This window comes from Rosa chinensis, chromosome 4, assembly GCF_002994745.2.
Source record: "Rosa chinensis cultivar Old Blush chromosome 4, RchiOBHm-V2, whole genome shotgun sequence".
NCBI lineage: Eukaryota > Viridiplantae > Streptophyta > Magnoliopsida > Rosales > Rosaceae > Rosa > Rosa chinensis.
The window spans coordinates 18,297,463-18,369,551 of record NC_037091.1 but is presented as its reverse complement, the minus strand read 5'-3'; the positions used below and the strand labels follow the sequence as shown (position 1 = coordinate 18,369,551).

Here is a 72,089-nt window from a genome sequence, read left to right as displayed (position 1 = left end):
ATATATACTAAATTTGGAAATTCTTCTAAATGCGATAACTAATTCGTACAAACTCCGATTCTTGTGTTCCGCATATGCACGAACTCGTATCGACGGGCTCTACGACTTTCGTGAAGGAAGTTTTCCCAAATTCCATACATATAAAAAGTCAACTTCGTAACCCCCTAAAAAGTACATTTCAATTAATTATTCGCCCGAAACACTTCCGCTCCATCCACTAACCACGAAACCATCCGATAATCACTAAATTAAATTCTAGAAAATCCTCGGAAAATAGTCACAAATTTCCAAGGCATCACAGTAGCGCTATTAGAAGCAAAGTGTGTGACTACATCTCCCATTATGGAGTTAGAGCCATGGAAATTGGATTGTGTGGCGTCATGGCCACTGGGAGGAGCAACCATGGCGTTAGGCTCATGGTTGGCGCCATTTATGGCGTCATCACTAGGGACAGGGGCGGCCTTTCGGTTGCCCAAGACAGCAACAGCGCCAGAAGCTGCAATTTGTGCCGTCTTGCTAAGTCCTGGAATCAATTTTTGATTCTTGCTTCTTCTCACTCTGAAGAAAGGATGCCCGTGTGAAGTCTTAAGTATACAAAGCATCATATCACGACCAAGATGTCCTAGTCGGTCATGCCAAAGCCAATATGTGTCTGAATCCAAGAGATCTTCTCTGATGATATTATTGGATTCAATTGGTCAAATTGTAGTGACATAAAGTCCACTAGATTGACACATAAGTTTCTCTAAGATGCGCTTTCGTCCGCAATCATTAGAGGTAATGCAAAGGAATTCTATTCCGTTCTCACTATCCGTTTCCGCATGGAATCCGTTGGCTCTTATATCTTTTAAGCTTAATAAGGTTCGATTTGCCTTAGGAGCATAGAGAGCTTCAGTGACTTTAATCAAGGTGCCATTGGGCAAAAGGAATTGGGTCATTCCATGTCCTTGAACTAAAATTGATGGCCCAGCCATCGTAGTCACAGATGAATATATAGGCAACATCTCTAAGAATAATTGCATATGTCGTAGAATGGTGTGCGTAGTCGCACTATCCACAAGACATTAAAGTTCATCCATTCCTAAAAGAAAAGCTCGTAATTAAAAAAGAAGTCATAAAGAAAAGAACTCAACTTTTATTAATAAGCCAAACGGAATTACATCATCGTTTCTTTAACCAAAGAAAATCTAATCCAATAAACTAGTTAATGCAAAACAATGGTAGTCGTCTAACTTCTTTCGGTAATTCCAATGTAAATGTGACCAGGTGAGTAGAGAGATGTCGGTGGAGCAAAGATCGCTTAAGTACCACTTATCTCAAAACTTTTCTAGACATCACATTTACATTGAGTACGCCTACTTTGACGAAAGACTAATATCATTGGCATCTACTACAAAAGTAATATGGCAATTGCCTACATCTCTTGGAAAATAAAAAGACTTAATCAAAATCGCCAGTTTCTAGGTCTTGATCCTTGTAGTCTTCCACCCTTAGATCGAGATCGCCATCTTGATCTTCTTGTTCCATGTAATTTGCCACCCTTGCTTCACTATACATCTTGTATGCGTTTGCAACATTCTGGGATGCAGTACACTTCCTTGCCCAATGTCCACTTGATCCACATCGAAGACAAACATCTTTATGGTCAGGCTCCCTTGATCGAGATGCTTTTGGAGCATGATTTGGACGACTATTACTCTTGGTGGCGTCACCACCATAGTCGGAGGCTCCGCCTCTCTCTCTCTCTTCACACGTTGACCTCCACGGTTCCGTGAACGCCTCTCTTGGCGATTTCCTTCCTCTTTAGGTCGGGAATATGGACCAGAACGTCTAGAATTGTCCCTACTCTTAGGGTTTCGCTCCTTGCGTGGTCCCTTGGGGGCGCGACTATAGTTAGACTCCGGAATAGACTTAGTTGCCACGGGGCTAGCGTTATAGTTCTTCACAAGTATGTTGTTGTGCTTTTTAGCTACGGTCATGGCACCAATAAGCTCCTGAAATCTTGTGATACATCCTACTTTCACATCAATCCGATAATTCTTTGAAATCATCCGGGCAGAGACAGGGAAGGTAGAGAGAGTCTTCTCGATCAACATCGTATCAGTTATGGTTTGACCACAAAACTCCGTCAGAGACTTGATACGAAGAGCTTCCGAGTTATAATCAAGCACAGACTTGAAATCACAAAAGCGGAGGCTATGCCATCGCACTTCTAAATCAGGAAGCAGGTGTCACGAATGTTGCCAAATCGCTGCTCAAGTTCTACCTATAGCTTTCTTGGGTCTTCCTCATTGAGGTATTCACTTTGGAGCGCGTCATTTATGTGCCTTGTCATGAGAATAATGGCTTTAGCTTGATTTGCTTCAAAAGCAATAGCTTGTTCAATGGAAACTACGTTCTGACTAGGCTCTTGGATGGCTTCCAGAAGTCCATCAGCCTTAAGATGTTGGCTCACATCTCGGATCCACCTATGGTATCCCGCGCCAGTTGTCTCTAGTGGAACAAAGTTCAACTTGTTTAGGTAACTCATGCTGAAAAAACAACACAAGATTAGGGTTAGTTTCGGAGCGAAAAAGGCTACCACGAAAAACTATTAAATTTCTGAGCATAGTCGCTTCCAAGAAATTGGGGATTTTCTGAGTGTAGTCGCTTCCAAGAAAATCCAATTCCAAGAGGGGTTTTGGAATAGATCGAAACAACGATGTATGTGGTCGATCATTTTTCTTCTCAACAAACTCTAAGTTTGGAGGACTCTACAAGCTCCAAGCTTGGAGTGAGCACGAACCCCCACAGTTCGGCTTTTGGTCTTCCCTATGAAGAAGAAAGGGGGGTAGAAGAAGGGATGTTGGAAGGCCCCGAGAAAAGAAGAAGAAAATGAAAAAAAAAAAAAAAACTTCAAAAACAGGAACTTGAAGAAGGGATGTTGGAAGGCCCCGAGAAAAGAAGAAGAAAATGAAAAAAAAAAAAAAACTTCAAAAACAGGAACTTTTAGAAGAGATTTACCTTGAAAAATGGTCGGAAATTCTTGACCGGAAAAAAGTCGCCGGAAAAGTTATTGTAGATGGCCGGAAATTGGCATGAAAAATCGCCGGAAAAGTGTTGACCTGTCGTTGACCACAGATGCAGACGTGGCAGTCGGTGCTGACGTGGCAGTATGGATGATGACATGGCAGGCTGACTGGACGCCTGCGTGGACGCTGACGTGGCAGCCTGTCTTTTGGTTTTGGGCCTGCTTCTTTGCTTCTGGGCCATAGTCTATTTCTGGGCTTTGGGCTGCACCTCAGTTTCTGGGCCTAGGGCTGCGTCTGATCTGGGCCGAAGACTGTTGGGTCGATTTTTCTTCTGGGTTGGTGGTCAGGCGGCGGTTCAGATTAATGGTTCTTCAGGTGACCAGTTCAGGTACTTGTAGGCCGGTTCAGGTGATGAGGTTTTCCGTTCAGGAGATCTGGGGTCGAGGAGCTTCTGATGGTGGAGTATGGTTGTCAGAGGCTGAGCGAAAAGCTTTGAGCCAGGCAGGAAAACTTTCGTCATTTCTGGAGGCCGGTTTGGGGTTGTTCCAGCTGGTTCTGGAGGTGGCACCACCGGTTCTGGGCTCCTGGGGTTGAGATCTTCAAGTTGTGCGGCAGAGGTATCTGGGATTTGAAGGCGTTTTAGGGTTAGGGCTTCGTGCTGATAACGTGTTATAGAGTAACTGAATTTGAGAGAAATTTGCTGTGTGTTCTCATTGATAATAGGGGCCTCTTTATATAGAGAATTACAATGCATAGAGTTAGAATCATACAAGGAAAGATAATCTCTAGATTCTTCTAATTGAACCCTATTACCACTAGGTCAAGTAACCTAGAGTTTGGATAAAACTCAAATAGAGATATCCTTAAACATGCCTATGTTTGTTTCGATGAACTTTGTCATTCTTTGTTAAATATGTTTGAAATTTTGATAGATTTTATTTTACTGCAGCTGTTTAATTTATTATGTTTATGCAAGTTATTAGAGTACCTTGGTTACTAAAAACATAACAAAAACAGTCTATATTGGCCACTATTATGATTGAAAGAAAAAGATATGCATACATCAGTTATAAGCAAAGCCTCACCTCTGAGGTTAACAAAGAAATTAGAGACCTAAAACATAAATTGGCATCGCTATATCTATGTTATCCAGAAACAGTCTACCTTTGCTATCAATATTCAATCACACTGGTAACTATTTGCCCTTTTTTTTCTTTCTCTAATCCTGCAATCCTTATTGTTTGTCCTGAGTTTGCATCCAAAATCCCCCAAACCTTATATCCAGAATACTATTTCATTTATATCCAGAATCCCCCAAACCTTAGTTTGGCAATGGTTTTTCATTGAATTTTATCCTCATTTACCTTGTCTTCTATCCATGTTGTTTCTGAAACTGTTCATCATGTGTGAGGGAGGAAGTTATCAATAGTCTTGGCCAGAAAGACTATTGGCCATCCCCAAGTGGTATAGCTTTTGAAGTGAATTCATTTAAGCTGATTAGTAGATTTATGAAATATTTAAAATGCTAGTGGAACTTGAATAGAAAGCTGGTACAAGCTGACCATAGGAATATAATTTTGAAGGAGAACATAACTATTGAGTTGGATAATTCTGTTGCATGTAGGTAACCATGGTTGAAGCTAAGTGTGTCAAAAATTTATGTGATGTATTTAAAGAGGTATGATGCTAACTATCGAGTGATGATATAGTGAATAATGCCCTTAACAACTCCAATTTTACCATGTGCAATGTATATTGTGAGACCTCTAGCAATTGATATTAGAAGTAAAACTTGCTGACACATGAAAGATAATACACAATTCTACAGGAATGGAATTTATTTTGGTGATTGATAAGTGTGGTAATAAAGTCAGGTTAAGAAACAATGCACCTTTGAACTTGTCGGATTCTCAATATTTTGCAACTTTGTGTATGTTGTTGGACTGTCAATTGTAAAACTAGGGAAAATGATTCTTTCTCCTTTTGATTTCTCCATAATCATCTCAAAACTTGTTGATTTGATATATTTAAAAATGAACTGATTTGTGTAATTTTTGCACAGGATTTTGCGATTATTGTCCTCACCGATCCAGATTGCAATCCACCAAATCAAAGGTGCATCATTATAGACATTTTACAGTTACATAGTCTTTCTCAACAGGTTGTATAGGTAGTTTACGTATTAATTTAAGAAAATTTTGGTTATTTAGATAGATTCGGACTCTCAGAGTGTTCTGTTATTATATAAAGAGTATATATTGAAATCATTTTGACTTTGCTGATATTTATCCCTAATTGGATGTATATTCTTTTCATTATAATTACCCTTTTTTTTTTTTGTAATTGAATAGGTGTATTTTGATTTATATAATTTGTTTAGTGAAGCACGTAGCCTATAGCTAAGAGCTAAGTTGGCACCAAAACATTTGATGCTTATTTTTAGAAACAACCCAGCAAGTTTTGCCACCGTTCTAGAATAGTGTGAAAGAGGGAAGGAGTAGTTGACAGTATAGTTGTAAGACCCCAGAAATTTGTTATTAATTCCTAAATATTTCCTGAAATTAATAAAGTATTCGTTTCTATGAGTTCGTAAATCGAGGTTGGAGTGGAAGTGTTTCGGATGAATTTTTATTCGGAAAGTTTGACTTTAGGAGGGGGCGCAAAGGTTGACTTTTTATACGTTGGGTTTCTCCGAAAACTTCCTTCATGAAAGTTGTAGAGCGTGTCGATATGAGTTCGTGGACATGTGGAATGCGGAAATCGGAGTTCGTATGAGAAAGTTGTGAGCGATTGAAATTTGGGGAAATTTCTATAAATAGGAGAAAATTCCGGATTTTTCATTAAATCCCAAATTTTCCCCTTTTTATATTTTCCTCCCCCAAACTCTCCATTCTCCCTCCTCCGTGCAACTCTCAGACCCAACGGGTCTCGTCTGACCCTACCCGGTCGTTCCGGCGCCGTCAGGCGTCCTCCAGTGGCAACCCGGCCCTCTCTAGACTCGCCGTGCCGTGCCCAGCCGCCCTACATGGCCACCTTGTCCCGCCGCCTCCCCCAGTCTTGGATCAAAGACACCCCAGCCCCGACCGACCCGACTCGGTCTGAGCTCCTCGACATCGGTGTTGCACGGACCGATCCTTCTCAGTTTTGGGTTGTCCTCCTCCTCCTGATCATCCCCATATAGGCCTTGCATCACGACTTTGAGTGTAGAGTGGTAGATCAAGGTTTGAAGTTTTCGACGTCCCTGATTCGATCTAGGATCTGATCAGATGCACGAGAGTGATCCAACTTCCAAGCTTGATCTAGGACGATCTAGGTCAATCTAGGTCGATCTAGACTTAGCTCCAGGTATGAAAGTTGCTCATCTCTTCATTTTGAACAAGTTTGTTGTTGGTCACTTTGCCATCGGAGGTGGTTGGTCGGTGTTGACCGCCGTTGACCCGCCTTCGTTTACTGGGCGTTGACCGCCCACTGCCGACTGTGCGTGGCGGCGAGTCCAGTTTCCTTTTGTGTTCTGTTTTCAGTTTATTCATCTACGCATCGATACGGTCGTTTTGATATATTATAAGGTTATTTTGGAGAAAGTTGATGCATGCTAGGGTTTCGGTTTTACGCATTATCTTCGGTTTGCAATCCGCAAAGATCTGACCGTTGGATCTTCGAATAATTTGGATAGGATGATCCTAAGGGCAATCCGTGAGAATCTGATCGTTGGATTGTCGTTTAAGTGTGTTATGAATCAATTGCTAAGTTAGGATCGTATTTTGATTAGGTGACTGACGGTTTTGGTTGGGCGGACGGTTGTGATTGTGATTTTGGGCTGTATTGAAGACGCAGTTGGATTGAGGTGAGTAAATCTCACGTAGTTCATTTACGAACGGATTTATTTATTACTCGGAATTACTTGTTTAATTGTTAAATCATTTTCGAAACAAATTATTTGTTTTAAAATATATGAACTCGATCGACAACGGTTCATGGGTAAGTTAAAATAATGTTTTGATATAAAATGATTTTCGAAAGGAATAACTTATAAAACTATAGTTGGTATTAGTGGTGATTCCTACGTGAATGATTACGTATATATATATATATATATATATATATTTACGTGGAATATATATATATATATATATATATATATAGATGGTGTGACATTGTGATGTGTGTATGAACTGTGAATTATTCAGAATGTGGTTTTGTGCGTTTACTCTTTGTGGAAAATTCGTTATATCAGGGGCTTGTTGATTTTTCGTGTTGAAAGAGTAATTGAGTTGGGTTAACATTTTGAGTCATGTGGGATTCTTTGTAATGTTCGCTGTCTTCGGATCTGGAGTCACTATGGGTGACAGTTTGTTGATCTTCAGATTTGGAGTCAATGTGGGTGACCGTTTGCTGATCTTCGGATCTGGAGTCACTGTGGGTGACCGTTTTCTGATCTTCGGATCTGGTGTTTATTGGGAGTTGATGGGTGATCATCTACTCTTGTCGAAGTTGATGGGTGAACATCGACTATCGACTTTAGTTTGGAGTTTAAGGGTGATTATTGACTTTAGTGTGAGTTGTTTGACTTCTTCATTTATTTTCCTTTTCTTCCTAATTGTTTGTTTTAATGTGATCTCCTGAACTAAGTTTCTATGCAGGGATTACTATGATTTTGTTGTTTGTTTCAATGTGATCTCCTGAACTAAGTTTCTATGCAGGGATTACTGATTTTACTTAATGATTGTTGTGAGTACAGTGGTGTTGTGAGATTTGGAGTGAGGTGAACTGAGTTATGATGCCCTAAGGTTGGCAGTTGGTTGTTATTGTGAGACAATGAGTATGATTTCGTGGTTGTGCCGTTGAGGCAAGGAATGATGATCTGTTAGATTGTGGGGACGTAAAATGTTTAACATATTTGGAGTTATTTGTGTAATTGGAGTTTGTGGGAAAAGAGATAAAATGAATTGAGAGACAGAGCATGTGGGTTTTAGTTGGGTTGAAATTATTTAGCATGATAAAGATTTATTTGAACTTGATGCTTTTGTTGTGATAATTGCTTATTGATGTTGTTAGACTGAGATAGTGAAAGCTTGTTTTGTGGAATTAAATGTTAATGCTTTAATTGTCTCACGAATTGAGGAATTATAAGCATGCGTGACGTGAGTCACTTTAATTGAGTTTACTCATACGGGCTGAAAAGCTTACCGGGTTTGTTTTGTTCATTCCCGGCGCACTATTCTATGGTGTAGGGGTTTTTGTGCAAGTTTGATTATCGAGTGATCATTATCAAAGCTGAGGTGTACGTTCGATGGCGTGGACGTAGAAATGTGCTCTTAGTTTTAAGTCTTCCGTTGGGTAGTGAGTTATGGTGGGTGTGTTTACTTATTGAATTGTCATTCAGTTTGATTTGTAAACTATCTGTAATGTAATATGTGACTCTAAAGAACGAGTCAGTATTGACATTGTGAGTTCAGTTTGTTTTTTACTTAGTTTAAATGAAAAATTTTCTCTATGTGTTTTCTAGTGTTTGTTCTCGCGTTTCGGATTTGAATTTTCTATATTCAAAATTCAGGGCGTGACAATAGTGGGCCCGGAGTAGACTTTGGCAGCCTTTCCCTTGGCTTGATTTGAAACCGAGACACCATTGTATGAATTGGTATATTACTAGCAAGATAGCCCGGGCGATGCTGCAGATTTGTTTGCTTGTCGAGGTGTTTCTAATCCAACACTATTATGTTTTGTCTGAATTTTCTTATGCATATTTCTGAATTCAAGTGTATAATGAAATAGGAACCCCAAAAAAGAAAAAGAAAAGGAAAAAAGATGATGTAGAAGCCAAGATTACAAAATAATGTAACTGATTATTCAAAAAAGTACATGGAAGTACCTATACCTAGAAACCAATCTAAAACAAATCCAAAGACGGAATTATGGTCAGAAACCAATAGCACCTAAAATCCAGATGCAATAAAAAAATGTCCAGTACAAAAAACTCCGATCTAAAAATTAGCAGAGAACCAAAATCAGGGGAAGAGAACAATAAGTTGTGAAGTTCAATATATTGACGACATAACTAACGGAATCCAACATTCATAAGAGAGGGAGATAAACAATCACCAAAGCTATAGTAATCAATTCTTTAAACCTTTGCATACTTAAGACTTCATGTGTTGAAATTCCTTGGCTAACGTCCTCTGCATGTGCTCACAATCTGAAAATCCCCCGCTGAACTAATTCTCTAAGTCTCTACACTGTTCTTGCAATAAATAGAAACAAAGTTACAGTCTTGGCTTTCTCTACATATTCAATTTCTCAATCAGAGCATGTAGTCTTTTTATATGTACTACTTCTTTCTTTTACTTAATTTCACAACATCAGCATCAATTTTTTCGATGTAGGAATTAATGATTGTGTAAAAGCCTTATCTTTGAGAGGTTCGAATGATCTTTCATATCCCAGTAGTTTCAATGCAACAGCTTGGTCTACCCCAAAAAATCTTAGCTAATGCAAACTGAATCATAAGCAAGTCATATCCCTTTAGAGTTGTGAGAATTTGTATTCAATATTTGCAATATGACTTGCTTATGATTCAGCTTGCATATTAACAAATTTTACAAAATCGGATAACATATCAGATGTCTTTTAACCCAAAAGAATTAGAAGTACAATACCACGTTTTAGATACGAAAGTAGTAAGTAATAGCTGCTCTTAAGTGTCATGACATATCTTAGAGACCAAAAGTACTACCGAGTGATTTACCTTCCAGCTTTCTCATCACAAACCCAATAGTGAACACCATGTCGGCCACTGTGTACCCAAAGAATGTCATTGAAACCAAAGTCATCTGCAGAAAAGAAGTTCACAAAAGTGAAAATTCAAGGGTTTTAAGTTCTAACAACATATAGATCAGATGCCAATGGAAAAAATATTCCTACCTCAATGGGCAGTGTCAATCACTTTAAATAGCAATTGTCATAAGTGGCCAGCACTCCAGGCACACATCAGCTCCTGAGCAGCAGCATCTAAGATCATCGTAAAAAACAGTTTGTCAAACATGTGGTAAAGCATTCATGTCAAAAGTTCAGTTAGACTCTGACTATTTACAATCTTCATAATTCAAATGGTTGATTCCTTTACTATATCAAAAATCAATTACCTCTCCTCAAGGTAGCAACCGTTTTAAGCATAAGAATGCATCTTTGCAGGATGAAACATAAGAAAGATTAGAACTGAAACCAGAGATATGGCCTTGTCATAAACACAACCATACACAACAGTTAAAACCAACCATCTGAAAATAGAAGGGAAAAACAAAAACACCATGCATAGGAATTGTTTTTATCTATTGGTGTGCATTTTTTTAAACTTCAAATAATTCTTGTTTCTATATGCATTCCAAGATCTACATGATTCACCTATCTACAGTAAAGGCCTGTCTTGCTCGTTAATGCTTAGTTTTGAATAAGCACATTTAGGCTTTTCTAATAGAATATTGAGTTAACAATCTTATTCATGATAACAATCGGGTCCAAAATCAAACCCATTTAAATTTCTATTTGGGACCTGAAAAGGACTATGACCCGCATGATGCCAATACTATCCTGAACTGAAGAAAGCAACACAGATTTGCTCGAAATAGTGACAGTCATATCTGCCTCTATATCCTAAACTTCAACTATAGAATTATTCAACTAAACACCCAAAAATTCCCCTTACTAATGAATTTCCTACCTTTCAAATTCAACCATGCAATAAAACCAATCACAGATCTGCTAAAAAAAAAAAAAGAAAAAAAAAAAAAGGCTGAAGAGAAATTAACTCACAGAATCAGCTGTACAGTTAGGCAATTTGATTTGAGTGCTGCAGGGTCAGCTACTGAGTCACGACAGCTGAAAACAATGGAGACCTAAAAGAAACAGAATCCTCATAAATGATATTCAACCAGGATTGGGAAAAAAAAAAAAGGAACAAAAGCTAGCTTAAGATTGGATTCATGTATTCATTCATTTCAACCCCAACTAAGTTTCACACACTATTCAATTAAAATCAATATCTCCCATTCAAAGGCCATGAATCATTATGGGGGGGGGGGGGGGGAGGGAAGATAGCATATAAGTCACAGAATAATGCACCACCAAAGCTGATTCCATCTCTCTTTTCTTTCTAACTTTTGATTCATTCATTGATGACTTGCATGCAATAGAAAAATATCACATATCCCACAAACCAAAAACAGGAGCAATTACTTTATGAACCCAGGAAGCAAGCAAGATAAATAAAAAAATTGAGAAATTTGAGCAGTGATCTAAAAATTGAAATGAAAAGTAGCAAGATTGAGAACTTAGTTCCCATAATTGCATGAATTGTTACTCAAAGATAACAATACAGTTCAATTTAAAGTAACTTGCAATTACTGTGAAACAAAGAAATGCACAAAAAAAACTTAATAACAGGTAGATACCTTAGGTAATGGCCATATCAATGAGTGAGATCCCTAGTCAGTGTGATCAGGCTGCTTGCTTGCTTGCTCTGTCTTAAACCCCTAATTTTGGTAAGCCCCCTCTCCTTTTCAATCTTATCTTTCACTTTCTAATTCAATTTTTTTTTTAAATTTGACCCAGTCAATCTTAGTTTCCTTAACAACCCATCATCTTCAATTTTGTATGTCAACATTGATAATCTCTGTGCACTGGTACTTCTGCTCCTTTGGTTATTATGATTTAACAATCTAAACTTTTTTCTCAAATTTCACTTGTTATGAACTAAGGAAACTTGGTCATTGTTGCATCTTGTGTGTAACTCTTTGGAAACATATATGGTCCTTCAACTGAATTCATAGTAAGTTTCAATTATACCATGTTTTCTTATTTAACCTTTATTCCTTCAGTATGGGATAAAAAAAATTCCTGTGTTCATTCCTTTGAGTTTGTGTATTACTTTCCATGTTAGACTTGAAAAATAAAATAGTCAATTAAATAGAAGCAATCCCTTCTGTCATTTTGATACCAACAATGTAATATGAAAAGTGTAAATCATCATTTGGCAAATCGTAAGCAAAGTGATAAAAGAAAGGAACAAACTTGAAGCAAAAACAGTAAAACCAAGGGAAGCATAAAATCAAAGTTAAAAAGCAATAATAATGCAATTACTAAAGCGTTCACACCCAATAAATTCTAAGATATCAGTAAAAGCTTGAAATAGAAGGAAGCAAGTTTGTTGCCAATTAGAATACCTTCTGAAGCTGAAGAAGAGCTCATTTTTCCATTCATCTTCTTCAATTAGCAAAGCTACGCACACTGCAAAAATATCAATACATATCGTTTAGGAAAATTTAGAGAAAGAAAAAGCCAAAGAACTAAATATCTATTCACCAAAACATAAACCCAAATCCAATCCTTCACCAAAAAATTTTAATCAGCAAAGCTGAGAAGGATCCACATCTACACAAATTCCGGAAATCCATAGCAAAAGTCCTTTCTTGGCCAATAGAACACCTTGGTGTCCGGTGTGCTTGTGTGGACTTGTGTGTATGTAGAATTTACCATCTGCTTAGCATTAAGGAAAAACAAGAAAAAGATGAAAAAAACCGGTGTGATTCTTATTTGACCTCTCCCGAATGTGTGCATGCCTTTGCCGCTGGTGGTGCTTTAATCCACAGCACTCTTCTTTATGGTTTTTCTCTCAGCTAGGGATGTAGGTCAATCCAGAGTCTCGTCAACCAGTTTCTTGTTAAAGTCTTGTCTTGCTTCTGTAGTTTTATTTAATCCTGCTAATCTTGATTGCCATCTTTTCATTTTGATCATCTCTCTGTCTAATTGCTCTGCTTCACTCCATCGTGTTTTACAAATTGTACATCAATTTCATTCATAAATCATGGTATTTGGTCTAGTACGTAATTGCATATCGTTCTCTATCCAAACATATTGCAAATTACCAAAATCTGTCAGAGGTTCAAAGCCTCAAAGCCTCAAATCTATAAGTGGTCACTAATGTACCATGTTCAGCTTATCCTCCGGACGAAACTGATAATCTTCAACATTAATAATGTCATCTTTCACTGCTTGCAGAAAGCAAATTAACCCTAAAACTAATAATCTATGTAGTGAACTCCATCAAGATTTCACAGTAGTACCTAGCTAAAGATCAACTTTACTTAAACTGGTGATTTGGTGAAACAATTTGTGAGCCATAGCTAATTGGAAGCTACGGTTTTGCTTATGTAGTGTGGTACGTGTACCAAAATGTTAACAGAAAAATCTGCAGGATTGTTTGTTCACATGTGGGCATTCTCTTCAGTCTCTATTGTTGTATGGTTTAATTTATGCTCAGCCAAAAGGGAACATTAAAAACTTGTAAGCTTCTTTCTGCTGGTGCTTTTTTTGTACATGTTGTTGGAAAGTAAATCTTGCAGTATTGAATTTGGATTGTCTTGATGTGCAAGAATATATTGTATTAAGTTTTTGATTCGCTAGGATAGTCTGTATAGCATTTGATTCCAATTGTAATTGTAATAGCTTTCTTTCCTTACTAGTCTCCTAACTTGTTGGAGAACCACAAAGGTACAGTAGGTGACTTGTATATATGTTGCACGATTCAATACAATCATTTATTCAGCCAAACAATCTTTTCTTATATGGTATCAGAGCAGGAATAATTCCTGGCTCTTCTTCTTCTCTCTGCCATCACTAGCAGCCTCTCCATTCCAATTTTTTCTGCTAATTACAAGCAGCCTCTTCTGCTATTTAGTAGCAGCCTCGCAACTTCTTTTCAATGGCAATTGGTGACGAGTTTTTCTCTGAAACTCCTAATAGTGGGATTGGCACCAGCAATACTTCCTCTGATGAAACTGCCAATCCGCTTTTCCTTCATCATTCAGACCATCCCGGTCTTCTGCTTGTCTCTAAAAAATTGTCAGGTGACAATTATAACTCATGGTATCGCGCTATGAAGATATCCCTGAGTGCCAAGAATAAAATTGGCTTCATCAACGGAACCATTAAAGAAACCTCTGTAGAAAAGAAACCTGATGAACATGCACTATGGCAGAGATGCAATGACATGGTGCTTTCATGGATTCTCAACTCTCTTGAACCCGAGCTTCAAGATTTAGTGCTCTACTGCACCACACCACATGCTGTTTGGGAAGACTTGCGAGAGAGATTCGCGTTGGGCAACGCCCCTCTCATATTTCAAGTTCAAAGAGACATTTACCTAATTAAACAAGGTCAATCATCTATTGCAGCGTACTACACAAAGCTGAAAGGTTTATGGGACGAGCTTGCTTCATACAACACTATCACTTGCACTTGTCGAGCGCAAAATGATCGCAGTAAGTTGATGCAATTTCTTATGGGTTTAAATGAGTCTTATGCTGCTACTCGTGGACAGATTTTGTTGATGAACCCCTTGCCTTCCTTGAGACAAGCTTATGCTTCCCTCGTCCAAAAAGAAAAGTAACGGGAACTTGGTTCCTCTCTTATTGCCCCATCCAACACCGCAGCAATGGCAGTACGCAGCGACTTTAGATCACAACCTCAGATGCAAGGGAATCAAGGCAATACCCAAGTAAGCAATTTTCGTCCTCGTGCCCCAATCAAGCATTGCACTTATTGTGGCAAGGATTATCATACTGAAGCAACTTGCCCTAAAAAGCATGGTTACCCTCCTGGTCATCGTCTCTACAAAGGTCCTAAGGAAGCTAATTCTGCAAGACAACGTCAAGGAAGTCCCTCTGCTAATCATGTTGATGCCAACCCAACATTCAAGGAACTTCAAGGAATGCTTCCTAATCTCACTGAGGATCAGTACACTCAAGTAATAGCTGCCTTGACTCCTACACCACAAATCCCTCAAGCCAATGCTGCTTCTGCAACTGAATATGCTACAGGTTTGTTACATGTTGCTCTAAATCGTTGGATACTCGACAACAGGGCAACTCATCATATTACTTCTTCTCCTACATCATTGATAAATATTAAGCATCCTTCTTTGGCACCTGTTTCTTTACCTAGTGGAGACACGGCTGGAATTAATATGACTGGATCAATTTGACTTAATGATTCTTTTCAATTAAATGATGTCCTCTGTGTGCCAAGTTTTAGAGTTGATCTTATGTCTGTTGGTAAAACAACCGATGATTTATCTTGTTCAGTGACATTTTTTCCATCTTGGTGTATTTTACAGGACTTGGCTATGAGGACGATGATTGGTGTGGGTAAGCGACATGGTAATCTCTACTACCTTGTGGCATTGGCTTCAACTTCTCCTTCATCTTACTTCGCTTGCAATCTTATCGTATCTTCTGATCGTTGGCATCGTCATTTGGGTCACCTTTCCTCTGCTCGTCTCCAATTTTTAGCTAATAGTTCTCTCCATTTTAATTTTGATTCTAATCATAAATGTCACGTTTGTCCATTGGCGAAACAAACTCGCCAACCTTTTCCTTCTAGTTCAATTTCAACTTCGAAGTGTTTTTCCCTTATTCATTGTGATATTTTGGGACGTTATAAAATCCCTTCCCTTTCCGGTGTTCATTATTTCTTGACTATTGTGGATGATTTTTCTAGATTTACATGGATTTTCTTAATGTGACACAAAAGTGAAACACAACCTTTACTCCGTCGTTTTTTTTTAATTATGTCAACACTCAATTCAACACAAAAGTTCAACAACTTCGTTCAGATAATGGGGCTTTTCATTACAAAATTTCTTTCCTGAAGAAGGTGTTCTTTTTCAACATTCTTGTGTCTATACACAACAGCAAAATGGTGTCGTTGAGCGGAAACATCGACATATACTTGAAACCGCTCGTGCCTTTCGTTTTCAGTCACATCTACCCATTAATTTTTGGGGAGAATGTGTTCTCACTGCCGTATATATCATCAATAGTCTCCCCACCTTGCTGCTTCAATGGAAAACACCTTTTGAAATTCTTCATAATAAACTTCTTGATTATTCTCGAATGCGAGTATTTTGGTGTATTGCTTTCGCAACCATTCCCAATCCGTCTTCAAAATTTTCTCCTCGTGCTACCAAATGCATTTTTCTGGGTTATCCCATGGGACAGAAGGCTTACACACTCTACGACATTGAGACCCGAAAAATTTTCACTAATAGGGATGTTATTTTTCTTGAAGATAAATTCCACCATTTGCCCACCACCAGCCCAATCGAACCACACCCAAAGGCCCAGTCCATTCCTCTTCCTTTAATCTCTGACCCTTTCTTCAGTCCTTCTTCTTCCCCAAACACGCGTCCTTCTCTTTTCCCCAATTCAGAGCCCACGCCGTCTCCATCTTCACCACCACATACTCTACCGCCCTCTCCTCCACCCAATCCATCTCCCTCTCTTCCACCCAACCTGTCGCTGCCCTCCACTATCAAAACATATGTTCGCCGCCCTCCAGCCCCAACACCGTCGATTGCGCCGCCCTCTTCTCCTCTGCCTGGGTCGCCCGGTTCTTCTTCGGTCTCCTCCCCTTCATCTTCTCCTCCTCATTCCAATTCCTCCGTTGATTTACCCAACCAGCCTTTGGTTGATGTCAAACCCGGCATTGCTTTTCCCTCTGATCCTCTTCCACTTGTTCCAGCTGAGCTACTTCGTCGTTCTCAACGCTCTCGAGAAGTCAACGTCCCCCTCAAGGACTACGTTTGCTCGCAGGTGATTTTGCCTCCACATCAATTGTCCTTGGCCTCGTCCAGTCCCACACCAGGTACTCGGTATCCCCTTTGTCACTACATTTCATATGATCGGTATTCTCCTGCTCACCTCAATTATATTGCTAATGTTAGTCAGGATGAGGAGACGACTTCTTATGAGCTTGCCTCCGTTGATCCCAAATGGCAGGAAGCTATGAATTATGAGCTTCAAGCTCTTATTGATAATCGGACATGGAGTCTTATTCCTCTGCCTCCTGGAAAACGCTCGATCAGCTGTAAATAGGTGTATCGAGTCAAGTGCAAGGCTGACGGCTCCGTCGAGCTCTATAAGGCTAGTCTTGTTGCTCGGGGTTTTACTCAGACCGCAGGTATCGACTATCACGATACTTTTTATCCTACTGCCAAAATGATCACTGTCCGTTGCATTCTTGCTGTTGCTGCTAGTCTCAATTGGTCCTTACATCAACTCGATGTCAATAATGCTTTTTTGAATGGTGATTTATTGGAGGAAATTTACATGTCTCCTCCTCCGGGTCTTCCGCAACAGGGGGAGAATCTAGTGTGTCGCCTTCACAAGTCATTGTATGGACTGAAACAGGCATCTCGTCAATGGTTTTCTAAGTTCACAGAGGCCATTCTTGCTGCTGGTTTCTCTCAGTCTAAAGCTGATTATTCTTTGTTCGTCCGCAAGCATGGTACATCTCTCACTGTATTGTTAATCTATGTGGATGACATTCTGATAACAGGAAATATGGAGTCTATTAGTGCTCTTAAATAGTTCCTCCATACTCGTTTTCGAATCAAGGACCTTGGTGATCTGAAATTCTTCCTTGGCATTGAGGTAGCTCGTTCCAAGAAAGGCATCTACATATCTCAACATAAATATGCCTTGGAAATTATTAAAGATAGCGGCTACTTGGGTGCTAAGCTGGTTGAGTTTCCCATGGAAGAATCCAAGCTTTCAGACAAAGGAGAATTACTCAAAGATCCTGCCTCATATTGGCGACTAGTTGGTTGGATGATTTACTTGACCATTACTAGACCCGACATCACGTACTCAGTACATATTCTTAGCCGGTTTATGCATGAACCTCGCTTGCAACATATGACTGCTGCCCTATGAGTTGTTCGTTACTTGAAGTCATCTCCTGGTCATGGTTTACTTCTCCATGCTAATAACTCTCTAAACTTGAAGGCGTTATGTGACTCTGATTGGGCGGGTTGTCCTATTACCCGCCACTCTACTACTGGTTATTGTGTGTTCCTAGGAGATTCTTTAATTTCATGGAGGACCAAGAGGCAAAAGACTGTACCTTTATCAAGTGCAAAAGCTGAATACAGAGCAACGAAAGGTACTTGTTGTGAGCTTACTTAGCTACGCTATTTATTGACTGATTTGCATATGCCCATTCCAAGTCCTGCTGTGTTACATTGTGATAATTAGGCTGCATTACACATTGCTAAGAATCCTGTGTTTCATGAAAGAACTAGGCATATTGAAATGGATTGTCATTTTATTCGGGACAAAATTGTTAAAGATGAAGTTGTTACACGATTTGTGATTTCTTCACAACAATTAGCAGATGTGTTTACAAAAGCTATGGGAAAAGAAAAGTTCAAGCAGCTCATGTGCAAGTTGGGAGTTATTGATATACACTCTCCAACTTGAGGGGGAGTGTTGGAAAGTAAATCTTGCAGTATTGAATTGGAATTGTCTTGATGTGCAAGAATTTATTGTATTAAGTTTTTGATTCGTTAGGATAGTCTGTATAGCATTTGATTCCAATTGTAATTGTAATAGCTTTCTTTCCTTACTGGTCTCCTAACTTGTTGGAGAACCACAAAGGTACAGTAGGTGACTTGTATATATGTTGCACGATTCGATACAATCATTTATTCAGCCAAACAATCTTTTCTAGTTTTCTTATACATGTTGGCTATTTAGACCCACCTATATTATTATTTAAGACCTTTCAAATTAGTATTGCTAGCCTCATACCCATGCATCGAGATAGATAGATAGATAGATAGATAGATAGATATGAGGTTCAAATTGTAATAGTATGAACAGAACCGCTCCGACCGAAATCGTAAGCAAGAGTTCTGGGCATCACATAAGACGAAGTAACTGTGTAGATTAAGTCATTAAACCTTTGAGTGCTCTTGTATGCCCTATTTCTATATGAAGTTCTCGTAAGTCGAATGATGTAGGTCGGTTTAGACTGAACTTGATCAAATATTAACTGTTTTTATACACTTATGTTTTAGGGAATCAGAAATTGAGAGATAATTGCTGTGTATTCTCATTGATAATAGGGGTCTCTTTATATAAAGGATTACAATGCATACAGTTAGAATCATACAAGGAAAGATAATCGAGTTAGAATCATACAAGGAAAGATAATCTCTAGATTCTTCTAATTAAACCCTATTACCACTAGGTCAAGTAACCTAGAGTTTGGGCCAAACACAAATAGAGATATCCTTAAACAACTTATTGTTTTACTTTTTTCCGTCTAGAATCTCACTAGTCCAATTAAGAAGCAATTGAAAATAATTAATATGAGTTTTTTCTTTTTTCCCCTGACTTAGCGTTAATTCTAACTTAATTCTTACACTTCCTCATAACTATGGGCTAATCCCAACTGCTTATGTTTATAATGAATTCATTTGTATACTTTTCTTGCTGGAATGGACTGCTACTATTCTAATGTTCTCAACAGACCAGGAGGCTCTCTTCTTCAATATCCACCCAAAGATTTCTCAACTAATCCGGAGACTCTACTTTATTGCAAAGAAAAAGAAACAGAGAAAGAAAAGCATATGCAAATTATGGGACAAGCAAGCATCAGATGTGAATCCTCATTACAAAGACTTGGATCTCATTCTGCTTCCTTCCTATAATTATATAGCCGATCGAAGACCCATAAATTAAGCTGCTCTCTAGCCTTGCTCGACCCCTTTGCCACTTTCTTTGATATAAACTGAAAGATCGAGTTTCATTCATTGTTTTTCATTTGTCTTCTGGTTTAAGTCTCCCCTGCACACTTGTGGGTGGCTAGCGACCTTGTTTTAGTTCTACTTTGATTATTGCTCTACTTCCCATATTCAAAAACCCACACGAAAGGTATTACATTTACATCGTTTCCGCTAATTCTTCAGTCTGCTATTTCTTTTATGTGTTTTGCAGAAAATTAGAATGTTCATCCTTTTTTATTTTTATTTTTTATTTTTTGGTTTTTACCTTTGTTCTTGTGTTTTTTCAGAGGTACTCTACAAAGTTCTAGGCGGAGAATTTGGAGTAATTATACCGTAATATATAGGTATGTATTCTAACTTCCTTCTTCAATTTCATTTGCTCTGTTTTCTTTTCGTTTTCATTTTTAGATTACTAGGATATAAAGCCCTTCCAAATTTTATTTTATAGTTCTAACTCATTGCCTTTTTCTCAGGATAAGTTCGATATTTTGATGATATACCAAAGATAGCTAAGTAGCTAACAAAAATAAAGCTAGTCCCTCTTTTTGGGGTCATAAAATTTGATTTATCGAAAAACCCATTATCACTTAATATAATATATACCAAAGCAATCCAACATTCATACAAAGGGATTAAAGCGTGAAGTACAAACATAAATCCAAAAAGTTGGAACCTACTAACTTCACAATACCACCCACGAAAAACATATGTATAGTTGCTATGAATGTGAAAAATAAAACTAAAACATTAACATAACTCAATAATAATAGATAACTTATTCTTGAAATTTAACCAAAGTTGGTTGTTTTCTCTTTCAAAAGAAATATCAATCTAGTAATAAGGACTCACCACACCAAGTCGCCAATCATAAAGAACTCCCCTAAATCTATACTATAGTTAAAACACCATTTAACACACATAAATAGCTAAACAAATTAAGCGGATAGAAGAAATCAAATATCGATCAGTTAATCTCATGCACTAATTTTTAGCAGTGTGAAAATTTGACTGTGCTTGCTAATAGGACCCTCTACTGGAGAGAGGTTTAGTCCCTTGTTTGTGTTTGCTACCGAACAAGCAAACACTAATCTTGTTGATAGGCCTAACAATGCTCACATCTGATTTAATAACAACTGCCCAATCGAACAAGCGCTACCCGGTGCGGTGGAGCCAGCACCACTTATTGGATCTAGATATGTTAGTAGTACATTTCGGCTTGGGGTTTGGTGGTCAGTGGGCTTAGCTTAACCCAAAGTTCCTTGAGTCCCATGAGGGCTGAGGCTGACATTGCCATTTGTCCCACAATATCTATATCCGTGTATTTGTTCCCCAAGTAAGTGAAGAAGGAATCGGAACCAGTTAAAGTCCGAGAGATTTTTTTTGGTTTTTTAATATCTAACATTTTTGTCAAAAATTCTATGTTCGAAATATGGCCGGTCCTGAGTCTTTTAAGGTTCTAGGTGAAAATTATTCCTAGATCCCGTATTTGTATATTAATAAACTTGAATATAAGTCTCTTTTTTTTATAAAGAAAAAATTTGTCAACAACGCAACAAAGTCTATATAAATTCTAATTTCAGAATTTTTTGAAGATCAACACAACCACACAAAAGAAATGACACTTCTTTCTTAACTGAAATGAAATTAAAAATTAAAAAAAAATATCTTTCAATGAAAATGTCAAACTCTTCTTCAAAATTCCAACAACCAATAAAAACCCCTATTGCAAAACTCAATAAAATCATAAACAAAACGTGCATTAGTATTGAGGGTTAACCAAACTCATAAAAAAAAAATGCATAATCTCTTTCTCATTCTCTATTGGAGTCTAGAAAAGTGGAAGATATACATGTTCTTTATTATTTAAAAAACCCTAATTTCTAGAGATGAAAAGAAAAGAAAAAAAACACAGAAGAGAACCATAGGGAAGAAATATGCGGCAATGACTCGATAAGATTGTGAGAGAAGATGGATTGAGAGAGATGTGGAGGGAAAGTTGAAAAAAGAGATATTGTCTTCTTGTTTTATGGAAGAAGAGAGAAAGATGTTGGTCATGTTGCAGAAAAAGAGAAAAATTGTCTGAGAGAGAGATCCCAACTTTAATTCTTATTAAATACAACTTCCTTGATTTTTTAATTTTTTCAGATCAGTTTTTTTTCCCTTTATCATTCCAAAAATGACCTCATAGCAAACAAATATATACACTAATATGTACATTGGGCTTTTATAATTTGTGCCCCATTTCTTTTGTGGCCCTGGGCTATCGCCAAGGCCGCCCAGCACCAAGGCCGGGCCTGGTTCGAAATATGGTTAGTGGTATTTTTCTTTTGTCTTCTTTTCAACAAAAAAATAAAATAAAGGGTTTTTATTATAGGTGGGGTCTAAACTTTTTTAGACCAGACAGAGTAGTACTTGGACTTTCAAAGTGATCAAATAGGTACCTAAACTTCCAAAACCACATCAATAAGGTGCTTTCGTCTATATTCCGTTATCTCTCCGTTAAATACAAGGGCAAATCAGACATTTTACTCAAATTGACCACTAAAATGACTGTTATAACTCCAATACTATTCATGTGAAACTTTCCATCATATTTTACCTCAAATTATTGTTTCCCGATAAATAATAACGGTAATCATTCCATGATCATTTTTCTTGAATAATTTTTATTGTTCTTAAAAAATTATTACAATTAATTTTTACAAAGCAAAATTAAGGAACAAAAAAAAAGTGATTATACAACAAAGTATTTATTAATTTTTTATCATAATACTGTTTTTATATATAAGAATTTGGTATGTCTATTTGTGTTAAGATAATCACTTGGTTGAGTTACCGTAATTTTTATAATTTTATTATTTTGTTGTTAGTTAATATGCATGCTTGGTTGTAATATGCATGCTTAGTTAATATGCATGCTTGGTTGTTAGGGTTAGTATGCTTCATTTTTTCAAAATATTTTGTTATATAATCACTTTTTTTTTTTCCTTAAATTTACGTTGTAAAAATTATAATCACTTTTCTTTTGTTTCGTAAATTTACTTTGTAAAAATTAATTACAATTTTAGGCTAATTTTTAAAGAAAAATAAAAATTATTCAAGAAAACATGATGCTGGAATGTTGGATATTGTTATTATTTATCGGGAGATAATAATTGGAGGTAAAATATGATGGAAAGTTTCACATGAATAGTGTTGGGGGAAAGAGTAAATTGTTTTTGGAGGAAAAATAAGATAGAAAGGATGGAAATGTGTTTATCCACATCAGATGAGGTTATGATAGTCATTTTAGTGGTTAATTGAGTAAAATTTCTGATTCGCCCCTACACTTAACGGAGGGATAACGGAATATAGACGGAAGCACCTTATTGATGTGGTTTTGGAAGTTCATATACCTATTTGATTACTTTGAAAGTCCATGTACCATTCTTTCCGGTCTGAAAAAGTTCATACCCCACCTATGAAAAAAACACTAAAATCAAAAACGTGATAAGAAAATATAGATTATCAAAATGAAATATTGGGAGACCTTCACATTCATTACAAGATGATGCAAGAATAAAAGGAGGAGCCAGGTCTCACCACATGAACCTTTACAAAACAAAACATTAATCGCGAACACATCAACAACTTGATTAACTTCCCAGAAGATATGAGAAATACAATGCAATTGTCCTACTGAAGACTGGACTTGACATTTGAGTCCTGAGGTGAATTGTGAAAGTGGACCCATATAGCCAAAATTATATACTAAACAATATCTTGGCACTTAGTGTTATTACCTTCCTATCCATTTTCCAACTACATCCATACCCATAACATCTTACTATACCAAACATCATCATCAGCTCAAGTCTTGAAGAATAAGTTCAAGGAAGAAGCTAGAACACAAGAGGAGCCACCATATCATCCTTGTGACAATATTTCCATCATCAATCACTTCATCATCATTCACTTGTGATCATCCCTAGTCATTTCTAAACTCTATTCTTAGATAGCTTATTGTTTTCCATTATGTTGATGCAAGTTTATGCATGTAGATATGTATGAGTAGTCTATTGTTAGGGCTAGGGTTGAAAGTCCTAGTCAAACTTATAATGAATTGATGTTTGAGTCTTATTTGATGCAATTTCCATAATCATCTTCACATGCTAAATCAAGAAATGAATGCTTGTATTTAAATCTAGCTAATTTGAATACTTTGCATTTGTCATTACATAAACAATGTTTAGAGAATAGCTAGCTTTGGACATTGAAAGCATGATAGCACATTAGGTGTGTATGTGAGGGTAGTGAGTTAAAATAACCTAGATCTAGGATTGGTTTCCTTGCTTGATTATCTAAACTCAAACCTTTATGTATCTAGGAGCAAAGAATTGATACTTATCCGGTAATATAATTTGTTCTTGGGTAGTTAGTTTCACACTTTTCTGGGTGGAAATTGATCAAATCAAATACCCAGACGGAAACTAAGTTCCCACTCACGCCTGAGTGGTCTTATCTGGATGCTAAGAGGGTAATTTGATATTTGGGATTCCATTACTTTTAGTTTGAACATCAATACATACAAGAGAGGCTATGGTGAACAACCTAAAGCTCTAACTTCCATCCATTTTATCACATCTAGTTTAGCATAGTCTAGTTTATATTTCAATTTTTTGTGTTAATTTGATTTGAAATCATATCCAGAGCTAAAAATCAAACCTTTACACCATTTTGCATATATTCACCATGAACTTTGGTTCACTTGTGAGCGCTTGTTTATAATATGAACTTTGGTTCACTTGTGAGCGCTTGTTTATGACTTGTACATTTGCATATTCACCTAGCATCCTCTAAATTTTTCCTAGCTAGAGTAGGATTTTCTAATCTCTTGGGTACGATATCTCCTACTCATAATTCTTACACTATAACTTAACCCTTATATTTGAGGGTGACTATTTGGCTAACAGTTATTATTTTAGTAGAATTAATTATTAGCTATAAAATCATATTTATCGTAAATAAATATTTTTTAAATATATAAACTTGATTGTCAACGATTCACTGGTAAGTTAAAACGAAGTTTTGTTATAAAATGATTTTCGAGTTAGTAAAGTGTGAACTATTGTTGGTATTAGTGATATCCCTGAGTGAATGACTACGTTTGTGTGTGTGTGTCTATACATATACACACGTCAAATATATATATATATATATATATATATATATATTGGGGAAATTGCATGTTTTGTTCACTATTGTTGTGCGATGTGATTTTGAGGAAATTAAATGATTTTGGAAAAGAATGGATGGTATTGTTGGCTTGAGTTTTTGAAAGAAGTATGTACAATTGAGGTGATTGTTTTGAGGAGAGAACACTATAGTTTGAAAATGATTTCAATATTGTGACATTGTGTTTTGAGTTATGAGTGCCGAATTGTGTATCGAGTGGTGATAATCTATGTAGTAGTACCAAAGTGGTGATAGTTTTGTGTGGTGATAGTTGTGTAAAGAATGTCGATTTGTTATTGAGTTAACAACAATTGAGATGGTTGCTGTGATGAATTTGTGTTACCTTCAGATGCAAGAGTATGAATTTTTGTGATTATTGCTATTGTTTGAATTGATTGATTTTAATGTAATCTCCTAAACTAAACTTTATGCAGGGATTACTATGATTTGATTGATGTGCTTTTGAATTGTGTGATTTAGGTAATCTCCTGAACTAATTTCTAAGCAGGGATTACTAGTTACTTGATTTAATTGTGAGTGCTTTACATTGTTGTTAAGATTTCAAATGATTTAAAAGGTCACAATGGTGACGAATGTTCTCTATGTAGAGAAATGAAAGGTGATTTATTTGCAATGGTAGTTGCATTTTAAAATGTTCAAAAGTGTACGATGGTGACAAAGGTTTTGTTAATTGATCGAATGCTGAGTTGACAGCCAAAGCATGTGGATTTTAGTCATGAGTTGACTTACATGAGCATGATATTGAAATATGTGAACTTGATGATTGTTGTTGTGATATATGCATCTCTATTGTTGGGTGAAGATGACTGAAGCATCTGTTTTAGTTATGTTATTTTGACTTTACTAATACTAGCTTCATAAGCTTACTGGGTTTGTTGTTGCAACCCAGTGCACTATTCGATGGTATAGGGGTTTATTCTGCAGGTTAGATTGAATGTGGTTGGAGCTGAGAGGTATCTTGCTGTTGCAGTTGTAGGTTTAGAAATTTATTAGTCTTCCGCTGCATAGTGAGTGTGGTTGGTGTGTTTACTTATTGAATTGTTGTTTCAGTTTAATTTGTAAACTTAGAGAAATGTAATATGTGACTCTAATAAATGAGTTGTATTGACATTGTGGATTCAAGGCATCTTTGCGTGCTTGTTCTTTAAAGAACAATTTCCTCGTATTTTGTATTAATGTCTTAATTATCACGCCCGCAGTATTTTTGTTTGTTTATTTGTTTATTAATTGTGCTTGAAAATTGGAGAGTGACAATTGTTCTAACAAATTAAGATAAGATTACTCTTTTAGATATTTCTTTTATATCGATGTGTGTGTGTGTGTGTGTGTGTTTTTTTTTTTTTTTTCAGTTTTTTACAAGTATTATTGACACATGAGATTGAGACTTACATGAGAAGCAATGAAGAAAGGCAGAAAATCCAACAAAGGTTTAAGCCATCTTCCTGTCACAGCCTTTTTCATAAGACGCCACCTTTGTGATCCATAGATAAGAAAGATTCGCAGCATGCATGTATTGGATTGAGGTGAAAATAAAAATAACATAAATAGGATCCCAGAATACCCAGAATCCAGAGAGTGAGAGTACCTATACACATTAGGCAATCAGTCAGGCCAATTAACACTTAAGTTTGATTCTGATACATGTAACAAAATATGAAATCTCTAAATTATGGAGAACGAGATCCCCACATTTGGTAAAAGTACTCCATGTTTTTTTAGATGTGGGAGACCAACGTTGTGGAGAATATCGCTATATTTTTATGATGTATGTAGATCAACGACAACAATATTAGGAAGGAGACTGAAATTCAAACTTTTAAATTATAATCTAACTCCTTATTTCCTCTTTTATTTGAAATTCTTACAAAAAGACAATTTAAATTACTAAAAAAAGAAACATGGAGTGTATTGTAAAATGCGGAGGTCGAATTTCACTTGGCTATTGAAAGCGTTTTTCATGAAAATGACTTCTCTTACCTCTGGAATGGGAAGGGCAACCAATATACCAGGTAGAATAGGTAACAAAACGGAGTACCGTCTTTTGATTACTTGTTTTCGAGGAACTACAGTCTTTTGATCATTTCTTGACTTCCAGCATGCCGAAAGTTTCTTACCCTTACGTTTCTTAAACATTCCGCACAAGAAAATGATTAATTATGTCAACAATATAAAAGACATCAACGACCATTCGCAAACCAACATATGCCCACAGCAATTTCATGTCGTAATTGAAGCACATATGGTCTTCCTCAATGACATTGGCATAGCAAAATAAAGGATCAATGAAGACCGCAAATGCACACAGAATAATGAAGAATGTATTCCACCTATGCATTCCCTTAGCTCGTGCTTTGATAATTACCTTTACTGCAGGCCCTTTTACACTGGTGCTTCTCTGCCCTCCATTTTCCTGGTTCTTTGCCCTCCAATAAATAGATCCCATCTAAATTTCTGAACATGGCACAAGAATGATACATAAGAAACAATTCTAGAAACCAAACAGTAACTTGGAAATTAGAACTAGCGTCTAATCAAACACAAGACATCTCATCGTTAATTTGACACACTACACCAATTTTGTTATCAGACAACGGCAGAAAACCGTTGTGTGATTTGAAGACCCACCGTTGTAGAGTGAGCCGTTGTCTGATGGAAAATCAGACAACGGTGGAACACAGTTGTGTGATAAACACACAGACAACATGTATGTGTTATAATTGTTGTGTGATAGCTCGGCAGATGGCTAGGCAGATGCCCAACGCAGCTGCGCAGCAGTTGAGGGGCGTCTTCAGACAACAGTGCCAGTTTGCAACCATTGTATGTTAAGCATGTCAGACAACATTTTTTTATTTTTTCTGTTGTCTGATTGCTCTTCAAACTTCAGTTCTTAGACTATATCTGTTATGTGATTAACTTTAGGACAACAGAGTTCAATTGCTTCTGTTGTGTGATTAACTTGTAGGACAACAGAGTTCAATTAATTCTGTTGTCTGAATGTAAATCAGAAGACACTGATTCGTTAAAAATCGATGTGTGATATGATTGATTACAATGTATTTTTGTCCCATTTTTGTTACCTGATCATTGTGTGATCAGAATTAGGCAAAATTAATGCTCCATTATAACCTAAATAATGGTACGTCTAGATAGTTGATCAATTGGAAAGAAAACACATTGCAAATGCTCAAATGAGTAATCAAACCTATTCCATATATCTCTTAATGTTAAAAGCATTTCCCAAAAGCTGATACAACTACGTAAAACATGCCACATATAGAGTTTGTGCAGAAACTTGGTTTCAATAGCCAATAAATTGATACAAATTCTTGTCTTCCCACTATTCCAGGAACTTAGTCTGTGCAGCCATGGTGTCAAACCTTTAAAGTTGAAGCGAGTGGTTTGCAATTTCTGTCTAAATGTCCAACCGAAGACACCTCAGCCAAAATAGCCAATCCAGAACCTATATACAAACAAATAAGCTTCAGAAAGTTGAAATTCCTTTCTATCTATCAGAACACAACCTTCTGCATGCCATCCAAAAGTGCATATATCCAATTGTTATGCTTATGATTTAAATATTGAAAGTTGCAAGTCAAGTTGTCCAAATAGAAGTCATATACATCTCTGAGCTGTATATTAGTCATTTGCTACACTCTTAATATGATTTGTTTGATTAGCCCCATTCATTTTCTATTGCACACCAGCTAGTAAACAACTCTATTTTTTTTTTTTTAGGAAAAAAATGATGAGAATGACCTACCTGCTGCCCAAAGCCAATACTTGAGTGAGTATATTTAGATGGGAACACAAATGTCGTTCCTGTAATTGCTATACATGGAATGAATTGGAAAATCATGTACAATCTGATATCATTGCATGCTCTGCAACCAACTAGTAAGAACCATAGTTAGCAAAGAGATTTCATGCTACCTACAAAATACGAGTCCAGAAAAGAACACAGAGGAGAAGATACAGACTTAAAGTGCAAAACTAACTTTCATAGGCAGTACTAAGAAGTGCAATGAAGAGGAGTGCAAATAGGCAACTTAAGCCAATTCTCTCTCCCACCCTCTCCACTATAAAACTAGAGAAAAGCGAGGAGAATGCGACCATCATCTGCAATCCAGAATTTACTTTAATAGTTGAACCAAACATAGAGAAACAAAAAAAGGTGGGAAATAGACCTGCTTGAGTTCCAGAAAAGTCAATCCAATAATATAAAAAAAATCCCAGCACAATATACACCCAGATAAAATGAAGAACTACCATTGTATTTCACAAGCAATAATAGCCACTCACCTAAAATAAAAACTGAAAAAATTAAGAACCCAGAAATGAAAACTATTTCTTCAGAAAACCCAAAAAAAAAAAAATCTACCAAAAGAATTACAGTAAACAATAACACGACATTGGACAATGAAAAATGCAAGGATTGATTAAAGAAGACTGAAAAAAAGGAAAAAGCCACGATCACCATTCTGAGCACTAATACTAGAACTTCTAACTGAAATGGGACTACATCTGAGACACTATAATTGCATACCAGAATCAAACCAAACAGATCGATCAAGAAACTAAACCAGAAAAAATTTCACTACCTTGGGAAGTGCATCCCTGATAATGGTTGGCACAGGCATTTCAAGAAGAACACTTTCGTTGGTGGTTCTGGCAGCCTTGAATACTTGATATACCACCTTACCCTGTTTAAGTAACTTATTCTTTGCTATATCAGAGAGCCCAGTAGCTGGTACCTGAGGTGATAGGAGCCACCATCTCTTGCTCTGACCTGGAGTTCTGTTTCATCCTTCTGCCCTACTACCATTCTTCCCTACTACCACCTTCTACATACCCAAACTCAGTATCCACCATTGAATCAAGTGTTTCCTGCCAAATTAAAGATTAATGCGGTGAACAGAAATTATTAGTTAATGTAAGCCAGGAAAAGAAAAGGAAAAAGTGCTATTAACATTGCTGGCATATAAGAGGCCACCTACAATAAGCATCGAGTCCAACTTCTTAAGTGCTGGAAGATTGATGTGTATGTCTGCATGAGCTTTCGGAGTCATAATCTGCACAAACAAGAATCATATACAAATTACGATATACAATGTTATGCATATTGACAGTCTAAGGAACTTACTAGAAGACCATATCATGATTGAGATGTAGGTTAAGATGGAAAAGGAGGGAAGCAGATGCTCGAGGTTCTTTCGAGTACAAAAAGGTTGGTTATCTAAACAAAAATATTTTCAAAAAGTGACTAGTGTTCAACTAAACTCCCATTCAAAAAAAAAAAAAACTCATATTCGGCTGAATTGTCAGGACTTACTTATCAGGACTCAAAACACGGCTGAATTGTTTTGAACCAAACTATGTCATTTATGACATTAAAATTGATGTTCAAGATAGATATCTGTACCATGAATACCATGGAAATCTAGAACCAAAGTAGCTACTTAGTAGGCCAGTGATGAATTGCCAATGAAAGTAACTGAACTGCAAAAGGCTCAATTTGCATAAAATTTCTAACATTCATCACTTGCATTGGAAAAAGCTCAATATGATCCTGTTGAATTTTTCTGGAAAAAAAATTCCAAATGTGTATGCTGTATAGTAATTGCTATTTCACTGTCACTAGAGTTTATGAGTGGCAGATTTTGGATTCAGAATTTTTCAACCCAAAATTGTACCTGCTCTATAATATAAAGACGTGGTAGACCATTTAATTCAGATTTAGTAAGCACCCATACACAACAAACTCCTATAAGTTATTTCTGCCATTGTAACACTGATAACATAAAAGATATCATGCCACTTAAAATCTTATCAAGTCTTCACATTTTTACACCAACAGTTGGGTTTGCCTACAGTACAATGCATCAGTAAATGAAGTACACCAGCTCGATACTGTGCTAGACTGACTCCATACAGTGGTACCGATATGTTAATTTACTAACTTCATGCAGTGTAGACTAGGTTGGCCTGTTGCATGGAGCTGGTCTACCATTCATGTACTGATATTTTAATGTGCCACAGGCTTTCCTATTAGTTATGCAAAGAAATCTATTTGGCATGTACATTATTCTATTTGCATTGAACTGGAGAGTATGATAGTCTTATACCATTGTCAAAATATCATTTGTAATATTCTTTTAAACATGTGCAAGAAGCATTACCTTGAATGGTAACTTATCCATAACTTTCTCATAGTAGGGTAATGCTTCCTTCAGCTTTCCGACGTTCATCAATGAGTCACCATCCTTTAATGTCTGCATAGAAGTAATCAATTTTAGGAAACGATATTGTTCTACTGAATTCTTTAGAAGGAGATGATAATGAGAAAAATGTCAACACAAATATAACATCAAGATATTGTTTATAACAATTAAAAGTATACAAGAAATTTGGGTTCCAAAAATGTCTAATATGGTTACTTTAGGGAGCATTTTTCAAAGACTCAGGTTTATATCTTTACATATTTGTGATCAACAATTTTAAACAGTTGAGATAAGTGAAGACATATGGTAACTCTTGCAAGAACCTAAAATATCTCAACCAAACATTCCAGTATGACTAACTAACAAATTGTATGTCAAGTTGTCAACCACAACAAAAAATTGTACATAGCAACCATAAAATGCATCTGATATTCCTGACAAATATGAAGATAAATCAGAACCCTATAGAATAGAGCTGGAAACATATAACGCAATAAAATTATTTGAAGTTGAGCTTCAACGAAACAGATCAAGATTCCAAATCAATAAGAAGACAATAAAAATCAAGGGAGGCTAGGGAAGAAAAGCTTTTTAATTCAAAAAGAAAAAAGAAGCGGAGCAAACCTTCTCACTGTCCAATCTGAGCTTGGGATCAATGTTCAAGCCCATTTTAGTGTTGTAAGCAGCAACTAATTGTCTTGTTCGCTCCTCCTTAGCAGCTTTTTCTTCCTGCGTTTCAAGCACTTCCCCGGGGTGTATAACTCACCCACCACCAAACTGATCAAAAAAAGAAACCTCTGTAAAATCAAGTAGATTTTAAAGCCATTTCCCTAAACACAGTATCAAAATTAGCTGTATCACAGTTTCAACATCTTCACTCCATAAATACACGTCAATAATATGTAATGTAAACATTGAACTATATATCATTACCATTTTTGAAATGTCATTGGGTCTGGGAAAGACTCCCCATGAAGAAACCTTTGGCTTGTAAAGATCCAGGGGGTCATCTCCTTGAGGCTTGGGTGTGGCTGCACCGAAATTACTGGAGTCCCCAACAATAATCTCAACCTCAGGCAAGTTGCCCTGAGCAAAATCGTCTGTGATTGGAACCAACCCAGCTGGCAGTGCTCTACCCTCCTTCTTATTAGCAAACCCAAGTCCCACAAAATCCATGCTCGACACTAACAATTTTCCCTTGTTTTTCTCATTTGCTTCAATACCTATGAAACCATTCAAGTCCTAATTTTAGGCCTTACATTTTCACATTTACATATTTCATTCTTCAGAAACACCCTACAATAGCACATGAAGTTTCACCGAGCATTACCTGAAGTTTTGCTAGTCCCTGTCTTCTTCTACTTATACTCTCTAGCTCTCTCCATTGCAGTCTTAACAGCAGCAGGCAATTCGACATTCCCAGGAATTGGTGGGTTGACTGGGGACGTCGTGGTTTCGGATTCGGCACTGGGATTGGGTGGGTTAAGAGAAAAGAAGAGCTTTGAAGGGAGGGGTATTGTCTTCAGGAGCCTTAATAATCAACTCGTTTTCCGGCAACTCTCCCAAATCTTGCCATCGGAGGATGACCGGCGGCGCTGCTTGTTCTTCAAGTTCATGGCCCATGGCTATGCGGTGTAAATCAAGCTAATTGTGGAGACGAGAGTTAGGTCAATGAAATTTGGGTTTCAGATTGAGGGTTTGACCAATAGGGATTGGGTTGATTTCAGGGAATCTGAGATTGGGGTTTCCCTATTTGGGATTTCAGAATGAAAGAGAGAGGAAGACTAAGATTTCTGGGTAAAGAAGAGAGTTGGACGAACAACAGAGCGAGGGAAGACTGAGAGTGAGACAGGGAGAGGCGCGATCTGGGGAGAGAGAGAGAGTAGAATGTGAGGGTTCAACGACCCCTGCCTTTTTTTTTTTTTTTTTACAAGTGAAGGAATGAAGGCCCAGCCTTCTAAATATTCATGCTTATGTGAAATCAATGTATTAGTTTTGGCGCTGCGTTAGGCATTACTCGTTCATACAACACAAATAAGTCATTTGGTTGTGGGATCATCAATCACCAGAAATATTTCAATCAAAATTTGAAAGTTTTGGGGGGAATGAGTGCTATTTTGGGGCAAATATACGCACATCCAAACCTTTCCCTCTTGCTCATACAACACAGAGTAAAAAACCGTTGTATGATATTTTGCATGCTACTCTCACACAACAGATATAACTATACTGTTGTACTATGTAGTACTAATTTTGAGCCAAATTTGAGTCGATCTAAGAGGGAAATCTGCCGCTATTTTTTTTATGATTCACACAACAGATTATTCTTGTAACCGTTGTGCAATGACATTCTAAACAAAAACTTCAAAATTTTAACCAACTTATACAATGGAAGTTTAGTAAACATGTTGTGTGATTCACTTTTCTTCATCACACAACACTTTTTTTTTTTTTTTTGTTGTGCAAAAAGTGTTGTGTGTTAACGTTTTTGGTGTAGTGACACCAACCGTAAGTCAATTGATACGTTGTTGACTTGGTTGCTCATGTCTCAGTATTTTGGATTAAAAGATGCACAATATCCGTAGAGTTTGAACCGTTACCACCCTGCAATATGGAGATCGAATTAAAGGTTAGAGAATTATGATATTCGAATGCAAGACTAGACACTGAAGAGTTGTTTCATTTAGGAGAGAAATTCCAATGAATTCAACTGCATATATATAGGTAATTGAAGCTAGCTTACGCAAGCTATTTTTCTACAGGACCTCAGATAGGAGCTAGGGATTTTTCGAAGAGCAGCATAAACTGAATAAATGAAGCAAATTCTCTTTCAAACTGAAACTGAATTTGACTACTGGCATGCAGTCTGTAATAGCTTATAGCTCCTCCTCCGTTTATATTGTATGTACCAAGAACAAGAAAAAGAAAAGCCCAAGAAAAAGAGTAGTTGACGTCAAATGGGTTTAGAATTATATATATATATATATAAAAATATATATATATATATATATATATATATATGGGTCTTCTTGTTGAATTTTCCAAGCATTTTTTCTCTAGGATTCGAAAATGGGGTGGGCTACCTATTCATGTGTCTCTTTGGGCAAAGCTCAAAAATTTTAGTACAATTATGCACAAGTGTGGAAATGCAAGAGTGAGGGGATAAGAACCTGAGAGTTAGAGTGTTCAACAATTGAATTTAGTTTGGAATTTAAGCCTTTTTGAGAAAAAGAAGAAGACGAAGAATGAGAGTTTGTGATGGACAGAGAGAATGGGAGAGCCAGAGAGGAGTTTGACTTCGATAATTCGGGAGTTCGGGTGAGTTTCGTCAAACAAACATACATTTAAACAAAATATGTATATATATATATATATATATATATCATATATTATATATGAGCTGAGGAACTGAGGAGTTGAACTCGGTCGGCTACCCTGCTAGTAAGAAAGTCGCGAACAAAGAATCTAAGATGTATAATTTTTTTTTTAAAGTGGGCTACTATGGGCTGATATATTAGTAATACCTATACTTGGGGGTTTTTCCTCTTGATTCTGCCTTAGGGCTAGATACGCCCCTGGTTGACGTCAAATGGGTTTAGAATTATATTATATATATATATATATATATATGGGTCTTCTTGTTGAATTTTCCAAGCATTTTTTTTGTTTTTCCTAATGCTTAAATTTGAGCCAGTCATCACAATTTCATCTCATCCAATTAGTCAACTTTGACTTCAAGATTGGCGGGCGCAATTTTTGCATTTCCCATTATATAGAAACACGCCAATTCTAATTCTAAATATACTAAAGACCATGTTTCTGAGATGAATTGACACAAAGTGGGGGTTGATTGGTTCGATTAGGTTTTGGGTGTCCACCATTTGATTTGAAAGTTTGGTTTGTCTGAGGAATCTGTATTTGATTGATTGCAGATAGAGGTTTTTCTCTTCTTCTTTTCTATGTTGCAAGTGTATTGCCTGCTTGCCTCTGTCTTTCTCCGTCTGGAAGGTGAGTTCTTTATTTGAGAGGTTTCGATGAAAATTCCTCATAACAGTCTTAATGTACTTAGATTGCAGGGTTTATTATGATTTGAAGTGAATCTAAAATTTCTATTCGTGTGTTGGGTCCCTCCTTTGCTTTTACACTTTAAATCCCTCGCTGCCTAAATTCAACAACACAAATAGTCTGCTTATGTCTACCGATGGTCTAGTCTCAATACTCAAAGTAAAGGAAGATACTGTTTGTTTTGTTAGAAATCAAATTTGGTATTCAAATCAATGGTATATTTATCATGTTTATTATGATCATCATTGTTGTACATGTTTATAAAATGATAAAGGGTTAAATATTGTTTTCTCCCTGAACTTTCACCCAAATAACACTTCAGTCCCTTGCCTTTTAATTTGATACGTTTACTCCCTCATCTCTCAATTTCGGACCAATAGGTCCATCCGTTAAGAATTGACGTTAAATCAAGGGTAAAAATATCTTTTTCCTCTCCTCTCCTCTCTCTCTCTCTCTCTCTCTCTCTCTCTCTCCATAAACAAATTCCCAATTGTTTTTTTTTTTGGTCTGATCCATCTCGGTGAGTTCGATGTTTCCTATCTTCTTCTTCCTTTCAGCTCTCTCTACTCCAGATACCTCCCTTCATCTCCTCTGCAACCTTCCCCTTCTCCTTCAAGTCTGAGACTTGTCTAATCTCAACAACATGTCATCCTCATCAATTCTTGCCAGCAACAAACCACTACCTTGATTCCTTTCTGACCATACTCTGCACCTCCTTCTCGGATTGTAGATACGCCGAGTCAGACCAAGTAGAACGGCCAGCCGCCAAGCTCTCCGGTAAAGCCATCCGTTCTTTCTGGTGTGAAGGTCGACATGGGATAAGGATCGGCCTTGGAATGTCTCGGAGATCCAGTCAGCGGTGGAGGTTACGGACTCTCCGGATCTGGAGCATTTGTCGGCTTGATTGACAATGAAACTCTGGTGCTGCTGGTTGTGTAGGGTTTCGAGATGGACCGGGTTGTCTATCATTATCTGATGGTAGGGTGTGCGAGGAATTCAGATTGGGATGGGGTATTTCGGCTGCGTCGTCGTGGTCAATGATAAGAGGGACGGCGGAGAACTGGTAGGGGAAGTTGGTGAGCTTGATTTTGCAAAAGCAGCACTACACCAAAAAAGTTAACACACAACACTTTTTGCACAAAAAGTGTTGTGTGATGAAGAAAAGTGAATCACACAACATGTTTACTAAACTTCCGTTGTATAAGGTGGTTAAAATTTTGAAGTTTTTGTTTAGAATGTCATTGCACAACGGTTACAAGAATAATCTGTTGTGTGAATCATAAAAAAAAATAGCGACAGATTTCCCTCCTAGATTGACTCAAATTTGGCTCAAAATTAGTACTACATAGTACAACAGTATAGTTATATCTATTGTGTGAGAGTAGCATGCAAAATATCATACAACGGTTTTTTACTATGTGTTGTATGAGCAAGAGGGAAAGGTTTGGATGTGCGTATATTTGCCCCAAAATAGCACTCATTCCCCCCAAAACTTTCAAATTTTGATTGAAATATTTTCTGGTGATTGATGATCCCACAACCAAATGACTTATTTGTGTTGTATGAACGAGTAATGCCTAATGCAGCGCCAAAACTAATACATTGATTTCACATAAGCAGGAATATTTAGAAGGCTGGGCCTTCATTCCTTCACTTGTAAAAAAAAAAAAAGAAAGGCAGGGGTTGTTGAACTCTCACATTCTACTCTCTCTCTCTCCCCAAATCGCGCCTCTCCCTGTCTCACTCTCAGTCTTCTCTCGCTCTGTTGTTCGTCCAACTCTCTTCTTTACCCAGAAATCGTAGTCTTCCTCTCTCTTTCATTCTGAAATCCCAAATAGGGAAACCCCAATCTCAGATTCCCTGAAATCAACCCAATCCCTATTGGTCAAACCCTCAATCTGAAACCCAAATTTCATTGACCTAACTCTCGTCTCCACAATTAGCTTGATTTACACCGCATAGCCATGGGCCAGGAACTTGAAGAACAAGCAACGCCACCGGTCATCCTCCGATGGCAATATTTGGGAGAGTTGCCGGAAAACGAGTTGATTATTAAGGCTCCTGAAGACAATACCCCTCCCTTCAAAGCTCTTCTTTTCTCTTAACCCACCCAATCCCAGTGCCGAATCCGAAACCACGACGTCCCCAGTCAACCCACCAATTCCTGGGAATGTCGAATTGCCTGCTGCTGTTAAGACTGCAATGGAGAAAGCTAGAGAGTATAAGTAGAAGAAGACAAGGACTAGCAAAACTTCAGGTAATGCTCGGTGAAACTTCATGTGCTATTGTAGGGTGTTTCTGAAGAATGAAATATGTAAATGTGAAAATGTAAGGGCTAAAATTAGGACTTGAATGGTTTCATAGGTGTTGAAGCAAATGAGAAAAACAAGGGAAAATTGTTAGTGTCGAGCATGGATTTTGTGGGACTTGGGTTTGCTACTAAGAAGGAGGGTAGAACACTGCCAGCTGGGTTGGTTCCAATCGCAGACGATTTTGCTCAGGGCAACTTGCCTGAGGTTGAGATTATTGTTGGGGACTCCAGTAATTTCGGTGCAGCCACACCCAAGCCTCAAGGAGATGACCCCCTGGATCTTTACAAGCCAAAGGTTTCTTCATGGGGAGTCTTTCCCAGACCCAATGACATTTCAAAAACGGTAATTACATATTACATATTATTGACGTGTATTTATGGAGTGAAGATGTTGAAACTGTGATACAGCTGATTTTGATACTGTGTTTAGGGAAATGGCTTTAAAATCTACTTGATTTTACAGAGGTTTCTTTTTTTGATCAGTTTGGTGGTGGGTGAGTTATACACCCCGGGGAAGTGCTTGAAACGCAGGAAGAAAAAGCTGCTAAGAAGGAGCGAACAAGACAATTAGTTGCTGCTTACAACACTAAAATGGGCTTGAACATTGATCCCAAGCTCAGATTGGACAGTGAGAAGGTTTGCTTCGCTTCTTTTTTCTTTTTGAATTAAAAAGCTTTTCTTCCCTAGCCTCCCTTGATTTTTATTGTCTTCTTATTGATTTGGAATCTTCATCTGTTTCGTTGAAGCTCAACTTCAAATAATTTTATTGCGTTATATGTTTCCAGCTCTATTCTACAGGGTTCTGATTTATCTTCATATTTGTCAGGAATATCAGATGCATTTTATGGTTGCTATGTACAATTTTTTGTTGTGGTTGACAACTTGACATACAATCTGTTATTTAGTCATACTGGAATGTTTGGTTGAGATATTTTAGGTTCTTGCAAGAGTTACCATATGTCTTCACTTATCTCAACTGTTTAAAATTGTTGATCACAAATATGTAAAGATATAAACCTGAGTCTTTGAAAAATGCTCCCTAAAGTAACCATATTAGACATTTTTGGAACCCAAATTTCTTGTATACTTTTAAGTGTTATAAACAATATCTTGATGTTATATTTGTGTTGACATTTTTCTCATTATCATCTCCTTCTAAAGAATTCAGTAGAACAATATCGTTTCCTAAAATTGATTACTTCTATGCAGACATTAAAGGATGGTGACTCATTGATGAACGTCGGAAAGCTGAAGGAAGCATTACCCTACTATGAGAAAGTTATGGATAAGTTACCATTCAAGGTAATGCTTCTTGCACATGTTTAAAAGAATATTACAAATGATATTTTGACAATGGTATAAGACTATCATACTCTCTAGTTCAATGCAAATAGAATAATGTACATTCCAAATAGATTTCTTTGCATAACTATTAGGAAAGCCTATGGCACATTAAAATATCAGTACATGAATGGTAGACCAGCTCCATGCAACAGGCCAACCTAGTCTACACTGCATGAAGTTAGTACATTAACATATCGGTACCACTGTATGGAGTCAGTCTAGCACAGTATCGAGCTGGTGTACTTCATTTACTGATGCATTGTACTATAGGCAAACCCAACTGTTGGTGTAAAAATGTGAAGACTTGATAAGATTTTAAGTGGCATGATATCTTTTATGGTATCAGTGTTACAATGGCAGAACTAACTTATAGGAGTTTGTTGTGTATGGGTGCTTACTAAATCTGAATTAAATGGGCTACCATGTCTTTATATTATAGAGCAGGTACAATTTTGGGTTGAAAAATTCTGAATCCAAAATCTGCCACTCGCTGATATTAAACACTAGTGACAGTGAAATAGCAATTACTGTACAGCATACACATTTGGAATTTTTTTTCCAGAAAAATTCAACATGATCATATTGAGCTTTTTCCAATGCAAGTGATGAATGTTAGAAATTTTATGCAAATTGAGCCTTTTGCAGTTCAGTTACTTTCATTGGCAATTCATCACTGGCCTACTAAGTAGCTACTTTGGTTCTAAATTTCCATGGTATTCATGGTACAGATATCTATCTTGAACATCAATTTTAATGTCATAAATGATATAGTTTGGTTCAAAACAATTCAGCCTTGTTTTGAGTCCTAATAAGTAAGTCCTGACAATTCAGCCGAACATGAGTTTTTTTTATTTTATTTTATTTTAATGGGTGTTTAGTTGAACACTAGTCACTTTTTGAAAATATTTTTGTTTAGATAACCAACCTTTTTGTGCTCGAAAGAACCTCGAGCATCTGCTTCCCTCCTTTTCCATCTTAACCTACATCTCAATCATGATATGATCTTCTTGTAAGTTCCTTAGACTGTCAATATGCATAACAATGTATATCGTAATTTGTATCTAACTCTCATTTGTGCAGATTATGACTCCGAAAGCTCGTGCAGACATACACATCAATCTTCCAGCACTTGAGAAGTTGAACTCGATGCTTATTGTAGGTGGCCTCTTATATGCCAGCAATGTTCATAGCACTTTTTCCTTTTCTTTTCCTGGCTTACATTAACTGATAATTTCTGTTCACCTCATTAATCTTTAATTTGGCAGGAAACACTTGATTCAATGGTGGATACTGAGTTTGGGTATGTAGAAGGTGGTAGTAGGGCTGAAGGATGAAACAGAACTCCAGGTCAGAGCAAGAGATGGTGGCTCCTATCACCTCAGGTACCAGCAACTGGACTCTCTGAAATAGCAAAGAATAAGTTACTTAAACAGGGTAAGGTGGTATATCAAGTATTCAAGGCTGCCAGAACCATCAACGAAAGTGTTCTTCTTGAAATTCATGTGCCAACCATTATCAGGGATGCACTTCCCAAGGTAGTGAAATTTTTTCTGGTTTAGTATCTTGATCAATCTCTTTGGTTTGATTCTGGTATGCAATTATAATGTCTCAGATGTAGTCCCATTTCAGTTAGACGTTCTAGTATTAGTGCTCAGAATGGTGATCGTGGCTTTTTCCTCTTTTTTTTTTCAGTCTTCTTTAATCAATCCTTGCATTTTTCATTGTCCAATGTCGTGTTATTGTTTACTGTAATTCTTTTGGTAGATTTTTTTTTTTTTGGGTTTTCTGAAGAAATAGTTTTCATTTATGGGTTCTTAATTTTTTTCAGTTTTTATTTTAGGTGAGTGGCTATTATTGCTTGTGAAATACAATGGTAGTTCTTCATTTTATCTGGGTGTATATTGTGCTGGGATTTTTATTATATTATTGGATTGACTTTTCTGGAACTCATGTAGGTCTATTTCCTACCTTTTTTTGTTTCTCTATGTTTGGTTCAACTATTAAAGTAAATTCTGGATTGCAGATGATGGTCGCATTCTCCTCGCTTTTCTCTAGTTTTATAGTGGAGAGGGTGGGAGAGAGAATTGGCTTAAGTTGCCTATTTGCACTCCTCTTCATTGCACTTCTTAGGACTGCCTATGAAAGTTAGTTTTGCACTTTAAGTTTGTATCTTCTCCTCTGTGTTCTTTTCTGGACTCGTATTTTGTAGGTAGCATGAAATCTCTTTGCTAACTATGGTTCTTACTAGTTGGTTGCAGAGCATGTAATGATATCAGATTGTACATGATTTTCCAATTGATTCCATGTATAGCAATTACAGGAATGACATTTGTGTTCCCATCTAAATATACTCACTCAAGTATTGGCTTTGGGCAGCAGGTAGGTCATTCTCATCATTTTTTTCCTAAAAAAAAAATAGAGTTGTTTACTAGCTGGTGTGAAATAGAAAATGAATGGGGCTAATCAAACAAATCATATTAAGAGTGTAGCAAATGACTAATATACAGCTCAGAGATGTATATGACTTCTATTTGGACAACTTGACTTGCAACTTTCAATATTTAAATCATAAGCATAACAATTGGATATACGCACTTTTGGATGGCATGCAGAAGGTTGTGTTCTGATGGATAGAAAGGAATTTCAACTTTCTGAAGCTTATTTGTTTGTATATAGGTTCTGGATTGGCTTTTTTGGCTGAGGTGTCTTCGGTTGGACATTTGGACAGAAATTGCAAACCACTCGCTTCAACTTTAAAGGTTTGACACCATGGCTGCACAGACTAAGTTCCTGGAATAGTGGGAAGACAAGAATTTGTATCAATTTATTGGCTATTGAAACCAAGTTTCTGCACAAACTCTATATGTGGCATGTTTTACGTAGTTGTATCAGCTTTTGGGAAATGCTTTTAACATTAAGAGATATATGGAATAGGTTTGATTACTCATTTGAGCATTTGCAATGTGTTTTCTTTCCAATTGATCAACTATCTAGACGTACCATTATTTAGGTTATAATGGAGCATTAATTTTGCCTAATTTTGATCACACAATGATCAGGTAACAAAAATGGGACAAAAATACATTGTAATCAATCATATCACACATCGGTTTTTAACGAATCAGTGTCTTCTGATTTACACTCAGACAACAGAATTAATTGAACCCAGGTTTTGTCCTGCATCTCTATTGCATTCTCATGCCACAAGCTTTGGTGAGTCCATGTCCATCTCTATTGCATTCGCAAGGTTTTTGTAGTAGATATTCGTATTTGTATTGCTCCGTTTATCATACATTTTGTTTATTATCATAGAGTAATCAATGATAACAGTAGGTAAGGCCTAAGTGCAGTGTCTGTAATTGTCTGCAGTTAATTTTTGAGCAAAAGGAGGGGTTTTTGACTTTTGGTATGTAGAGCTTAGGTTCCGGAATATATTTCTAATGTAGAATATGTAAGGAAACTAATCTGTCATATCTTTTATATTAAAGTTGATTTCCCCTAGATGTAAGTTGTATAATAGCTGTAACTTTCCTTCCATGTAATATAGGTAGTAAACGGGTTCCTGACTTGTAGGAACTGATTTCAATCACACTTGTATAAAGGAAACATTTCTGTATCAATGAGAATTATCTCTTCAGCCAATTGGTTTTTCTCTTTTACATGGTATCAGAGCAGGACTAGATTCTGACTCTTCTCATCTACTGCACTCTAACTTCTCGTGCAGCCTAATCCTCATTCCCTCATCATTCCGGCCAACATGGGCACCGACAATGTCCTCTTACCACCACCTAAAGATCACGGCAAGTCAAAAGCCGATTCCTCCGGTTCTCCTACATCTGAGATGTCGAAATCAGACCTCTCTAATCCCTTTTTCACCCATCACTCAGATCATCCAGGGCTAGTCCTAGTCTTTAAGCCCCTGAATGGAGACAATTACGCAGGATGGAAAAGGGCTATGACCCGAGCTCTGAATTCTAAGAACAAGCTTGGTTTTGTGAACGGCACAATAAAGGCTCCCTTAGAAGAAACAGACCCAGAAGGTTATGTGACTTGGTCGCGTTGTAATGATATGGTCCATTCTTGGATCATTAACACCATTGATTTAGAAATCACCGACAGTGTCATCTATTATCCTACTGCTCACGAAGTATGGGAAGACCTCTGTGAGCGATTCTCTCAAGGTAATGCTCCGCGTATCTTCGAAATTCAGCGAGAAATCGCTTGTCTTCGTCAAGAACAGTTGTCAGTTTCAGCTTATTATACAAAATTGAAAGGATTGTAGGATGAATTAGCTTCCTATTCAGAGACATCTCGAGGAGCACAAGCAGACTTATGCAATTTCTAGTGGGACTGAATGAAACTTACAGTTCTTGTCGTGGCCAGATTCTCCTGATGAACCCTTTACCAACGGTTCGACAAGCTTATGCGGCAGTCTCTCAGGATGAGAAACAACGCTCACTTGGTGCTTCTCATCTTGGTGCTGAATCACCTTTAGGCGCAGCGATGGCAGTACGCAATCCTGGAAGACCCACTTTCAATTCAGGAAGAGGAGGACGGTTTGAGAAGAACGATCGGCATATCCAACACCCAGAACGCAATTTTATGTCTCCAGAAGGACGCCGTTTTGATACCGAAAGGCAGCAAGGCTCCGGCAGGGGGAGACCACATTGTACCTACTGTGGAGATCCAGGCCACTGGGTACAGACCTGCTATCAACTGATTGGGTATCCCCCAGGTCACCCTAAAGTGAAACAAGGCATAGTTTTTTCTTCGAAGCAATCCAGAGCATCTCCTATGGCAAATCAAGTCAATGCGTTTGTTGAATACGATAGTGGGCCGATGGTGACATTTACTGAAGCCCAATTTAAACAGTTTATGACTGTTTTTAGTAATCAGACTTTGACGCCCAATTCAGATGCAAGCTCGAGTTCCAAAGAGAATGCCGTAACAAAAACAGGTTTGTCTAAGCTCACTTCCCGCAATTGGATTATTGACAACGGTGTGACAGATCATATTACTTCATCTACGCAATTATTACATAAAAATAACAATTGCTCATTCCCACCTGTTCTATTGCCTAGCGGATATAAAGTTAACATTTTTGCTAAAGGATCCTTACCTCTGAATACTATGTTTTATCTTCATGATGTGTTATCTGTGCCTAAATTTAAAGTCGACTTATTGTCGGTTAGTCGATTGATGAGAGGATTCAACTATTCAATGACTTTCTACCCATATTGGTGTATTTTGCCGGATCTAGCTACGAGGAGGACGATTGGTTTGGGTAAACAACGCAATGGATTACATTATTTGGTGGCACTAGCGACGGAGAAATCCATGCCCGCTCCTTCTGTTTCCACCAAACGCCAGGCTTGTCATCTTACCATCACCTCCACTGATCTATGGCACAACCGCTTAGGGCATGTGTCATCCTCTTGTTTAGGTTTCATTGCTAAGAATTTTTTGCATGTTTCCATTCTGTCTAATAATGCTTGCCCCATATGTCCTTTGGCTAAGCAGAGTCGATTACCTTTTCATACTAGTATCATCTCTTTTGTCAAACCATTTGAAATTATTCATTGTGATATTTAGGGTCGATATCGATTTCCTTCTATTTCTGGTGCTCATTATTTCCTTACCATTATTGATGACTATACACGTTTTACTTGGATCTTTTTAATGCGCCATAAAGATGAAGCCCAATCACTCATTAAACATTTTTTCAGCTATGTAATCACTCAATTTGATTCTCGTATTAAAACTTTCCGTAGTGATAATGGTAGTGAATTCCTCTCCCTTCGCTCTTTTTTCATTGATAAAGGTGTTGTTTTCCAACATTCTTGCGTTTACACGCCCCAACAAAATGGGGTTGTGGAACGCAAGCACCGACACATTCTTCAAGTGGCTCGTGCCCTCAAATTTCAAGCACATCTCCCTTCTCAATTTTGGGGGGAGTGCGCACTTACCGTAGTCCACATAATCAACCGCTTACCTTCTCCCACTCTCTCTTTCAAAACACCTTTTGAACTCCTTTACTTGAAACCCCCCTTCCTTCTCACATCTCCGTGTTTTTGGATGCCTTGCCTATACTACCAATGTTCACCCCTCAAATAAATTCGATCAACGTGCCATTTGGTCCATTTTCATCAGCTATCCCATCAGTCAGAAGGCCTACAAGTTGTTTGACTTGTCAAGTAAGAAAGTCTTTACTAGCCGAGATGTCCAAATCCATGAAACCATCTTTCCATATTCTACTCAGCCCAGTTCTATTGCCTCCTCCTTGGGCCATCAACCCGGCCCTATTCCCTTCCTCCCTCACCCATCCACTTCCACTTCAGCTTCTGACTTTCTTTTTCTCCTGTTGCGTCGTCTTCCCCTAGTCCCTCTGTTTCGTCGTCCCCTTCTCCTGCTCCCGATCCACCCAATTTCCCTCCCTCACCTCCGCCACCATCTTCGACAGCCCCACCGCCCTCCCTTCGCACCTATTCTTGCTGTTGTTCGACGCGGCCTAGGGTCCCCGACTCTGTCCCATCTGACCCGTCTTCGCCTGTTCCTTCTTCTTCTTCTCCGGTGTCGATCTCTACTTTGCCTATTTCTCCTTCTTCTCCGGCGCCGGCGCCTCCTTCCCCATCACCCCTCCCAGCTCCTGCTCCGACTGCTGACCCCGACCCACTTCCCCATCCCGAGCCGGCCCCTTTTCGTCCCTCCGGCCGCCAGACCCGTCCACCAGACCGCCTCACCTATGCTATCTGCTCTACCGTTTCCTCAGACCTGTTGTCCTCTTTGCTGCCAGGTCTGAACCACGGTACCCGCTACCGCTTGGCTAATTATATCTCTTATCATCAGTATCTGCCACACCATCGGGCTTTCACAACCACCATCAGAAATGTTAACGAGCCACGCACCTACTCCGAGGCTGCTTTTCATCTTGAATAGCAGGATGCTATGCTTTCTGAACTCCAGGCTCTTCAAGCCAACCGCACTTGGACACTGACTCCACTTCCGGCTGGTAAGGTTCCTATTGGTTATCGTTGGGTTTATAAGGTGAAACACCTAGCTGACGGTTCTGTTGAACGGTATAAAGCCCGTTTGGTTGCTAAGGGTTTTACTCAGTTAGAAGGGGTCGATTATCAGGAGACTTTTTCTCCTACTGCCAAAATCATTACTGTTCGCTATTTGTTGGCTTTGGTTGCCGCTCGTGGTTGGCAATTGTATCAATTGGATGTCAATAATGCGTTCCTCCTTGGGGATTTGACTGAAGAAATCTACATGTCTCCTCCGCCTGGTCTTCGGCCACAGGGGGAGGAGAATCTGGTATGCCGATTACACAAGTCTTTATATAGTTTGAAGCAAGCCTCACGGCAGTGGTTTGAGAAATTTTCTGATGTTGTACGGTCAGCCGGGTATGTCCAATCTAAAACTGATTATTCATTGTTCACTAGAAAGCATGGGGATTCATTTATTGCACTTTTGATTTATGTTGATGACATATTGATTACCGAGAATGATTTGAAGGCTATTGCTGCACTTAAAACCTTTTTACATACTCAATTTCGTCTCAAAGATCTTGGCGACTTGAAGTATTTTCTTGGTATTGAAGTTTCGAGTTCTAAACGTGGTATTTTTATATGTCAACGTAAGTATGCTCTGGAGATTATTGAAGACACAGGGTTACTAGGAGCTGCACCTGTGGATACTCCCATGGAGAAAGGTTTAAAATTGTCTGATCATAGTGATTTGCTCAAAGAGCTCGGAAAGTACAGAAGGTTAGTTGGCAGGCTTATATATCTCACAGTTTCACCCGACATCACTTATGACAGAACCTGCCCCAGATTTCACCCCGAAATCTGAGGTGGCCCTGCGGGGCCCACCTTAGAAGAAATTCTGCCAAAAATTTGGAGGAACTTCCCCTAAAATGGACTACCCAAAACCTGTAGAAAGCATATTTACACTTCTAAATCATCCATCCTTATTCTCCTGGAGCCACCCTGCTCCCCAAATCAACATCAACCAAATTCACAACACACAAGTCTCAACTTAACAACATTAATTCCTCAGGTAATCAGAGCAATTCTAATAGAAAGGTAAATAAGGAAAACCTAATTCAAAGGCAAACGCGGAAGCCATGCTGTTGACTATGCCTCAACTCCATGTACGCCCGACCTCAACCAATTCGCCTGCAAACTGGGCATTTGAAACCGAAGGGCCCAGGGGAAAGTACATAAAATACGTTAATGTGAGTGGACAAAAATAAACAATTTTAAACAAAAGGGATTTTATACTTTCCCACATTTATTTCTCTAAAAACTTCCGATGCATGCAATGTTTAACGAGAATAAAACAAGAGGAGTTCCACTCATGAAAACCGACTAGCCCCGCTAGTCACATACGAGTTAAAAGAAAGATTTGGAACTCTGATCTCAAGGAAAATAAGACCAGCCCCGCTGGCTACAGTGAAAATCAGACTAGACCCCGCTAGCCCAGCAATAATACAATGAGTAGGGGAAGATGATAGCCATACAAGTGAGCCTCCCAGGCTCGGGTGATAGCCTCCCAGGCTAAAGTACTCCCATTACTCCCGTAATATACCCTTACGCCACTAAGTGTAGCGATAGGATACTGGGCTTCAGAATTACTGTCACAGAGACAGTAACCAGCACCACAAAGGCGGAGGGCTTCGGTGATCCCATCACCTCGCCACAAAGGCGGAAGATCAATGCTAGCAATGATGATAGTCACCCAAAGTATGGCAAAAGAAAATCCGAAAACCACATAAATCCATAAATACATAAGGCTTCCCCAACTCTCGCACAAGAATTTCCAATGACGTGTCCCACACGCCAAGATAATCTCAAATTCAAAAATAATTGGGCAAGAAATAATAAATAATTATAAATTCCTTAGGAAATCCCATTTCCGATAATATTCCAGAAAATCTCAAAAATCAAAGTATAAATAGGAGAGAAAATAATAATAAAACATAATCTCCATAAATCGAAACAAAACCGATTCCAAGATCATCATCAAGGCATTCCCAATGCCAAAACCGAGAGTCGATAAATAAATAAGAAATATAACTCCATCGAAATCCCATTTCGAAAATCCTTTAAAAATCTCAAATCGAAATGAATTATAATTAGAGAATAATTCCGGAAGTCACCTCGGAAATAAGATAATTCACCATTAAGATTATAACTCAAAAGCAATTTCGGAAACGAATCAATAATGAAAGTATTTATATGAGAGAATACGAAATCAATTTATAATCTCATACTCGAAAGGTAAATCGATGAATAAATAGAGCATACTTTAAGAAATAATGCATGCATCAATTACTTAAAAACAAAAGTCCACTGACAGTACTATTCCGACGGTCACGCATTCGAGTTCCATCATCGAGCAATAGCTCGGTACGTCGTCCTGTACACAAATATATTCCGTGAATAATTCTTAAACAATTTAATATGATTCCTAAACTCAATTCCTCATAAATTACATCTCCCATTCTCCTCGGATTCAGCCCAAATTATACCACTAATACCAATTCGTTAATTTAAAGGTCTAAGGCAGAATCGGGAGATATCCGACGGTCGGATTCTCGTAATTCGATAATCGAAACCCTAAACTTCAAAAATTCATAATTAATTCCAAGTTTCTCCAAAAATTACCAAACTTCACATACAAACTCTACACAATTTATAGGATTTAATGGGCTAAAAACCGATATCAAAGCACTGCCCTACACGCCTCCACGCGCCACCCACAGTGGCGGCGCGTGGCGCTCACGCGCCGGTGGTCACCACCTCCAATGGTCACCAAATTTTGACAACAGCACCTACTCAACACACTGATCATTTTTCTCAACTACAACACATCCCAATTTTACCTCGAAGAGCTCCAATTTAGCCGTTGAACACAAGCCCAGAAAACTCAAGAACCCTAGAATCGGGTTCTCCTTGATTCTCCTTCTACACTGCAAAACGTGGCTCAAGGCTAGGGGCAAAACAATCCTTGGCAAAAACCGCGCCTTCGACAATGGTTTGGTGGCCGGAAACGGCCGGAATTTCCGGAAATCGTCAAAACTCCCAAACTTCTACAGTGAACTTCACGGCTCAATTCCGAGCTCCACCGGCCGAGCCACCGCAAAACACCACCACTGGCGTGACAAGGATGAGGAGGCGAGCTTGCCGGTGCCCAGATTCCGTCGTGGGTTGGCCGGAGGAGGAAGAAATCGGAGGAAGAAGCAATCGGGTCGAAAAGGGAAAGGATCGGGGGAGAGGAGAGAGAAAAGCCTGGTAGGTTTTCAAAAATGGAAACTTACCACAGTAACTTGGCTATTTATAGAAACTTACCACATGAACAGTAACTTTAGTATTTCGCTTATAACTTTCGCATACGGACTCCGATTTTTACGTACCACATATCCACGCGCTCGGTTTAACGTCCTCTACAACTTACATGAAGGAAGTTTTCTCAAATTTTGACCCGAATAAAAAGTCAACTTTTAGGGCCACTAAAAGTACTTAAACAACCGTAAAAGTGGAAGTAACGGTCGTTTACCGTCCAAATAACTAGTAAACTGCTAATTTAAGATACGGGACGTTACAACTTATGCAATCCATGTCCTCAGTAAATTTATGAACCAACCAAGAAAAATGCACTGGGAGGCAGCATTGAGAGTAGTACGTTATCTAAAAGGTGCTCCTGGACAGGGTCTGTTTCTCTTCCATTAATGATCTAAAGTTGAGAGCTTATTGTGACTTTGATTGGGCAGGATGTCCTGTCACCAGAGGATCTACCACCGGGTACTTTGTCTTTCTTGGACCTTCCTTGATTTCTTGGAGGTCAAAACATCAAAAAACAGTATCCTTGTCTTCAGTAGAGGTAGAATATCGTGCAATGACAGGAACGTGTTGTGAGTTGACTTGGTTACGTTATCTGCTTAGAGATCTGGGCCTCTCTCTTCATGAACCAGCCTTGCTGTTTTGTGATAACAAGGCAGCACTACACATTGCAGCCAATCCCGTATTTCATGAGCGAACCAGACACATCGAGATGGACTGCCACTACATTAGAGACAAGATTCTAGATGGTTCAGTAGCCACAAGGTATGTGAATTCTGCTTATCAGCTTGCCGATGTCCTTACTAAGCCTTTGGGGAAAGATATCTTTGTTCCTATGATTCGCAAGTTGGGAGTGCAAGACATCCACTCTCCAACTTGAGGGGGAGTGTAAGGAAACTAATCTGTCATATCTTTTATATTAAAGCTGATTTCCCCTAGATGTAAGTTGTATAATAGCTGTAACTTTCCTTCCTTGTAATATAGGTAGTAAACGGGTTCCTGACTTCTTGTAGGAACTGATTTCAATCACACTTGTATAAAGGAAACGTTTCTATATCAATTGTTAGTGTGAGTCATTGTTACCTATTAGGAATAGGCTACAAGGGAATATATTGTTGTAAATACTTACCTTGTATGTGTTGTAGTACAGTAGTACACAATAGGTGTAGTACGATTGTAATCTGTTTATATACACCACAGAATGGGTGTAATAATATATCAGAAAATTATTCTCTCAATTGTGTCTTATTTGACTTGGTATCAGAGCAAAGATCCGAAGAGGACTTTGTCTCTTTCTTTCGGTTTTTTCTCAATCCAAGGAAAAACTATTGGGTTAAAAGCCAATTCTTTGGTCAGGCTTTGAAACGACGTCGTTTAGACGTCCTCTTCCTCTTGTTTGTTCGCTCGACTTCATCTTCAGCAAGAGCCTTCGCTCGCTCGACTGCGTCTTCAGCAACAGATCGCCCAGACCTTCAGTCCAGACCGGCTCGTCTTGTGTCCCAGACCACCTCCATCTCTTCAGCAACAGACAGATCGTCGAATCCCATCAGTCAGGTGTCGCCCCGCTTCCGAATCCCATCAGTCCGGCGTCGCCCCGCTTCCGGCCTCGTCTTCGTCTGTCTCCGACATCAGATCGGCCTTCGTCCTCTGTCGTTTACCGCAGATCGCCGAATCCCATCAGTCCGGCGTCGCCCCGCTTCCGGTTGTCCTCTTCCTCTGTCAGAACCCGCTAAACTCGGTAACCGGGTCAACTCAGTAACCCGGTCCACTCAGTAACCCATTCAACTCGGTAACTCGGTCAACTCGACCAACTCGGTCAACTCCAATAGTTTTCAAAAAAAAAAAAAAAACAAATATATTATATATATATATATATATCGCTGCAATTGTTGGAATATCCTCTTTTTCCGCTGCATACTCTGTGATTTTTACTACTGAATTGTTGTGATGGGTGGTGATCAAAGTGAAGGTCAGGGTTCTAAGACCAATGAGGTTCAGAAAGTTGAGGTCTCTGTTAAGAGCTCAAAAGGTGGTTCTTTTGGTGGTACCAAACTCACTGGTACCAATTTCCGAACATGGAAGAAGATTATGTCCGTTTATCTTCGCGGGATACACAAGATGGGACATGTGACAGGAACAATCAAGGTTCCTAGTGAAGATGACATAGAAGCCTATGCTAAGTGGGAAGATGATGATGGGTTAGTAATGTCTATTTTATTTAGAGCCATGACTGATGATGTGCTACAGATGGTAGAGGAATGTGCAACTGCTGAGGCAATATGGAAGACGTTAGGAGATCTCTATACAAATGAGTCTGATTTTATACAGGTTCATGAACTCATGTGCAAAGCTGCAGGAATGCAACAGAATGGGCAACCAGTGTCAGTATTTTTCACCAAGCTGAAGAATGTATGGGCTGAAATTGATCAGAAGCATCCCTGCACGATCAAGAATCAGGAAGATCTTGTGTGGTACCAGAAGGAGAAGGAGCTAGAAAGGGTTCATGTCTTCCTGAGAGGGCTTGATGAGAAGCATAGCAGTGCCAAGGGAGAATTGCTCAGAATGACAGACCCTCCTAGTTTGAACACAGCTTTTACATACATCCTCAAGGATGAGTCTCAGCAGGAAAGTGTCAAACATGCACAGGTTGAAGTATCTAGCCTAGCCATTCAGGCAAAGTCACCTGCACCTTTCCTTCAGCAACAGAGTTCAGCCCCACTTCATCAGCAAGGTTTCCCGCAAGGCTTCTCCAACCGTCCTCGTCCTCAATGCTCTTATTGCAACGATCTTGGGCATGTTCGGGAGACTTGTTGGAAGTTGAACCCACATCTTAAACCAAAAAAACAAGGTTATCGCCTTAAGGGGAAAGCAGCTGCGGTTCACTTGGTCCAAGAACCAGATTTCTATGGAGTGGCTGGCCAAGATCATCATACAGCAGGTGGAGCTACCCCTACAGCCTCTATAGCTGGTCGAGGTAAAATTGGTATGGCTTTACAGATTTCTAACTTTGTTGGTTCTGATACATGGATTATTGATTCGGGTGCCTCCGATCATATGACTTATGATAAATCATATTTTACTGAATTGTCTTCCCCATCAGTGTCCTATGTAACCAATGCCAATGGTGAGGCTTTTCCTGTGTTAGGGTCAGGGTCAGTGCGTATTACTCCTACCTTAGAACTTCATAATGTGTTATATGTGCCTGACTTATCTCATCACTTGATATCTGTCCCCCAATTGAACACTGAGTCTAAATGCTCTGTAACCTTTTACCCTATGTATGTGATTTTTCAGGATCTTCTCACCAGGGAGATAGTCGGTCGGGGGTATCTGAGGGGCCGGTTGTTCCATCTGGATCAGACATACGCAGGAGAGAAACCAGGAGCACCGTCCCGAGCCGCTTTGACTTCGACTTCTGATAAGTTAAGTGAGATTTGGTTGTGGCATCGCCGTTTAGGGCATCCATCTTTTAGTCTTATGAAGAAAACCATGCCTACTCTGTTTATTGGTGTGGATGAGTCAGTTTTACATTGTGAAACATGTGTCTTGGCCAAGAGTCATCGTGCTACTTATTCTCCTAGTATTTCTAATAAAAGTGTTATTCCTTTTGAGTTGATTCATTCTGATGTTTGGGGACCTTCTCGAGAGCCTACTGTCTCGGGTATGCGATATTTTGTGTTGTTTATTGATGATTGTACAAGACTGTCATGGGTTGCTCTTCTTAAAACCAAAGATGAAGTCTTCCCTGCTTTTCAAACCTTTCGTAATCTTGTTCAGACACAATATCATAGCACCGTTAAAGTCCTTCGTTCTGACAATGGGGGGGAGTATGTTAATCATGTGTTCCAAGAGTTTTTTCAAAACCATGGGATTGTTCACCAAACCACGTGTCCACAGACACCAGAACAGCATGGAGTGTCCGAACGGAAAAACCGTCATTTACTTGATATGGCTCGTGCCCTTCTTTTTAGTGCTCATATGCCTAAGTATCTTTGGGGCGATGCTATACATGCTTCCTCTCATCTTATCAATCGTCTTCCATCTAGTGTCCTTCACAGCAAAATTCCATTTGAGGTTCTCGCCTCTCATGTCTCCTTACCATCGTTTCACAATCTTCCAGCTCGTGTTTTTGGTTGTGTTGCCTTTGTCCATGTACCAAAAAATCAGCGGTCTAAGTTGGATGCCCGGGCCCTTAAGTGTGTGTTTGTTGGCTACGGAGGACATCAGAAGGGGTACAAGTGTTATCATCCACCCACCAGAAAGTATTATGTCACTATGGATGTTACTTTCTTTGAAGACATGAGTTATTTCTCCTCTTCAGATACAGCTCTTCAGGGGGAGAATTCATATTTTGAAGAGCTATATCATGGAGAGGGGGAGGAATCAGAGGGAGAAGGAGAAGGCACACAGCCAGGAGGTATTTTGACGGATCCAACTATTAGCTCGCCTCTTCCAGCAGCAGAAGCACCAGTTTCCATCACTCAGAATGAGGTTGAAGACACAACTGCCCCTCCTGCCATCGCTTCTACCCCTGACCCACAGCTTCCTGGTACTGAAGATCATCCATTTGAGGTATGTCCATCCACTGATACTAGTAGTAGTGAGTCTAATGGTGAGCAATATGTGTTACCACATAGGACCACTCGAGGTCAATCAGCCAAAAGATATGAACCTACTCTTACTGCCAAATCAACATATCCAGTAGCCAACTATATGTCCACTAGGAGGTTGTCTAAGTCATATGCATCATTTGTGAATCAAATATCTGCTGTATCAGTACCTAACAAAGTGCAGGATGCATTGGGGGATCCAAAGTGGAGGAAGGCTATGGATGAAGAGATGGAGGCGTTGCAGAAGAACAGTACTTGGCAACTTGTGCCTCCACCACAAGGCAAGAAGGCTGTAGGCTGTCGTTGGGTGTTTACTGTGAAGCATAATGCAGATGGATCAGTGAATCGATACAAAGCACGTCTTGTAGCAAAGGGATTTACTCAAACATATGGTATAGACTATGATGAAACTTTTGCTCCTGTTGCCAAGATGAATACTATTCGGGTTCTGCTCTCGTTCGCTGCTAGTTTAAACTGGCCACTCCGACAGTTTGATGTCAAGAATGCATTTCTTCATGGAGAGTTAGCCGAGGAAGTATACATGAGCCTCCCACCAGGGTATGTAGTTGATTCTCCTGGTGAGTTTGTATGCAAATTGAGAAAGTCTCTGTATGGTCTCAAACAGTCACCTCGTGCTTGGTTTGGAAGATTTTCACAGTTCATGCGGAAGATTGGTTACAGGCAGAGCAACTCAGACCATACCTTGTTCCTCAAGCATCAACAAGGGAAGGTAACAGCTCTAATTATCTATGTGGATGATATGGTAATCACTGGTAATGACACTGTTGAGATGGATAGACTGCAGAGACAGCTAGCTTCTGAGTTTGAGATGAAGGACTTGGGTGAGCTTAAGTACTTCTTAGGAATTGAGGTAGCTAGGGGGAGAGAAGGAATCTATCTGTGCCAGAGGAAGTATGTTCTTGACTTGTTGACAGAGACAGGTTTATTAGATTGCAGACCTATTGATACTCCTATTGAGCAGAACCATGGTTTAGTTGAGTATCCAGATCAGGTACCAACTGACCGAGCTCGCTATCAGAGGTTAGTTGGGCGCTTGATTTATTTGGCTCATACCAGACCTGACGTTGCGTATGCAGTGAGCGTGGTGAGTCAGTTCATGCATAATCCGAGTGAGAGTCACATGGATGCTGTTATGCGAATTCTGAAGTACTTGAAGTCAGCTCCAGGTAGGGGAGTACTATTTTCTAAACACAACAACATTCTTGAGGTTTGTGGCTTCATAGATGCAGATTGGGCTGGAAATATCACAGACAGGAGGTCGACATCAGGTTACTTTACCTTTGTGGGAGGTAATTTGGTTACATGGAAGAGTAAGAAACAGAAAGTTGTGGCACGTTCTAGTGCTGAGGCGGAGTATAGAGGTATGGCTCACGGAGTGTGTGAATTGTTGTGGCTGAGAAATCTGTTACGTGATCTAGGTTTCATACTCAAAAATTCCATGCAGTTGTATTGTGACAACAAGGCAGCTATTGACATATCACAGAATCCAGTACAGCATGATCGTACTAAGCATGTGGAGGTTGATCGTCACTTTATAAAGGAGAAGCTAGATGCCAAAATCATTAGCTTTCCTTTTGTTCCAACTGAAGAGCAACTTGCAGATGTACTTACCAAAGGAGTTTCCAGAAAGGCGTTTTATGACTCACTAAGCAAGTTGGGCATGGTTGATGTATATGCGCCAACTTGAGGGGGAGTGTTAGTGTGAGTCATTGTTACCTATTAGGAATAGGCTACAAGGGAATATATTGTTGTAAATACTTACCTTGTATGTGTTGTAGTACAGTAGTACACAATAGGTGTAGTACGATTGTAATCTGTTTATATACACCACAGAATGGGTGTAATAATATATCAGAAAATTATTCTCTCAATTGTGTCTTATTTGACTTCAATGAGAATTATCTCTTTAGCCAATTGGTTTCTCTCTTTTACAGAATAGGCTGGAAAGGAAGCTTCTTCTTCTTCTCTTAGAGGGGGTCATTATTATTGTAGAGGAATTTGAATGTTTTCTTTTCTTTGCCCTTTTTCATTTGCTAGACTTTAGAAACAAAGCTATTAAGTTATTTCCAGCATTCTCTTGTTTTCAGATGGCTTGGTTGATAGATAATTGGTCAGTGTTTGATATGTAGGATTCAAGGAAGTACGGGAAGAGGAAAAAGGTCAAATGGTTGGTAATGTCTTCAGCAATGTTGCTTCAAACTATGATACAATGAACATTTTGATGAGTGCAGGATTACACAGATTATGGAAGGATAGGTTAGCCTTTTGAAGACTTACTCTGATGCTTGTATATCAAGAAACAATTAGCATGATTTCACTTTCCCTTTACACTGCTTTATGTGGGGCTTTTCAGATTGGTTTCAAAACTGAATCCTTTTCCTGGAATGAACCATCTTGACGTGGCTGGTGGAACAGGTGAGCTTGTGATACTCAATTATATGTTACATTTGCCAAACTGTATGGATTTCATTATACTTAAAATTATACTGTTACATTTGTCATTTATGCTTTACATCTTTAAATATCTTATACACTACTAGTTGGGTCAGCTTTTGGCATTTTTCATTAATCTTGCATGCTTTTCATAAATTATCAAATCGAGTTTGGGTTGAGGAGGGATCTGATCAAGGGAGTGGACTGAGGATGCCGTAATCCAAAAAAGGATATATTTTTCTTACAACAACATATATATACATGTAATATTCCAACTTCCAAGAATAACTAAATTTCTGAAGTCAAACTGGACTTGTTTAGGGGCTGATATGGCACCTTCCCATCCCATAGTATAGCGTGAATGGTGATATTGCAAATATACCTGCAGGGTGCAGGAGTTCATCTACCAAATAAAAACCTTGTTCATGACATGAAATTTAGCTGCTTCAATGCTACATGACTGTGTATCTTCCTAGTATGGGACAATGTTGAAATCAATTGCTTGTGGTTTCTTCAAAATCTTTGAATCATATATGTTGATCGTACTGTTAATTTTGTTTTTGTTTTTGGCAGGTGATGTTGCTTTCAGAATACTAGACAGTATAAACAGCATCAAACGTAGAGCTTTGCTGAATGTTCTTGAAGATGATTTACAGGAAGAAACTAAGGTGTATGTATGTGACACCAATCCCAACATGTTGAGTGTTGGTAAAAATCGGGCCTTGCAGAGAGGTAATATTAATGTTATAAACTTGGAGGTTGGTTGGATTGGACATTCTTTTATTCATGTGATAAATAATACTTCTTTTGAGTGTAAGATTGGTGTACTGAAATGTGTAGGTCGTGGAGAAGATAAATCCCTTCTTTGGGTGGAGGGAGATGCAGAAGCCCTGAGTTTCGGAGATAATACAATGGATGGTTACAAAATTGCATTTGGGATCCGGAATGTCACACACATAGAGAAAGCACTTTCTGAAGCTTATAGGTATGGTACACAACTCTGTGCTGTTTGATAGGTTCTAACAGATAATAACTAATACAAGGCAAACTATCACTGTTGTAGTCACCTGAGTAGGTGATCGCTCTCTGTATCCACCCTTTCTGCACTTTGTGTTGCTTAAACAAAATGACTTCTCTTCTCAGAAGAAAAATAGAAAAAAGATTACTTTTTTGTATATGCATCAAACTTTTTGTTGTATACAATTGGATTATGTTGATGTAGATAGTTTCATTGTTTTTGGCACATTAGGCTACAACAATGTTTCTTTTCCTAAGTAATTGATGGTTATATAGGTTGAATAGTTAATCTGTCCATCATTCTAACTGTGTATTTGGTAGTTTTCAAAATGATTCTTCCTACATTGGCGCTTTTAAGAATGAAAGGAAGGATTTTGAGACCTCCGATTGCTGTCTCCTTTTCTCTTTCAGATATTATAGACAGCTAGATAAACAGCTACAACCTTTTTAAGACTATTGATCCTCTATTGCTTGCCTTACTTAAAAGTGAATTCAAATATGTTAAATGGTTTCCCAAGCATGTGATATATGGATACATTCCCTTATCTAACAAACATATGGATGTATTCCTATTTCCTAGTCATATACTTGCTTGCAATACCAATATCTAGAGCTATATTTGGTTGAGAGAACCAGATGAATATCAAATAGTAATTTTTTGGTGTGGGGCCAAAGCCAATGTTGCACATCTTACTATTTTTGTGCACATGAAGTTGTAAATTTTTCCTTCTATGGAAGAAAACAAAGGTTTTGTTAGAATGGAAGAAGCATATATGGATAAGGAGTCCACAGCTAAGTGCTTGAGATTTGTCATTTATGTCTGGAGTTTTATAATGATAATGTTTTGTGATGGAGGTCTTTCTCATTGGGGGCAAGCTGCTATTATTTATTCTGTAGGAAGGGGTATCAAAATAGTTTGTAAACTGATTACACTTAGTTGTTTTTCATGATTTTGTTAACAGGGTACTAAAACGGGGAGGAAGGTTCCTGTGCCTTGAACTCAGCCATGTAGATGTACCTGTATTCAAAGACTTGTAAGTGTTTTTATACTTTTAGTTAAGTTGAAATTGCACTTAATAACAACGGTCTGCTGATATCATCCTAATCATTTTAGTACATGGAAATCATAGTCTCATGGTCTGCTGTATAGGATCTTCTTCTTAGTAATCTTAAGGAATAGATTTCCCCTAACTGTATGATGTTTTTGTGGAAGTTTAACTACCCATCTATCTACAAAAAGAAAGAAAAGAAAAAAAAAAAAAGTCCTACTACCCATCTGCTTACTAGAAATTTTATTTTGAAATTTCTTATCCCCTCAAGAATGAATAAAGAGTTGGCTTTGATTTGTATTTTTCTCTTTCCAAGAGCCTTATATTAGATATTATACACACTTGAATGTTCATATACATACCATTTTATATTAACCAAAAAGTGCCTGTGACTGGAGCTTGATGGAATATAGTTTGTGCCTCAATGAATTTCCGTAGAGATTTAGCCAAGATTGTTATCATGAAGCTGTAGGCTGTAGCCATGTTACAGTGGCCAACCATGCACATTTCCATGGTTGGCACTTTCTGTTTCATTGTCTGTATAGCATGCTCCACATCGCACGGTGACAATGGCACCATAATTGTGGCAACACCACTCACGAGATCATTAATAAGGTTTTGAATGTGTTAGGCAGTCTATATTTTAAGGATCCGTGTTTTGATATATATGGTTTGTCTATTTCGTTTTCCAGCACAGGTTTATATTCATCTTCCGACTTGAATACTTTATTCCAGTATTATATGCATTTTGTTGGAAAATTCTTGTGTACTTTGCCAATTGGGATGGGACAACTAAACGCCAAATCAGAGCAACCATTTTGCTTTTGAAGCAAGAAAAAAAGCTCAAACAGTTTCTTCCAAAGGTCTGAGTTGCACATGAATGCTATGGTGCAGAGGGAAAGAAAATAGTAGAAGTTGAAGTGCTCTAATTAGTGGATTAAGTATAATTTATTTTGTCTGGTCTAGGTGCATAATGTTCTGTTATTTTATATTTTAGTTACATTGCAATTTTAATTTACTTAATTCATGATGGAAATAAGCTTACTTTAGTGTTCAACTGAGTTCTTGCCCTAAATAGTATCTTGGATGTTAAAGTGCAGTAATCCATGTCATTAATGCTCCTGTATGCATTGGTGTACATGATTTGGTAATTAGAAAGATGGGAGTAAACCTTAGCCAAACTCTGGCTGCATTGCCTCGTATTTCAATTCAATTTAAGTTGGGGACACCTCGTTTATAGCTCTGAAATGTTTGTACGGACTGTTTAACTGAGGTGCTGCTGTGTTCCTTTTATTTTTTATTTTTTGCCTTTCCCTGGCATGCATAATGAAGGAGACATTTGGAATATGTATGTATGTACAATTCATCATGTTTGTACGTAATTTGTGGCTTTTGTTATATCCCCCTTATAATTCATCTGAATTGATGACTGCAGGAGACATTTGCTTCAATGATTGCAGATGCAGGTTTCCAGAAGGTTGAGTATGAAAATCTAGTTGGAGGAGTGGTAGCGATTCATTCAGGGTTGAAAATTTAGTAATGTAGTTGAAAAAAATTTGGTAGTTAGGTTTCTGGTAGCTCTTCAAATCGAATCCAAGACACTAAGTAGGTTACAATAAATAATATCAAAGTCAATTGATTTTTTTTCTTTTGATCGAATAAAGTCAAATTGATTGGTTGTATATTGTGTCACAATTTCATTGAATGAGCCAGAAGAAAACTGGCTACAAGTATGACAGCATGTTCATTTGTTTGGATTACATGGTGAATCAACTAAGCTATGAAAACTGTTGGCGTGAGTCATACTTACCTTATTTATGTAGATATTCTGTAATATTATGTGATCTGTAATATCTGTAGTATTATTAGATTTACTACTTGCTTTAGGAGTAGTACTTGTCTTATTAAGCACAATTGTAATTTGTATATAATTCCTTCTTGTAAGGTGAATGAAATATCTAAGTTATTCAGCCAAAATTGTCTCTTGTTCTTTGTTATAATTTGACTTGGTATCAGAGCAGAGATCCGATCTTGGACTCTGACTCATTGTTCTTTGATCCTTGACTCTTGTTCTATGTGCTTGGATTTGTTCCTTGTCCTTTGATCCTTTCATCACCGTTGCCTTCTTATATTTCCAAGTACTTTGTTGTTTTTCCTTCCGCTGCCTATTCACCATGGTGAAAGCTCCTTCTTCTTTGCGTCCCTCTCCTCAAGGTTCTTCCCCCGTGTTCTCCTCAAGCCTGACTTGTAACTACTGCAAGAATCCAGGCCACATCAAAGCAAATTGTTCAGGTTGGTTGGTTTTCCAGCAAGCTACTTTGATAGACCCCGACCTCAAGACAACCAAGGGAAAGGCTGCGGTGACAAAACTAGATCACATCAACTTTGCTGGTAAGGATACCGCATCCGTAAGTTGCGGTGGTAATGGTAAGATTGGAGTTGCTTTAAAAATTTCCGGCTTTACTGGTGGCAATACTTGGATAATTGATTCTGGAGCATCTGACCATATGACCTATGATTGCAGTTTCTTTCTTTTTCTCAATCCACCCTCTATTTCCCCTGTTGTCAATGCCAATGGTGATTCTTTTCCTGTTTTAGGAATAGGGTCTGTTCGTCTCACCCCTTCTTTGACACTACATGATGTTCTTTATGTCCCTAATCTCTCTCATCATCTTATATCTGTGCCTCAGCTTAATACTCAATCTCGGTGTTCTGTAACATTTTTTACTTTGTATGTGATTTTTCAGGACCTCCTCACTAGGGAAATAATTGGCAGGGGTTATCTAAGGGGTCGACTATTCCATCTGGATTGCATGTTTGCCGAAATGAAGCCGGAGAAGGCAGTCCAAGCAGCTTTGATTTCGACTGGAGTTACTAATCAAGTTGAAGAATTATGGCTATGGCATCGGAGATTGGGACATCCTTCCTTTAGTGTCATGAAGAAATCTATACCATCCTTGTTTTTGGGCATTGATGAGTCTAAGTTGCATTGTGAGTCATGTGTCTTAGCTAAAAGTCATCATACTAGTTATCCTTTGAGCACTACTAGGAGTTCTTTTCCTTTTGAGCTTATTCATTCTGATGTCTGGGGACCTTCCCGTGAGTCAACCTTGTCTGGAAAACATTGGTTTGTTTTGTTTATTGATGATTATACCCGTCTTACTTGGGTCGCTTTATTGAAACACAAATATGAAGTCTTCTCTGCTTTCCAAGAATTTTTTGCTCTTGTTCAAAATCAATTTGGAGCCAATATTAGAGTCTTTCGTTCGGGTAATGGGGGGGAGTTTATCAATTCTCAGTTCCACCAATTCTTTCATTCTCATGGGATTTTTCATCAAACTACTTGCCCTCAAACCCCTGAACAAAATGGGGTGTCAGAAACAAAGAATCGTCATGTTCTTGACATAGCTCGGTCTCTTCTATTTAGTGCTCATATGCCTAAGTATCTATGGGGAGATGCAATTCTCACTGCTTGTCATCTCATCAATAGGCTACCTTCCTCTGTTCTCAATGGTCAAACCTGATGCCCTTTCAAATCATGTGTCTGTCCCTTTATTTTCTAATCTCCCTGCTCGTGTACATCTTTGGGTGTGTTGTGTTCGTCCATGTTCCTAAGAATCAACGGTCCAAACTCGATGCCAGGGCATTAAAGTGTGTATTTCTGGGCTATGGTGTTCATCAGAAGGGCTACAAGTGTTTTCATCCTCCTACACAGAAAGTTTTTGTTACCATGGATGTCACCTTTTATAAGGAAGCATGTTATTTTTCTCCCATCAATCCTTCACTTCAGGGGGAGAAACACACTTTTTTGGAAGAGAAGTCTTGTGGGATTAAAATTCAGCAAATTGAAACCAATGACACTCCTACAGAAACAGAAAAGGCAATTGTCGAACAGAGCATTATGAGTTCCGAAACAGAAAAGGCAATTGCTGAATCATCTACCCTTCGTCATGCAACTGCCGAATAGAGCGTTGCAAGTTCCAAACCAAAAAATACAATTGTCCAATCATCTACCCTTCAAGAAGAAGCTCCTAATCACTCAGTCTCTCCCTCTCCATCAATGGTCTCCCCTGTTCAATCTTCATCTGAGAATGCCAACGAACACGACGTCCAAAATTTAGCAGTTCAAGAAAGTCAAGCTCCTCCACCCCTCTTAGATACAGATAACCCTTGTCAACCAATCCCTGAGGAGCGTCCCAATCTTGAGGTTAGTGGTGTTTCTTCTAACTCTGATAATTGTGATAATGTGTATGTTTTGCCTCCTAGGACCAACCGTGGTGAACCACCTCGTCAATATGAACCAAGTTTAGATGTTAAGTCTAAGTATGCCATAGCTAACTTTGTATCCACCCGCAGGTTATCCAAATCCCACGCTTCCTTTGTGAATCAAATATCCTCTGTATGTGTTCCCAGTAAAGTGCAGGATGCTCTCAAGGATCCCAAATGGTCTCAAGTGATGAATGAAGAGATGGAGGCATTTGAGAAGAATAATACTTGGGAGTTGGTGCCACCTCCACAAGGAAAGAGAGTTGTGGGATGTAGATGGGTGTTCACTATCAAACACAATGCAGATGGTTCAGTGAACAGGTATAAGGCAAGACTTGTTACAAAGGGATATACTCAAACATATGGCATGGATTATGAGGAGACCTTTGCTCCAGTAGCAAAGATTAATACTGTTCGAGTGTTGATGTCCCTAGCAGCTAATCTTGATTGGCCTTTGCAACAGTTTGATGTAAAGAATGCCTTTTTACATGGAGAACTATCTAAAGAAGTCTATATGGATCTACCACCAGGATATGAAGCAAGCACAAGAGGTAGATTTGTGTGTAAGTTAAATAAGTCCTTGTATGGACTCAAACAATCACCACGAGCTTGGTTTGGAAGATTGTCTCAAGCTATGCGTCGTTTTGGGTACAAGTAGAGCAACTCTGACCATACATTGTTTTTGAAACGCAGTGAAGGTAAATTAACTGCCTTGACTATTTATGTTGATGATATGATAATTACTGGTGATAATTCAGAGGACGTTGAAAGATTAAAAGATCTGCTTGCATTAGAGTTTGAGATGAAAGATCTTGGTTCTCTTAAATATTTTTTGGGGATTGAGGTCGCCAGGGGGAGTTCAGGAATTTTCTTGTGCCAGAGAAAATATGTGCTTGATTTGTTGACAGAGACAGGAATGCTAGGGTGTAAACCTGCTGATACTTCTATTGAGCAGAATCATAAACTGGCTGAGTACCCTAATCAAACTCTTACAGAGAAGGCTCGCTATCAAAGATTAGTTGGCAGATTAATTTATCTCTCACATACTCGGTCAGACATTGCATATGTAGTTAGTGTTGTGAGTCAATTCATGCATAATCCAAGTGAAACTCATATGGAAGCTGTGATCCGTATTCTGAGGTATTTAAAGTCTGCACCTGGAAAAGGCTTGATGTTTTCAAAGCATAATCATCTGGATATTAGTGGTTATACAGATGCAGACTGGGCAGGTTGTGTTACAGATAGAAAATCCACTTCTAGTTACTTCACTTTTGTAGATGGTAATCTTGTTACTTGGAGAAGTAAGAAACAAAAGGTTGTGGCAAGGTCAAGTGCTGAAGCAGAGTATAGAGGTATGGCTCATGGAGTTTGTGAATTACTTTGGTTGAGAAATTTACTTCGTGATTTCGGATTTAAACCCAAACGAGCCATGGATTTGTATTGTGATAATAAGGTAGCGGTGGATTTGCTCACAACCCAGTTCAACATGACAGAACTAAGCATGTTGAGGTTGACAGACATTTCATTAAAGAGAAGCTTGTTGCTAAGCTTATCTCTTTTCCGTTTTTCCACTCAGAAGAACAGTTAGATGATGTTCTCACGAAGGCAGTATCGAGCAAAGCATTTCATGACTCACTTGGCAAGTTGGACATTCGTGATCTGTATGCGCCAACTTGAGGGGGAGTGTTGGCGTGAGTCATACTTACCTTATTTATGTAGATATTCTGTAATATTATGTGATCTGTAATATTCTGTAATATCTGTAGTATTATTAGATTTACTACTTGCCTTAGGAGTAATACTTGTCTTATTAAGCACAATTGTAATTTGTATATAATTCCTTCTTGTAAGGTGAATGAAATATCTAAGTTATTTAGCCAAAATTGTCTCTTGTTCTTTGTTATAATTTGACTAAAACTATAGCAGATCCACATTCCTATGCCTTTTTATGTGTGCAGCCTGATCAGAAAAGGAATCATCCCAGCAACACTAGCCGAATAGAGTTTGATACTTAGTTTCCCCATCATAAGGTGGCTTCATCAGCTGTGACCATTACAAAAATTATAATGTCATCTCTGTGATTACCATAAACACAACTTTGAGGACTTCAAAGGAAGCCTACGCATACAGGAGAAAGAGGGAGGAATAAAAGGAAGCAAAGAACACTAAAATGTTGAAGAATTCCCAAAAAGCTTGATTTTGAAAAAAAAAAAAAAAGTTTAATCTACAGCGCAGTGGTGCCAAATGATAGAACTGTGTAAATTGAGAAATACCACAAGCGCATGCAGCAGGAGCTCAGTAATAAAGTCTTGTTTTCACATGTCTGTAAAAGCAAATCAAGTCGATCAATTAATATCTGAAGAAAAAATAATTGACGTAGAGCAGAGAGGCAAGAAATGAACTAACCCCCTGTAATTTCCCAAGTACGATGGAAGGTACATGTTGGAATTTATAGTAATCCTGTCCTCCTTCCTCAAGCCTACTCAAAAATTTAGTACGCGTGTTGTCAATCTATAATTCTTTGAGGGTATCGATATATCTCAGCCCTTCTGGAACTTCCTTCAATCTTACGCAACTTGTGATTGTTAGGGAAATTAGAATCCCTCCCGTCAAGGCTCACAAAGTAGACCGATAGAAAAGTAAACAAACCACAAGACAAGCGACAAGAGAACACCGAGATTTAACGAGGTTCACCATAAATCCATGCCTATGTCCTCTCGAGAGATACTTGTTCTTCAGTATGAGAATAATTACAGTACAAGTTACAGTTGAGCTAAATAACCAAAACCCAAACCCATAACCCTTGTACACCCACACTCAGAATTTCCCCAGAACTCACTCTCACCCAAGAGCTGTATTCACTCTCAACATCTCTGCTCCCTTACCCAAGAGATATACACTCTCTTGTCGATGATCGCATGCACCGACCATGCGGTTTACTACCCATGCCCTCTATATATAGGCACCCCAATTATAATCCAATTGGTAGTAGGAAAACCAAACCTTCTTGTGCAGGAGAAAAGATCCTATTCCTGATAGGAATAAACTTTGACATCAACCATGTCCAATTAGGAAGACTAACCAAGTCCAACTAGGACTTGCCTTTCCTAATCAATTCTCATCACATCCTAACAGTAATGTGTAGTCAACAGAGACTAGGCATGGCTCCTTCCTCCACCCTCCACTCTTGTATCCAAAACAACTGATGAAGAAAAAGATTTTCAAGATGAGGAAAGCCTCCTCTGGAAGAGACCAATGTTCTTACACTTTCATAAAAAAAACATGGGTATTTAGTGAAAGAGGTTTTTAATTTGGTAGCTTCTCTAGTATTGCCAATTGGTCTTAATCCTTGAGCTCATGACAAGAACTCAATGATAACTTGGTGAGTTTCGGATAGTACTGGAGTTCGGCCGGTAACTCTTCCATTAGCCCAGATGCATGCCTCCAGCTTGTACACATAACGACAGCTTAACACTATTTCTCTAACCTCCCAAGCACCTCCAGCAGAATGTGTGGAACTTGGTTGCCAACTCTCAGAGTCTGACCTGTTAGATCAAATATGGACTTAACACATATCATCTTAAAGTAATTGATGATTAGCTAAATGTCAAACCTAGTTTGACATGGATACAAACTGTAAATCAATACTTGTAACTTAATGAAGCAGTGTATCTATTCATTAAGGTAAGTAATCCTATTCTTAGTCTGCAAGAAAGATTACAATGAAGTGTTACATTAAGAATCTAACTAGGAAACCTAAACCGATATGGATAGCTTTAATGGGAAGCTTCTTGAGGGTTAAGTCTCCTATATATATATAGATGAATTGGTCCCTGATGACTACTGACGTTTTGCATATTGTTCTGTCCATTGAGAAGAAAGTTGGTAAGTAACAGAAGGCTATATTCAGTGTTCGTGTTTGCAGCTGCATAAGATGGAATCCATGCCAGTGATTGCTGAAGGTAAGCCTTAATCCCTTTTATGATTGTGTGCATATGTTGTGAGCATGTATATGGTTTCTAACAATTGGTATCAAAGCATAGGCTCACATATATCAAAATCGTTTTAGGGTTTTGCAAAACAAATACAAAAAAAAAAGAAAAAAAAAAGGGGTTTTTGCTTTACGGGTCAAGTAACTGACCAGGTCACTGACCATGTAACTGGTCATGTAACTGATCAAAGTAAGTTACTTAAGTCGATTGCTGCATCTGGTTAATTATCAAATTCACGCTTCCGCTGTGATTTTTAGCAGCAAATTGGGGAAAAAGCAAAAACAGGTTTTTCTATGGAAATTGATTTTGATTCATAGCATGATAATTGAATTTTGATTGTGCTGAAGAACACTAGTTGCATTCCCGGCGTGCGTTAGGTTAGAGTAGATGGTGACCGGATGAAATTTACAATTTCTTGATTGTTCTGTGGTTATTTGGAATCGAAACAATTTTGATTGTGCTTGAATATGCATGATGAATTGATTAATTATATGGTATTGTATCTGTGATTGTGTAAAATTGCATGAAAAACAAAAAAAAATCTCCCAGAATTTTTTACACAATTAAAATTGACAGATACGAGAGCTTAATTTTCTTACAAGGATGAATCTGGGTAGAATATAAAGTTAAAAGCTCATGAGTTTTGTGGTTTTCTGTTGGCATAAGTGATTATGATGCACAAAGCATTCTTCATTGATGTTGGCAAAAAACAATGATCAGGTCACTGACCACGTAACTGGTCAGGTCACTGACCATCTAACTGATCGAGTAACAAAACTGAAATTGTGTTTTGTGTTTTAAAACTATGCTTCAGTTTTATCTTCCAAAGAAGTGGTCAAGTATGGTTTTAGAATACAAAACAGCAATATGCATGCTTGATGAAAATAAATACGGATACTTAGAAATTTTTCTTCTGTCTAAAGATGTGGATAAATTTCTTTGGATAACTTGTTTTCATTGAACATGGTATATTGATAAAGAACTCCAGGATGTTATGCTTCTGCTCAAAAGTGTTGCTTAACATTGTTTTTGTTATGGACTGACATGAATGCAAGTATGGTTTGTTTAGGTTTTCTGTATGTTTTTGTTTAGGTTGCTTAAAGCTTAATAAAACACAGAAAACTTAAAGTTATTTTCTTTACAAATTGAGAACTCACATGAATTTTTGTTTTGCTCCTTAGGTAACTCTTACATGAACTTGAACAGTGTCTTGATGTTAACTGGAACCAACTATAGAGCTTGGCTAGATTTTGTAGAGAACTATATGGGAATGCATGAGAATATAGACTATTGCTTTACTGAGGATAAGCCTGAAGAGTTGAATGAAAAGGGCCTCAAGAAAGAAACTGACCTTTACAAGAAGTGGCATAGATCCAATAGAATGGCTAAGAACCTCATTCGTACCTCTATGTCCAAGACTGTTAGAGGAAGTATAGAAGAACCTGAGCTAGCATCAGATTTTCTGGAACTCATAGGTGCTAAGTTTAAAGAAAGTGAAAAAGCAGAAGCTGCTAGGCTAACCAAGGAGTTTCATGATTTGAAGTACATGGGTTCAGGGGGAGTTAGAGAGCATATTATGAAGATGATCAATATAAATAGCAGACTCAGGGAGCTCTTGATGGGGGTTAGGGATGAGCAGGTAGTGCATTATGCACTACATTCCTTGCCTAACAGTTTTAGTCATCTTAGGACCAGTTACAACTCTCAAAAGGGAAACTGGACTCTAGATGAACTTATATCCATCTGTGTGGATGAAGAATCTAGGATCAAGGAAGAAAAGGAACCTGCTACAACCATTAACCTCATTGAGAAGCCTAAAAGGAAAAAGCCCCAGAATAAGCTCAAGCCTATCAAAGCCATAACTAAGAGTTCAACAGCTGCAGTGGCCAAGGAAAACAGGCCATTTAGGTTCAAGTGCTACTTTTGCAAAAGAGTAGGACACATGAAAAAGGACTGCACTGGCTATAAAAATTGGTTAGCCAAAAAGGGTAAGATTTTTTCTAATACAGTTTTTTCTTTAGAAATTAATCTTATAAATGTTGAACCACAGTCTTGGTGGATAGATTCAGGCTCACCTATTCATATTACTAATTCTTTGCAGGGATTCATAAGGAGGAGAATCCCAAAAAGTGATGAAGTGAACCTGTGTGTAGGCAATGGCATGAGAGTGGCAGTCAAGGCTATTGGAACCTTAAAGCTCGATTTAGGATTAGGAAAATTGTTAGTTTTGGACAATGTTTTTTATGTACCTTCCATGAGAAGGAATTTGGTTTCAGTTTCTCTTTTAGTAAAAACTGGTTGTAGACTTGTTATGGATAGTAATGGAATTCTTATTTCTAAAAATTCTGTTCAAATTGGTTCTGGTGTTATTATGAATGATTATTTACAGTTAAATTGTTCAATGGCTCAACAAGAAATTTTACTTGTTGAAAATAACACAAACAGTACTAACACTTTAATAGGTGTTAAAAGAACCAAACTAAATGAAAAGTCTGCATTTTTATGGCATAGAAGACTCGGCCATGTTTCAAAAGAGTGACTGAAAATTTTGGTGAAAAACAACATCCTAAATGAACTTGATTTTTCTGATCTAACAGACTGTGTTGAATGCTTTAAGGGAAAAATAACTAATACTAAAAAGAAGACTGCTTATAGAAGCCAAAATTTATTAGAACTCATACACAATGATATATGTGGACCATTTAGGCATCAAACTATCTGTGGGAATGTGTATTTTATCACATTCATTGATGACTTTTCTAGATACAGTTATATTTATCTACTTTCAGAAAAGGCACAAGCATTGAAAGCCTTTCAAATCTTTAAGTCTGAGGTAGAAAATCAACTAGAAAAGAAAATCAAAACAGTGAGGTCAGATAGAGGGGGAGAGTTCTATGGAAAGTACACTGAATCCGGCCAACAAAAGGGTCCATTTGCCTTGTTTTTGCAAGACAATGGAATTAAAGCTCAATACACAACACCCTATAATCCACAACAGAATGGTGTTGCAGAGAGAAAGAATAGGACTCTTTTGAACATGGTTAGATGTATGATGTGTACAACTGGTTTGCCTAAATTTCTGTGGGGTGAGGCTTTAAAAACTGTAAATTATATTTGCAACAGGACACCTAGCAAAGCCATAGAAAATACTGCTTTTGAGCTTTGGTGTGGCAGGAAACCTAGTCTTCATCACTGCCATGTTTGGGGATGTCATGCAGAAGCTAGGATTTATAATCCAAGCTTGAATAAACTTGACCCCAAAACTGTTAGTTGCTATTTTATAGGTTATCCAGATAAATCTAAAGGCTATAAATTATATTCTGCTCATCATTCACCTAGAATTTTTGAAACACATCAAGTAAAGTTTCTAAGTGAAAAAGTTCACAATACAAACCTTGAGGATTTAACCTCAGATTTTGAGGAAATTGTGTCAGATGAGAATGTAAGTGTAGCATTTCCTTTAGAACAAGATGTAACTGATCATGTCACTGGCCAAGTAACTGACCATGTCACTGACCAAGTAACTGTACCTGGTCGAGTAACTGACCGTGTCACTGACCAAGTCACTGACCAAGTAACTATACCTAGTCAAGTCACTGACCATGTCACTGACCATGTAACTATACCTGGTCAAGTCACTGACCATGTCACTGACCAAGTAACTGACCACGTAACTGATCAAGGAACTGAACCTCAAAATCCTCCAGTGGCTCAGCCTAGAAGATCACAGAGAGCAAGAAAACCAACTTATGGGGGGGAAGAGAGTGACTACATTGTTTATCTGCAAGAAGCAGAAATTGAAATGGATTGTGCAGAGGACAATGATCCAACTACATTTAATCAGGCCATTGAAATTAATGAATCTCATCAATGGCAGCAAGCAATGGAAGCAGAAATTAATTCCATGAGTCAAAATGCAGTTTGGGAATTAGTTGAACCTGACCCCAACCAGAAGCCTATAGGTTGTAAATGGGTTTTCAAAACCAAAAGAGATGCAAATGGCAATGTAGAGAGATATAAAGCAAGATTAGTTGCCAAAGGTTTTACACAGAAGGAGGGCATTGATTTTACTGAGACTTTTTCTCAAGTTTCTACAAAAGACTCGTTTAGGATAATCATGGCTTTGGTTGCTCATTTTGATATGGAGCTGCACCAGATGGATGTTAAAACAGCTTTCTTGAATGGTGAACTAGATGAAGTGATTTATATGAGGCAGCCAGAAGGGTTTGTACAAGCTGGAAGTGAAAACTTAGTGTGTAAGTTAAGAAAATCAATTTATGGCCTTAAACAAGCTTCTAGACAGTGGTACAAGAAATTTGATTCTGTGATTTCTACTTTTGGATTTACAGAAAATCTTGTTGATGAGTGTGTTTATTTGAAGACAGTTGGGAATAATTTTATTTTTCTGGTACTCTATGTGGATGATATACTTTTGGCTAGCAGTAACATTAAACTGCTTAAAGATACCAAGAGTTTTCTGTCAAAGAATTTTGACATGAAAGACTTAGGAGAAGCATCCTATGTACTAGGCATTGAAATTAAAAGAGATAGAGCACAGAGACTACTTGGTTTGTCTCAACAGAATTATGTTACCAAAATTTTAAAGAGATTTGGTATGGAGAAGTGTGCAGCTGGAGAAGTTCCCATGTCCAAAGGAGATAAATTAACCAAGAAGCAAAGTCCCAATAGTGATGTTGAGAAAGAAAATATGGAGTCAAAGCCTTATGCCAGACTTATAGGAAGTCTCATGTATGCACAAGTCTGCACTAGGCCGGACTTGTCTTTTGCAGTAGGGATTTTGTCAAGATTTCAATCTAATCCAGGCCATGAACATTGGGTAGCTGGGAAGAAAGTGTTGAGATACCTGCAGAGAACTAAAAGCCACATGCTAGTTTATAGGCAAGTGGAGGATCTGAAACTCATTGGATTCTCATACTCGGATTTTGCAGGGAATTATCCAAACTCCAAGAAGTCGACTTGTGGATATGTATTCATGCTTGCAGGAGGTGCTATTGCTTGGAAAACTTTGAAGCAAACTCTTGTTTCAACTTCTACTATGCAAGCCGAATTTATTGCAGTATATGAAACTGTGTGTGAAGGACTTTGGATTAGGAATTTTCTCATGCAGACCAAAGTATTGAGTCACATTGTGGCTGACACACTTGTGATTTATTGTGACAATGAGGCTTCAGTTTTCTTTAGCAAGAACAGTAAAAGGTCAAATAATTCCAAGAATATTGATCTAAAGTATTACAGTGTTAAAGAAAGAGTAAAGCATGGTGAAATAGCTGTTTTGAGTATTGACACAAACTCACAGCTAGCAGATCCTTTCACTAAGGCCTTGTCAGTAGCAGCATTCCAGAAGCATACAACAAGCATTGGAGTTTTAGCTAATCAGATGCTTAGGTTCAGTAGAGAGTTAGTCCAGTTGGAGCAATTTAAAATTTTAAGGTTCCTGAGTTCTTGTATTTTAGTTGTGATCTTTTATTGTTTGTTTATCACAACTTATTTGTAATGACAGTTTTTATTATCAATAAAATTTTGAGGTATTTC

The 72,089-nt window shown here is 38.2% G+C and overlaps 2 protein-coding genes and 2 long non-coding RNA genes across 5 annotated transcripts; 3 read left to right on the top strand and 1 right to left on the bottom strand.

The window, feature by feature from the left end:
• The first annotated feature begins 13,764 nt into the window (after positions 1 to 13,764).
• LOC112198922 lies at positions 13,765 to 14,451 on the top strand. The gene has a single exon (XM_024340010.1). The coding sequence runs from the start codon at positions 13,765 to 13,767 to the stop codon at positions 14,449 to 14,451; it is 687 nt and encodes a 228-aa protein (XP_024195778.1).
• A 16,591-nt stretch (positions 14,452 to 31,042) lies between these two features.
• Positions 31,043 to 31,836, bottom strand: LOC121052569. The gene is made up of 2 exons (XR_005809489.1): positions 31,710 to 31,836; positions 31,043 to 31,136 (listed from the first exon to the last, which is right to left on the bottom strand). It is a non-coding gene; the product is annotated as an uncharacterized LOC121052569 (long non-coding RNA).
• A 5,763-nt stretch (positions 31,837 to 37,599) lies between these two features.
• Positions 37,600 to 39,052, top strand: LOC112199881. Of its 2 annotated transcripts, XR_005809098.1 has the most exons (4): positions 37,600 to 37,804; positions 37,945 to 38,097; positions 38,671 to 38,763; positions 38,940 to 39,052. It is a non-coding gene; the product is annotated as an uncharacterized LOC112199881 (long non-coding RNA). The 2 variants fall into 2 exon arrangements; XR_002936084.2 differs by lacking the exon at positions 38,940 to 39,052 and having other exon boundaries at positions 38,671 to 38,764.
• A 12,043-nt stretch (positions 39,053 to 51,095) lies between these two features.
• On the top strand, positions 51,096 to 59,815 carry LOC112198921 (2-methoxy-6-polyprenyl-1,4-benzoquinol methylase, mitochondrial). The gene is made up of 8 exons (XM_040518669.1): positions 51,096 to 51,192; positions 55,909 to 56,035; positions 56,133 to 56,194; positions 56,786 to 56,944; positions 57,053 to 57,197; positions 58,192 to 58,263; positions 59,374 to 59,425; positions 59,714 to 59,815. Exons 1-8 carry the CDS (start codon positions 51,096 to 51,098, stop codon positions 59,813 to 59,815), a joined length of 816 nt encoding a protein of 271 aa, XP_040374603.1.
• Positions 59,816 to 72,089: the final 12,274 nt, after the last annotated feature.

What these genes read in the sequence shown, in the direction of transcription:
- LOC112198922 (XM_024340010.1), top strand. Translation starts at nt 13,765, where the DNA reads ATGGCAATTGGTGACGAGTTTTTCTCTGAAACTCCTAATAGTGGGATT.
- LOC112198921 (XM_040518669.1), top strand. Translation starts at nt 51,096, where the DNA reads ATGGGTGGTGATCAAAGTGAAGGTCAGGGTTCTAAGACCAATGAGGTT. An exon ending in CACAGATTATGGAAGGATAG is followed by an intron (nt 56,036 to 56,132) that starts GTTAGCCTTTTG and finishes GGGGCTTTTCAG; the next exon opens with ATTGGTTTCAAAACTGAATC. An exon ending in GTACCTGTATTCAAAGACTT is followed by an intron (nt 58,264 to 59,373) that starts GTAAGTGTTTTT and finishes TGGATGTTAAAG; the next exon opens with TGCAGTAATCCATGTCATTA.